Consider the following 71,225-nt stretch of genomic DNA (forward strand, 5'->3'; position numbering starts at 1 on the left):
TCCCTGACTCTTCAACGCCTTCCGCCAAGCACCCGGTCGGGTGGCTCTACGGGTCGGGTGTCACCCGCCCGGGTGGGATCCCCTAGAATAGTCACGCCTTCAACGGACCACCTGCCCGGGTGGCCCGGTTTCTCATTCAGGTACCCGTCTGGGTGAGTAAGACTAGTCTCCGTCTTTCCAGCGAGGAGCCACCCTGCCGGGTGACATAGGGTGGCAAACTCTATCCAGCCAGGTGAGATGTTCCAGCCTTCGTTTTGTAGCGTGGTCTTCACCGTGGGCTACTCCGCCTTCTTCGACTCCTCGAGCATCGTCCTTCGGATGAAAGTGGAGATCCCCACGCCTAGTCATGGACCTCGTCATGGGTCCTTCACGTGGGGTCATATCATAGGACTTAGCTCCTTAGCATGACTTTGCCTCTTTTTGGGGTCCCAATCTATCCATGGTTCACGTCTTGAGTGAATCCTTTGATGCACGACATCCATGATCTTATCATTGGGTAATACCGATTTCCAATCGGGTTACCCAATATCCAAATTATGTAAAATTTCATTACCAATCCCATAAAAATGGATATACGGTACTCCCTCCGTCCCAAGATAAGCAACTCGCTTATTTTTTGCTCTCGTTTTGGAAAAATGATATAAAATAGTTAGAGTGGAGAGAGAGTAAAGTAATAGAGATCTCTATTACTTTACTCTCTCTCCACTCTAACTATTTTATATCATTTTTCCAAAACGAGAGCAAAAAATAAGCGAGTTGCTTATCTTGGGACAGAGGGAGTATCTATTACCCGGTGGGTATCGGATTGGATACGAGTAAACCCAATAGCAGATATCCGCATTCCCACCCCTAGCTTTGAGCACACCGATTTACGAGATTTTTGTACTTTTATTTTTAATTTAGTTGATTCTTTTATTATTGGACTCCATAATCTAATTAACTTTTCTTGTATCAATTAAATTCATTTATTTTTCTTTTCCTTTTACATATTTTTTGGGAATTAATTCAGCTGAAATAGTCATTTAGAAAATGAATTTTTTTTTTCCATTATAAATTTATCATTTTTCAATGATATTTTAGTCGATAATTGTAACTGAATTAATTTTAAAGTAAATAAAAGAACAAATAAAAATAAATAATTAGCAAAAAAAGTTAATTAAATAAATATTCAATCAAAAAACTTTTCAAACTAAAATGAATTAATATAAGAATCTAACGCAATAAACAGTTGTAAAAAAGTTAAAACAAAATACATTAATGAAACAAAAATTTTATAACAAGGTTTTTTGATATAAATATAATAAACTAAGAATACATCATACTAGTATGTGATTTGCCATTTTTCTAATCAATAATTAAAGCGGTATCTTAACGTAATACTTATGTCCAACGTAAGTAATTCACGTCATAAATAGGACTATTGTCTGAATAAAATCCCCCACCCACACTCGCATCAGAGCAACCCTACATCGAACTCGGCTTCCCATTGGTCCGTATTTTCTACGCACATACCAGGCGCGTGAGAAGGTAATCCACTCGGACAAAATTCCCAGCTGGTACTTAAAAATTTTACACCAAAAAACAAGTTACTTTATTACTTCCGGGGATTTCTTCGTAATTGAGGCAAAACTTTTTGGCAAGGAGTTTAGGAAATGGATGTTGAATATGTTAAATATATAGATAAGAAGTACGAGAGAGAAAAAAGTCAAAGGTGAATAAAGTAGATAAAATAAAGTAAGAGAGAGTAAATTAAGAAAGAGAAAAAAGTTACTCCCTCCGTCCCCTAATAGGAGTCGCTCTTTGACCGGGCACGAGTTTTAAGAAATGTAGAGAAAAGTTGGATAAAAAAGTTAGTGGAATGTGTGACCCATATTTTTATATTGGTTTTATTATAAAATGTGAGTGGAGCGAGTTAGTGAATGTGGGGCCTACTACCATTTATGGTAAAAATGAACAGTGACTCTTAATAGGGGACGACCCAAAATAGAGATTTGTGACTCTTATTCGGGGACGGAGGGAGTACTATATAGGAAAATGACTCACCCTAAAATAAAAAAAAATACTCTTACTCTTTTCTTCTCCACTGCCTCTGCTCTGTCTTCTTTCTCTCCAAGTACTGCAACCTAAGGCACTGCATTTTTTCCACCAAATATTAGTACTATTACACTTCTCTTTTGTCAAAAAGAGTAGGGTTTTAAAATTCATCTAATTTGACCTTAACACTAAACTCTTGCAGAAAAATTGCCCTTTGCATTTTAAGGTTTCTTGCTTTCTTTTCCTATTTAATTCCAATTTTCGTTTCTGCCTCTTCTTCTGCTCGTTTAGATGTGGTGAAGGTAGGAAATTAGGGCCATACCCTTTGCTTCTTGCTGTTGATTATGGTAGGGACGGACATTGTGCTGAAAAATATTTGGATTAATTTACTCCAATGATGGGTTTCTGTTGTGCCTGTAGTTGAGATAAAAGGAGGGGCGAAATGGAGGAGCATGAGTTGATCCTGGCATGCATAATTTCGGGGTCCCTTTTCTCTGTTCTTGGGGCTGCTTCCTTTTCTGTACTCTGGTTGGTCAATTGGCGGCCGTGGCGCATCTATAGGTGCCTCGCTTACCCCCTTTGGCACTCGATCTTGCATAGCGTCTTTCCTTTTGATCATGAACTGTATTAATGTGGAAGAACTGATGTGTTGCTTTTTTAGTTATGTGCCTATTGTAATTACATCTGGCTAGTCTGGTAGTGATATGAAGTAGTAGTAATAAGTTAGGGGATGCTGCTAACTATTGTTTTGTTATCCTCCACCTTTGAATTTTGGAAATGGGGGCTAATCTTGATTGCTAAATTCGATAATTTGGTTATATGGGTGATTGTGAGTTTCAATTTATCTTGGAATTGGAGCACAGCGAATCACTGAGTGTTAACATATCTGGAACTACTACTTTGATTCTTTAGTGCCAGTGCTGGAATAATTAGAACACTAACATAATAGAAGCTTTAGGTGGTTGGCATATTTGAGGTAGGATATAATTCTCTAAGTTACCATATTTCTAGTAGTTACAGCAGTTTCTCCGTATTGAGCTTTAAATCTCAGCCTATGCTAGTTCATGCTAGATAAAATTGTTTAGTTATCCGCAGGTAATTGTATTGACATTGGGAAGATATATGTTTAACTCATGTCTGATAGGAGAGGAAGAAATTAGGTATTGCAATATGCATCCAGTGTAGTTGGTATTCGACATACTAACATTCTAATACACCTCATTTTTTAAATTATCATATTATTATAAATTTGTTCCATATTTCTCTTACATGGTTTCTATGAATATAACCTTTTCACCAATCACCATACTTCCATAGACAAGCTCTTCTATGTGTTCTAATGCATGTAGCTTGAAATTATATTCTTTCCTCCTAAGTATTGTCTTCCCTCCGTCGTCTATTATTGATCAATTTTATTAAGTGGACAGCACTTTCTCCTTGCCATTATGTATGTGCTATATTCGAATCTATGATATATTAAAAAATTTGAGTGGTGTGTTGTCCATTATTTTCACTGATTCAGTTATCCTTGGTTTTAAAATTTTGCCATATCTTCAGTTTTTTTTTTCCGTTTACTTTGCTTTCTATATATATGGAGGTTTCGAAAAAGTTAAACAAGTATTGATGAACACTCGAAGAACTAGGCCTGTACTTTGACTGAGTTTCTCTTGGTTATTGCTTTTTCAGTTGGATATTTGCTAGAAAATGGCCGAATTTCCTCCATGGTCCTCAGCTAGGAATTTTGTGTGGCCTTCTTTCCCTGGGTTCATGGATAGTTGTTATTTCGCCAGTGGTGGTGCTTATTGTTTGGGGATGCTGGTTGATCGTGATACTCGGGAGAGATATAATTGGTTTAGCTGTTATAATGGCTGGAGTTGCTCTACTTTTGGCATTTTATTCTGTAATGCTCTGGTGGAGAACACAATGGCAAAGCTCAAGTATGTATATCCTACCTTGATTTGACTGGAAAGAGTTGGAAGCCTGTATTTACAAATTATTTTTTTCTTGAACTGATCATATGCCTGACAGATTATATATTGCTCTTTATCAAATCCTTGCTTTTTTTCTTTTTTTTCCTTTTTCTTTTTCTCTCTCAGTTATCTGTACGTCATCCAATGATTTTAGAGAATAGAACAAGAATAGTCTTTAGGTCCAATTCTTCCTACATCAACACATTCCCGATAATACAGATGAGAAGGGCATAGCTGATTTGCAGCTGCCATAATCTGTAGATATAACCTTATAAACAGTATTTGTTTATTCCTTTAATCAATTCACTTATGCCATCTTTGGCATGAAAATCATCCTCCAAACTATGATGTGAATTGTTCTTGAATATGGCAGTAGAAGGGTACATTCTGAGTATAGAAATACATATACGTCATGTGTAAGAGAAATTCAAAATGTGTCCCTTGTTGATAGATTGACTGGAAATAAGTTGTGCATACCATATTGCACGCTAATGCATATTGTCCTCATGACTATCTTCTGCAGGGGCTGTTGCAATTCTTCTTCTTCTGGCTGTTGGGTTGCTTTGTGCTTACGAGCTTTGTGGTGTATATGTTACTGCGGGCGCAAAGGCATCCGACCGGTATTCTCCTTCTGGTTTTTTCTTTGACGTCTCAGCAATTGCCCTAGCAATCAACATGCTTTTTATTTGTCGGATGGTTTTCAATGGTATGCCATAGTTTGTTATATATAGACCACAAAATGTTTATGTGAGTTTAGAAATATATTTATCTATTCGTATGTATCTGGCAGGCAATGGTCTAGACATAGACGAATATGTGAGAAGGGCATACAAATTTGCCTACTCGGACTGTATTGAAGTGGGTCCTGTGGCTTGCTTACCTGAACCGCCTGATCCCAATGAATTATACCCTAGACAATCAAGAAGGCAAGTTATCCTTTTAATTACTTGCACCAGTGTCATTGTGTTCTGCAGGGAAATATTTTCCTTCAAAATAATGGAACAGTCTTTTAAGGCAATTCTTCTTTGTAATATAACCTGCTCTTATGAGCTGCGAGATTTCTTCTTGCTTGAGTCCATTATGTAATGTATTATTATTATCTCAAGCTTCTCAACTTATGCAGCTCTATATGATCCGTGCAGGGCTCTACACCTTGGGCTTCTCTATTTTGGTTCCCTTGTGGTTCTGCTTGTATATTCCATCTTATATGGTTTAACAGCCAAGGAATCCCACTGGCTTGGTGCAATCACATCTGCTGCAGTAATTATCCTTGGTATATCCACTATAGACATGTGCAAAACTTTAAACCACTGTGCACTTTTTCTTTATTTTAATATGAAAGTTTGTATATCTCCTAGATTGGAATGTGGGCACATGCCTCTACGGATTTAAGCTTATTAAGAGTCGCGTTGCTGCTCTTTTTGTTGCTGGGGCTTCTCGGGTCTTCCTAATATGTTTTGGAATCCACTACTGGTTTGTTTCATCCTTTTGCTGAAGAAATTCTGTGGTTACCAAAAAACTTTTTCTTTTATCGAGTTTCTCATAGTTTAAACATTTTACAGGTATCTAGGACACTGTATTAGTTATGCAGTTGTGGCCTCTGTGCTTCTTGGAGCTGCTGTGTCTCGTCATTTGTGCATTTCGAACCCATCTGCTGCTAGAAGGGATGCTTTGGAGAGTACAGTTATTCGTCTTCGCGAAGGATTTCGTAAGAAAGAGCACAACTCCTCCTCCAGCTCATCTGAAGGTTGTGGTTCAAGTGTAAAACGCAGTAGTAGTGCTGATGCTGGTCACATTGGTAATGGAACTGTACCTAGCACCGGGGATCTTACTAGCTGGAATCATGTTGAAGGTATCCATAGTGAGAAGGACATTGATAGTGGGAGGCCTAGTTTTGTGTTACGTAGTACTTCTTGTCGTTCGGTCGTTCAAGAAACTGAAGTCGGGCCTTATGTTGACAAAAGTTTTGATCATAATGGGTCTTTGGTGGCTTGTTCTAGTAGTGGCATGGAAAGTCAGGGATGTGAGTCTAGTGCATCTAATTCTGTGAGTCAGGTGCTAGACTTAAGCTTAGCACTTGCTTTCCAAGAAAAGTTGAATGATCCGAGGATTACATCCCTCTTGAAAAAAAGAACAGGGCAGGGAGAGCTTGAACTAACAAATTTACTGCAAGATAAAGGACTTGATCCTAATTTTGCTGTGATGCTGAAAGAAAATGGACTGGATCCTATGATCCTTGCATTACTGCAAAGAAGTAGCTTGGATGCAGATAGGGATCACCGTGACAATACTAACATAGCTATGATGGACTCAAACAGTGTTGATAACATGCCATCTAATGAAATATCATTCTCGGAAGAGCTTAGATTACGTGGTCTGGAAAAATGGCTACAACTGTGCAGACTATTCTTGCACTATACAACTGGTACACCAGAGCGGTCGTGGCTTTTGTTCAGTTTTGTCTTTAGTATAGAGACCACTATTGTGGCCATTTACCGTCCAAACACAATCAACCTAATTAACTCTACACACCAACAGGTACAGCCTTCCTTTATAATTTATTGCAAACTTAGTGGTGTTTGTTATAACAGTTTAGCATTTATTGTCATGCTAAATCTTACCATGAGTCTGGTCTCATTTTCTGCAGTTTGAATTTGGTATAGCTGTGCTGTTGTTGTCTCCCGTTGTCTGGTCAATCATGGCCTTTCTTAGGTCACTTCAATCTGAAGAACTGTCTATGACATCCAAACCTAGAAAGGTAGTTCTGTTTATGTCTCTGGAAGCTTTTAAGCTAATTGATTATCTTATTATATTTTATTTTGAGTTCTAGACTTAGATGGATTGTATATATAATGTATTTATGTTCTGTTTTTCATCATGCTCTGTTAGAGAAATGAGATGAGGGAGGCTGACAGAGAATAGTAAGAACAGAAAGTATAATTGATATACAGGGAAACAAAATAGTAAATGATAATCCTCTTATGATGCCACTCCTCTGATGAGGCCGTACGATAAATTGCAGTCCTTATTCTAAACTCAAAACTTAACAATCCTCTCAAACCTAAAGGAAGCTATATATAAGACTCAACTAGAAGACTAAAGGACAACATTCATTCATTCATAAGATATAGCTAAAGAGACTCCATGATTTCCACGATCAAGTCTCCATAGAGACTTCATAAAGACACCATGATCCAGGCTGTTACTCTCCATAATCAACAACTTTCTAACTCACCAACGCATGATGCGTATCATGCTCGGTAATGTCTACCTTTATATAGGATTTATCATTAAATGATTTATCTACTTGAATTTGCGTTCACGCATACAACTTATGAAAAAATTGTTCATTTTCTTGGCTTCTTTCTCTTCAAGGTTGGATCAATGTATTCCCTCTGTTCCTTGTTAACAGATGCGCTTCTTTCGGCACGGAGATTAAGAATAGTGTGTTATGTGGATAGTGAATAAAGTAAGAGAGATGAAGAGAGAATAAAGTAAGAGAGAGGATTACTTTTTGCCAAAAATAGAAATGACTCAATTATCTTGGGACTTCCCAAAATAGAAAATTACTCAATTAACATGGAATGGAGGGAGTACTTTTCTAGTGTCTATAGTACATAAAATATATTTATAATTTTTTTTAGCTTCTCTTGATGTTTCTGCAACGTTGATTTTAGTAATATATTTTCTTTCATGTATTTGCAGTATGGCTTTGGTGCTTGGTTAGTAAGCACTTCTGTTGGATTGTTGCTTTCCTTCTTAAGGTGCATTTCGTTTACTCATGATTAGCATCTGAAACTACATTTCCATTCATTCCATTGTATACATAGTTAGATACTCATGACTGTATATATATCTGCAGCAAATCATCTGTTCTGTTGGGGTTATCTTTAACACTACCTTTGATGGTGGCTTGCCTATCAGTTGGTGTTCCAATATGGATTCAGAATGGTTACCAGTTTCGGATTTCTGGTGGCACTGATGCAGGTCATGCTGGAAATCATGTCATTAGAAGGAGAAAAGAGGTACAGCCTTTCCCTATTTTCTGGGCATTTTTTGCGGTTTGCCATTGGTTTTAAAAAATGTCGGTTCGCCTTCACATGTAGCTGATGAGTGCAGCCAAAGGTTCCTTTTTTGTCTCTTATAACACCAGGAAGTGCGTGGGTTATATTCATACATTGTCATCCCTGATGGCATATAATGACTGTATCTTCTATCAGTACTGGTCGTTTTGCAGTTTCAACTCTCGTTCTCTCTTTATATTCTATGTTTTTGTCTCTATTCTATCAACATAACTCAATGGGGTTCGGCTGTTTACTGTATACTAAAACTCACGCTTAATTTCTCAACCTTACATAATATATGTCCATAATACAATATTTGAGTTGCCCATTCTGGAGCTAATACTATTTTTGGCCAGGGTGTTATTCTTTTTATTTGCATGGCCTTATTTACTGGATCTCTATTATCACTTGGTTGGATTATTTCTGCAAAGCCATTGGATGACTTACGCTACAAGAGCTGGACTGGGGATCCAAAAAGTGTTTCGTCTCCCTATGCATCATCCTTGTATATTGGCTGGGCCATGGCATCTGCTATCGCATTGATAGTCACCGGTGTCTTGCCAATTGTATCATGGTTTGCAACCTATCGATTTTCTCTCTCCTCTGCTGTATGTATCGGGCTGTTTGCAGGTGAATTTTCTATTACTATTATATTGCTATTGATCTTTTTCTCTAAACTTCATTGGAGTTACTCTTACTTTGTGTCCTGTTTATGGGCTTAATATTGCCTTACATTACTAAGGATTGATCCCCTCCTCTTATAGCTGTCCTTGTATCATTTTGTGGGGCATCATATATGATGATTGTAACTTCGAGGATTGGCCAGATTCCGACAAAGGCTGACTTTCTTGCTGCTTTGCTTCCATTGATTTGCATTCCTGCTATCTTATCGCTATCCTCTGGCCTTCTCAAATGGTGCGTGATCTCATAGGCGTGAAATTCAGATGTTGCATTTCCCTATTATGGTTTTAAAAAAAGTTAGATTCATGGTCAGCGAGGGTAGTTGTTAAGAGTACTGACATATTCAGATGTATGCTCTCAGGAAAGATGACAGCTGGAAGCTTTCTCGTGGTGCTCACATATTTATAATTATTGGCTTAGTTCTGTTGTTTGGGGCAATTTCAGCGGTTACAGTTATAATTGAACCATGGACGGTGAGTAAACGTTATCATAAGAGTCATTTGTTTGATTGTTTCATTATATGCCACTGTTAGCTCATCTGATCTGATTATCTGTACTGATACAGATTGGGGCAGCATTCCTTTTAGTGGTTCTTCTTTTGGTCCTGGCAATTGGCGTGATTCACTACTGGGCTTCAAATAATTTTTACTTGACACGATTTCAGATGCTATTTGTTTGTTTCCTTGCGTTTCTTTTGGCTTTGGCTGCTTTTTTTGTGGGTTGGTTTCAAGGTAAAAATACATCTCATCCTTTTAATTTAAACCAATACCTGATCTGCTTAAATTTACTTAAGTAATTTTTTTCCTTTTATGTCAATGTCAGAATTAAACTTATATGCAATAATAAGTCCTTTTTTCAGATAAAGCTTTCGTCGGTGCATCTGTTGGTTACTTCTCATTTCTTTTCTTGTTGGCTGGAAGGGCACTGACTGTGAGTTGAATCATATTACTATAGCTTACTCTACCAACCAACATAATATAATTTTTTCCCCACGAGTACGTTATCTCATGTTTTATGTTTTTGATGGACTCTGCAGGTACTTCTTTCTCCCCCCATAGTGGTTTATTCTCCTAGGGTATTGCCTGTATATGTTTATGATGCTCATGCAGATTGTGGAAAAAATGTCAGGTTTGTCAATCTCTTGGGAATATCAAATTATTTATTTCTTCAGTTTGTGAGTAGCACTCTATTGACTGTGCTAGATATTTATGATTGATGCCATTCCCATACAGTGCTGCATTTCTCTTGCTTTATGGGATAGCACTGGCAATTGAAGGCTGGGGTGTTGTTGCCAGTTTGAAAATTTATCCACCTTTTGCTGGTGCTGCTGTATCTGCTATTACACTTGTTGTGGCCTTCGGATTTGCTGTGTCACGGTCATGCTTAACTCTTGAGGTTTGATTTCTATCTTGATATTACCATCTGTCATTTGAAATCTATAAGACACATAGATCTTCTCCATTAAGGACCATCCTGGAGCTGGTCTTAAATTTTCCATCATATGTATCATTTCTGTCTTGTGCTTCATTTTCCATTCCGAATTTTCATCTCTATTAGATGATGGAACATGCTGTTCACTTTCTGAGCAAGGAGACCGTAATACAGGCAATTGCTCGATCGGCAACAAAGGTGATTCCTTTCAGTTCTATTTTGTTCACAAAACAAGTATCCTCTACCCTCTCCCATTCAAAATAGGTTATGGAGTAGCTGGCCAAGTAGTTAAAGCCTAATTGCCTAAGGGGCTGTAATTCTATAATCAGCTTTGCTGGAAATTCATGTATGGTTCCTACATGCTCATTTTTATAATATTGTGCGCTTTGTTAGTTTCACCTGGAAGACGGTACTCTTGATCATCCAATTAATGTGTATGCTTTATTACATCTAATTATGCAGACAAGAAATGCTTTGTCCGGGACGTACTCCGCTCCTCAGAGGTCCGCCAGTTCAGCAGCACTTTTGGTTGGAGATCCTACTAGTGCAAGGGATAGGGCTGGAAACTTTGTGCTTCCCAGAGCAGACGTGATGAAGTTAAGAGATCGTTTAAGAAATGAAGAGCTGACTGCAGGATCATTCTACTCTAGATTGAAGTGTTGGAGGATATTGCAGAATGATGTTACCAGTGATGTAGGTCATCGGAGAGAGATGTGTGCTCATGCCAGAATACTTGCTCTTGAAGAAGCTATTGATACAGAATGGGTTTACATGTGGGATAGGTTCGGTGGGTATTTACTCCTTTTGCTTGGTTTGACGGCCAAGGCTGAAAGGGTGCAGGTATGAACTAATTGTGGTGGCATGGATTTATATTTTGTTTTTAGTACCTTCTGATAATTTTCTATACCATTTTTTTTAACCAGGATGAAGTTCGCTTAAGACTATTCCTGGATAGCATTGGTTTTTCAGATCTGAGTGCAAAAAAAATCAAGAAATGGATGCCTGAGGATCGTAGACAATTTGAAATTATACTGGAGAGGTTAGAAGAAAGTTGCGGGAACAAATTTTCACATGTTTTCCTTTGTTATCCTTATTTTACTTATGAATTCTTCTTATGTACTTCTAGCTATATAAGAGAAAAGGAGATGGAAGAGGAAGCTCTGGTGCAGAGACGCCAGGAGGAAGGAAGGGGCAAAGAAAGGAGAAAAGCCCTTTTGGAGAAGGAAGAGCGCAAATGGAAGGAGATTGAGGCTTCTCTCATATCATCTATTCCTAATGCTGGCAGTAGGGAGGCAGCAGCTATGGCTGCTGCCGTTCGTGCCGTAGGAGGTGATTCAGTACGTGATGACACATTTGCACGTGAAAGAGTAGCAAACATTGCCCGTCGAATACGCGCAACTCAGTTATCTCAACGTGCTCAGCAGGTTACTTTTGCCATTGCTAAAATTTAATCTATTACCTTTGAGTCATATGTCTCCTTTTATGCGGTGGTACTTACGTTCATAGTCTGAATTTCCATCTTGTTTCAGACCGGACTCAGTAGTGCTGTTTGTGTTGTTGATGATGAACCCACAACAAGCGGCAGACACTGCGGCCAGATTGATCCTACTTTATGTCAGACTCAGAGAGTCAGCTTTTCCTCGGCTGTGATGATCCAGCCTGATTCTGGGCCAGTATGTCTCTTGGGAACTGAATTCCAACGGAGAGTTTGTTGGGAAATTCTTGTAGCGGGTTCTGAACAAGGCATTGAGGCTGGACAAGTTGGCCTTCGGTTGATTACAAAAGGGGATAGACAGACTACTGTTGCAAAAGAGTGGAGTATAAGTTCATCTTGTATCGCAGATGGAAGGTCTGTCTGTATTCACGTCTTTACTAATCTCAACTTTCTTTCTCCTTTCTTGGCTACTGTTCCTGTTTTATTTTGTTCTGCTACTTATGGAAGCACCTATGTATTTTTCAAATCGTGTCCCAGGTGGCATATTATTACAATGACTATAGATGCTGATATAGGTGAAGCCACTTGCTTTATTGATGGTGGCTACGATGGCTATCAGACTGGACTTCCACTTAATATTGGAAACGGCATATGGCAGCAAGAAACAGATGTTTGGGTCGGTGTTAGGCCACCAACCGATATGGATGCATTTGGAAGGTCGGATAGTGAAGGTTCTGAATCCAAGATGCATGTAATGGATGTTTTTCTTTGGGGAAGGTGCTTAAGTGAAGATGAGATTGCTACCCTTCCAGCTGCCGTTGGTTCTGGAGATTACAACTTGATTGATAATCCTGATGACAACTGGCAGTGGGCTGATTCTCCTCCGAGGGTTGGCTTCTCTTCCAAATATCCTTATAAGCATAACATTTTCTTTTGCTACTGTTGAATAAAACCCTTTTCCCATTTACATAGGTTGAGGACTGGGAGAGCGATCCTGCTGAGGTTGATCTCTACGACAGAGACGAAGTGGATTGGGATGGACAGTATTCAAGTGGGAGGAAGAGGAGATCTGACAGGGAGGGGGTTAATGTAGATGTTGATTCATTTACCAGGAGGTTGAGGAAGCCGAGGATGGAGACTCAGGATGAAATCAATCAACGTATGCGCTCAGTAGAATTGGCTGTTAAAGAAGCCCTCTTGGCAAGAGGGGAAGTGAATTTTACTGATCAGGAGTTCCCTCCAAGTGATCGTTCGTTATTTCTAGATCCTGACAACCCTCCATCCAAGTTACAGGTAACCTTTTACTTGGCATTTCTTGGCTTTTTTTGCCGATTCATTTGCAGATCCGGTTTACCTAACTCGGCCTTGAGGTGTGCCACAGGTGGTTTCTGAATGGATGAGGCCTAAAGAAATAGTGAAAGAGAAGCATCTGGATTGTGCCCCGTGCTTATTTTCGGGAACAGCAAATCCTTCCGACGTTTGTCAGGTTCTTCCAATCTTGCATATTCTCCTCTCCATCACACCCTATAGCTCCTTGTTATGTAATTGCATTTTACTTACTGTTCGGTGTCTTAACTTGAACAACAGGGTCGGTTGGGTGATTGTTGGTTTCTGAGTGCGGTTGCTGTGCTGACTGAAGTTTCTCGAATATCAGAAGTCATTATTACACCAGACTTCAATGGCGAAGGAATTTATACAGTTCGCTTTTGCATCCAGGTAGGTTCATCTTCATCTATGCCAATTCTGTGGATGGAATTGTGATTGGCTATTAATTTCAATTTGTTCATATTAGGGGGAATGGGTTCCTGTTGTTGTGGATGATTGGATCCCGTGCGAATCACCTGGTAAGCCTGCATTTGCAACCAGCCGGAAGGGGAATGAATTGTGGGTCTCCATACTAGAAAAGGCATATGCTAAGCTTCACGGGTCGTACGAAGCATTGGAAGGCGGGCTCGTCCAGGACGCTCTTGTGGACCTTACGGGAGGTGCTGGCGAGGAGATTGACATGAGAAGTTCTCAATCTCAGATTGATCTTGCAAGTGGCAGATTATGGTCTCAACTACTGCGTTTCAAACTGGAGGGGTTTTTGCTTGGCGCTGGTAGCCCTTCAGGTTCAGACGTCCACATTTCGTCCTCTGGGATCGTGCAGGGGCACGCTTACTCTATTTTGCAGGTATATATGAATTGCCTTCGATACGTTACATGAGTTATCAAACTTGGAATATGTTGATCATATTTGTAATTTTGGTCAGATACGTGAAGTAGACGGCCATAAACTTGTCCAGATACGAAATCCTTGGGCGAATGAGGTTGAGTGGAATGGCCCTTGGTCCGATTCCTCGCCTGAATGGACAGATAGGATGAAGCACAAGCTCAAGCATACTCCACAGGTAAATTGAGATATTTCAGAAAATCTCGACTTGATGGATTTGTTTTGAAGTATCTGACACTGCGTGTTCGGGGATACAGGCGAAGGATGGTATATTTTGGATGTCGTGGCAAGATTTCCAAATCCATTTCAGATCAATATATGTGTGTCGTGTCTACCCACCTGAAATGCACTACCCTGTCCACAGCCAGTGGCGTGGTTATAGCGCCGGTGGATGCCAAGACTACGAAACGTGGCATCAAAACCCGCAGTTTAGATTGAGAGCTACCGGTGCTGCTGCATCGTTACCAATCCACGTGTTTATAACTCTAACTCAGGTATGAACTTACTGGTGCTTTTTTTGGATCGGTTATCACGGTGAACTCAAACCTGAGACCTTTGACATTAGGCATTCAGTGCTCTATAACACAGTCATTTTTCACGTGCTCATTTTGTTGTGATGATTAGCGAATGATGTCATATTTGTTTAGGGGGTGAGCTTCTCGAGGACAACAGCCGGTTTCAGGAATTACCAATCAAGCCATGATTCACAGATGTTCTACATCGGGATGAGGATTCTGATGACCCGTGGCTGCCGTGCTGCCTACAATATCTACATGCACGAATCAGTTGGCGGGACCGATTATGTGAATTCCCGAGAAATATCGTGTGAGATGGTCCTGGATCCAGACCCCAAGGGATACACCATAGTGCCGACAACAATCCACCCGGGAGAAGAAGCGCCCTTCGTGCTCTCAGTGTTCACGAAATCATCAATAACTCTCGAAGCATTATAGGAGTGAGGCGAGCTGGGTTCGGGAAGCAATCGAGCTTGCATGAAACATGCCTGCAATCATGAAGTTTATGAAGGATTGGATCGATCACATGGTAATTTTTCAGACTAGTCTCCATATTGTTCAAGTAATTTTAAAGCATCAAAATAAGCTGAAGTTTGGAGTGGTTGTAGTGAACAGGTGGGGCACAAGCATAGAGTGGAAGAAATGGGGTGAAAAGGTTGTACATGAGTTTAGGTGTTGTAAGAAAATTTGTAAATGAGAAAGGGTTGATAGGGATAGTGTTGGGATAAATAGGAATAGGTTTAGGTAGAGAAGAAGAAAAACTAGGGAGAGAGGATTAGCAAGATTGCTGTAGCAATAATAGCATGTTTGAAGCTCCAGCTCCAATTTTGTTGCTTCAGCACTCAATTGTATAAATATTCTTGTCTCATAATATTATGCCCTTTATTGCCTATTCTCCTTACCATACTAAAACTTAATTCTCCCTATTTCTTAAAAATAGAAACTTTGAAAATGACACGGATTTTCATGCAAAAGTAGTAAAGTAAGAGAGGTGAAAGAAAAAAATAGATAAAGTAAGAGAGATGAAGGGAAAAAGTAGTGGAATTAGTGTTAGTAAATTGTGGGATTAATTTTCTAAAATGGAAAGTTTCTATTTTCAAAAATGGACAAAAAATAAAGAATTTCTATTTTATGAAAACGGATGGGTATTATAAAAACTGATACTCCCTTTATCCCATAGAAATAAGTCATTTAGGGTTGATACAAGTTTTAATGCGTAATTAGTAAAGTGAGAGTGGAGAAAAAGTAGTTGAAATTGTGTAATGGATAGTGAGATTCCTAAATAATGATAAAATAAAAAGAAGAAGCTCACACTTTGAAATATAGTCTATTTTAATGGGTCGAATGGAGTATTATCTAAAAGCTCACACTTTAGAATATTTCCTCCATCCCACCATAAGCGTATTCCTTTTTGGAATTTCCACCTAAAGTGACTCATTTTATGCTTTAGCATAATATAATATAATTATAGTCACCGAGCCCGCCTGTGGATACCTTTGGTAATTATCAAAAAATTTAATATAATTATTATTTTTTTCTATTTTATTCTCTTTATTCCACTACTTTATTTGCTCTTGCATTTTAGACATCATTTTCTTAAATTATGTGTCCAAAAGAAATGTCTCACTTAGGGGTGGCGAAACGGGTTACCCGCGGGTACCGTACCCGATTTCAGTTAAATTTGTTGTCTCAATACCCACCCTGCAACATAAGGGGATTACCCGATACCCGTGTCGGGTTTCTCGTACCCGACATTGCGGGTACCCATACCCAATCCGAAACCGGTGCTTTTAACTTTAATCATGCAAAAAGTGCTTCGAACCAAAAGTTGAGTTCATAAAACTAATTTTATATTTATGCTTTAAGTTTTTGTTAGTACTTGCTGCATCAATGCAACTATGTAAGTCCTCTACTGGCATAATTTATACAAGTGGATGAATTTTGGGATTGTTGATGACTTGCTGCAATGTGATTTCAGTTTTTTTTCTTTTTTAATTTGCTTTTCAATCTTCACTTCATGCAAATTTTTCAACTATGAACTATTCAAAATAAGGTGATTTCTAATCTCTCTTGAAAATGTTTCAAAAGAACTCTTAGATTCTATGAAGTATTAAAAGACGGGTATTATTGGGACTAACGGGTATACCCACGTGGGTAACGATTATACCCGCTACCCGCAAAACTCTAAAATACACTACCCGATCCCACCCCGTTTCCCGTTATCATTGGGTAGCGGGTATCGGGTCGAGATGAGAATTACCCATTACTCGCTACCCATTTTGCCACCCCTAGTCTCACTTATGGTGGGACGGAAGAGTACTACTACATAAGACTTGAAACTATAATACTACCTTCTTTCACGTTCGAAATGAATTGGATCATCCATCCTAACTTGGCCAACCTGTTCATTGAATTACATCATTTCTTGCTCTTATTTTACTTACATGAGCATCTAAGAAGAGAAGATTATTCAACAGTCGAAATTGCAGCATCATGATACTTAAGAATTAGAGTGCTTATTATCTATCCCTTCATAAAATGAATCATACGTCGCAACTCGTGTCTTGGCATCAGGTAGCTCCAATTCGTTCATGAAACCCTTCGTCATCTTCAAGAAGCCATCCATGTGCAATACTTTCCACTCCTAGTGCAAAATCATACAATACAGCAAAGGGATTAAGGCTGTGGAAATTGACCACTGAATAACACTATATGATAAACTGGCTCAATTTCTTAGCTTTCTAGCATGCTTCATTCAAATGGATACTAGATAGGCATTCAAATGTTAAATGTACTAGTAGAAGATGGTACAATTCTCATGTTTCCACCAATATGAAGTATTGATGGAAACTTACTTCAAAATCCCAGGTTCCATATAAGTTCGGATCAGTCTTGTTTTCCCATACGTACGTGTAGGCTATCAGTTTCTCCATACCATCCTACCAAAATGAAGATATTCTCATTCATTTCAAACATGCTTATTACATACAAGCTGCACAAAGAGATTAAATGAATTGACATACCTTCACAATCACATCAACAGTTTCCCTTTCATACTCGAAATCCTCAAATTCATCCAGAATATGAAGTTCTGGAGGTGTGATGCCGAGCAGAACCTAAACCATATGTATCCAGTTACTAAAACTTCAAATTCTATAAATGCATTGCTTGTCAAGTTGTGTATGTCCTACAGATATAGTGTATACCAATTGTCGCAAACAAACATACTTTCTCAAACGACAGCCAAACACAGAAGTAGTCTCAGTTTGTGTGGAGTGCTCTCGGGTTCAAATCTATAATAGCTAACCGGAGAAGTGTTACCTTGGTTCGAATGCTCGTAGACATATTTTAACAATGTAATCCACAATTCCACATCATTGTACAAGATTAGAGGCAAAAGAAACCAAAAAAATTACTACTACTCATCATGAATGTGACAAAAGATATAGAATCAAACCCTGCCATCGACTTTCTTATCTTCAACAGGTATAATTGCAGGGTAAACACGTTCCTTGATACTAAACCGCTGGCTGCAAAACCACAACATCCAAATCAAAAAGAGGCAAAACTAACATCTCTTCTTTCTGCATCAACAAATCTAATCAATATTTATATTCCTTGAACATGTTTGGCGGAAAAATGTGTGATTCAGTTTATGCACAAGCATGAAATTGAACAGCACGGAAGCAGTAATTTGTTCAATTTTTTTGCGGTGAGGATCGTATAAGTAAGAGCTGTCAACAGTAACCTAGAATTACGCTGAATAGATTTGAATCACATAGCTGTTAATTAGTGAGGTGAAAGAGGAGTAATTGGTGTTTTATGTTGTGCACGATTCCAATTTTCCCAAGTTTTATACAAAAATGGGAACAGCGATTGAGAGAGAGAGAGAGAAACTGACTGGTTGGGAAGGACGGCAGGGGAAGAAGATGGAACTCGGCCTAAGAGGGCTCGAACGACGTCGTCAGCAAGAAGGCTGCCATAGACGAAGACATTAGAAATCGGAGCCGGAGCCGAAGCCATTCTCCCTCACTGCCACTCTTTCACCTTCAGAATCCTTATTAATCGATGCTTACATATACACCGTATAAACCATTCTTTTCACAGGCAAATGGAATCTTGAATAATAGAAACAACCAAAAAAAATGAGAAATGATACTCCATCAACCCTAAAAAAAATAACAAATTTATAAATATTATGTGTTTTATGTGCAATTGGTAAAATAAGAGAGAGAAAAAAATTATAGTGGAAAGAGGGTTAGTAGATTATGGGGTGAACATTAGAAATGATGTGTATGTTTATTACGACTCAACTACATTAGAACGATCCAATAAAACTTAACTACCGTGTAAAATTTCTACACAATTCCAATGTGCATATTTATCAATAGACCAAAATTACTAGTACTTCATCCTTTCAATAAAAATAAATTAACTTTATTATTTTAAATTGTCCTTAAAAATTTGACTACTTCTAAATAAAGAAACTTTTAAATAACTACACACTATCACTATATTTTTTCGGTCGTCCATAATCCACTAGCACTACTTTCACTATATTTTCATTCTTTTTATTTAATAAATTGCATATTAAAATTCATATTATTTTAAAATATAATTAATTTATGGGAGGGAGAAAGCATTATTACGGACAATTAAAAATCTACAAAATAACATAATTGGATCATGTCAACTGGTCGTTATGTCATTGATTCAGAGAAAATGATAACAGAGGTTATCCATGAGATTTTAATGTTCAAATTTAGCAACAATGACAAATAAAATAATAGAGAATTAGACACTGAAACTTGTACGAAATACTCATCATGTTTGTTAGTACACCTACTAGTATAATTTTTCCAGCGTTACATAATGGGATTTGGTGAGATACAAACTGAGATTTGGATACAGAAGGAGATCATAGGATTTGGATATGATATTGCAGGATTGGCATACTTATCTTCATTTTTAATTAGTTAGGATTTTATTAGATTTTATTGATTTAGTTTCTTAATTAATTAGGATTTGTTAGTTAGGATTTGATTAGATTTAACAGATTTAATTTCTTAATTAATTAGGATCTTCAAAGAAATCAATCATGAGTATTTTAAAGATATAGTTTATGACTCATTATCATATGAATATTTATCTAATATTCCCTCCGTCCCTTAATAATATGTACTCTTTCTTTTTTAGTCCGTCCCATAAGAATATGTATTTTTTAATTTTGAAAAGTCTTCTCTCTCCAATGAGGTGGGACTCATTCTCCACTAACAATACTTTATTTTCTTTTTCTCTCTACCTCTCTCCTAATTCACGAATTTTACATTGAAACTCGTGCTGAGATATTCATCTTTTCTTTTTAATTTGTTTCATTCTAGATGTACACATTCTATAATTAAAATATTCAATTACTTTTTCAAACTCTACTTTATACAAACAACTACTCCACCTAAAACTCAGTGTCACTAAAATATGTGGACATTTTAAATTGGACAAAAGGAGTATATTGCAATTATCCATCTAAGATAAAGATGTAAGATTCAATACCATAGGTCATGTTAAAATAATAAAATGCATATAGTATCGAATCCACAACTAAAACCAATCATACACCATTAGATCTTAAAATGAGTAGATGAGATTAAAGTTCATGGATTTTAATAAATAGTAGATAAAATATCAACAAAATGGTAAAATAGTCAACCGGGTATAACATACAATTTTCACGGTTTTTTATATCAATATAATGTAATACAAATATCAACACAGTGACATGAGAATTTCAACAAGTATCTAGAAATATCAACACAGTTTATTGATATTGTACATGCATTATGTTGAGAATTTTTGATGCATTTATTGATATAAAATTTGTTATCAACATATATGAAAATTGAAATAAAAATTATAAAATTTCATCATCCGGTCATCGTTGGAATATATGCAATTGAGATCTCGTTAGAATCCTTATGAAATTGCCTTTAATATGATATATTTTTACAAAAAAATAATTTAAATCGAGAGAATTACGTAAATTTCAAGTTTTGAGATGATTTTGAGGAAAGAGAAAGTTGTTAGTTTTAACTAGCATAGAATTGACCTATATGCTTTTTAAATTTATTTAATAATTTTTTTAATTTAAATATAATTCACTAATTAGTTAGAAATTAATTACAATCCTCATTCCATAAACCAAATAGTATTACACAAATTCAATAATAAATAATGTAATATTACTCAGCCCAGAGAGATCAATCATTTGAACGGTTATAATATAGACCACATCCTCACGTGTGAGTATTGATTGGCTTGCAGTTTTGTTCTCATTCATTCTCTTATATTGAGTGCGTAATCTTATTAGTTATTACTATAAATTAATCTTATTAGTTATTATTATAAATTAGTCTCACTTTAACGCGAACCTATATATTGAGTGCATATTATAATCATATACTTTAAGCACATCTTGTGCTCTACTCATTGAATTTGTGGACAAAGCCTTTACTCTCAAGAATACAACAAATACTAACATCACATATGTCATGTATCGCATTTGGAGATCTGAATAAGAGAGCCAACAAAACTGCAATTGTTTATACCACGAAGTACTCAATTAATCTTGTTTTTTTTTCTTTTTAAGTGCCAAAATGGCATGATATTTCTCCAACATGACTAAAAAACGAGGCAATCAAGGCGCGATTCTCTGTGGGTCGCGGGGGAAAAGTGATGTTTTTCGAATGTTGTTGAGCGCACAGAATAGCATGACCACGCGCTCCAACCCAACTCCAAATCCTCCGTGAGTTGGCGCCCCGTACCTGCATATACAAAAACAGATATGTTAAACATGATTTCAACACATAATAATTTGAAAAGAATTCATGCGTGCAGTGTATATGTTGTATAGCTTTTCCTAATATGGATGAGTAGTAACAGTAAACAAGAAGATCCAGAAGTATGCATCAATCGGAATCTCATACTCCAATACAAGTCTAGAATGCATATCCAGACACTATCAGTTCCTACATGTTGCATAGAAAAGTGGGCACACAAGGTGTACCGAGAGATGGGCTCTCACCAACCACAACCTCATGTAAACATAACATAAGTCTCTGTTTATTTAACTTTCTAATCATGGGAATATGAAAATCTGTATCAAACAAGAAAATAAAGGGAGATAAGGAAGTGAACCTAAAGGCATCAATGTATGTCGATATAGTGCTGACATCAATCCCACATGCTTGCGCACGCTCTGTCAGTAACTCAGGCACGTGAATACGCTGAGCTCCAGATATGATTTCCTCACCTACCAATAAAACAAGAACAAGATTTAGGTGACAGATCCAAGTATACCAATGATAGTTTCTAATCCACTGTGAAGGGAGGAAATTTGACACATTTATTTAAGCTAACAAAAATCACACAAATTTTCCCTATTTTCCCAGCAAGTATGATAGATAAAGTAAAATTATACTCCTCCGCCAACAAACTATTTGCCGAATTCTGGTTTTAATGATTTTGTTGGCTTAGTTGGTAGAAAGTATTGAGAGTTGAGTAAGGGCACTTAGTTGGCAGAATGTGTTATAAGTGGGCCGACCAGAGGCATATTTTGTGAATAAAGAAAGTTAAAGGTTATGTGTATATTACTAAGGAGTGTGATCAAATGCATAGCTAGAGACCAAATCTCAACCATTAGATCAAAAAATGGAATGATGAGACTGGATGGATTTTGAAAACATGGAGTTCACTATAATGACATTTTGGTTCACTCCGTGTTTTTAAATCCGTGTTATGAACTAAAACGCCTTTATAGTGAACTAAAAAACTCTTACAATGAAAACGTGTTTCAGGCTCTAGTTATGCATTTAAGTAGTGGTTGCCCTATATCACTACTCTATTACAATTAATAGATGTGGCAAATCTTTTGTCAACAGACCAAAAAGGAAATTGTGGCATGTAGGTGGTGGACAGAGGGAGTAGATATTAGGAAGTGCTCCCAGCTACAAAGAGAATTATTTTCCGAAATTCTTCTAATATTTGTTTGAATACATGAAAGCAAACATTTTCTACACTTACCCCTAATGAAGACATCAAACGAGTTGCTATACTTTGGATTATCATAGCATGGCATGGTATAGAATGGTCGAACAGCCAGAGGATAGCGATGAAGTATGTAGAACTCAGTACCATACCTAAAATTGAAAGTGTCCATAAAAAGCATAAATTAACATGTGATAAAGATGGGTAAACTAACATGTGAGAAAAAATAAATGAAATAGAACAATAGCAAGCAGTTTACTTCTCAAGAACAAGTTGGCCAAGCTTCCGTTCCGTCTCTGTGTTGAGATCTCCAAAAGGATCAACTTCTATGCCAGCCTCCTACATTTGGATAAGTTATCCAGTTAAAGAAAAATGTGTGAATTTACGAAAACATGATATAATTATACATGCAAACTTAGCATATTTCTTCCATTTTCTTGTATCCATATTCCATATGTTAATTCACTCTGCCAACTTCTTGAATCAATGCTCTTAATGCAATAAGTTAATTACTATGTAGATGTATGGAGCTCATACATATCATGCTACATTTTACCAGTTTAGTTCTCATTGAATATATCATGTTATACATTTTCCAGTTTAGTTTATTATTCTGTGTTTTACTATACCGAGATGCAGCTCGCAAGCACTTAATCTTGTTTCATCTCATCGGTTAAATTAACAAAAGTTGAGAACTATACTTCTAAAGTAAAGGAGAAAGTCCAACTTGTATAGTTAACGGTCAATGAGGATCCCTTAAAGTATATCATTACCGAAGTTTATATGCAAACTTAGAAGACTATTTTACATTTGACTTGACATCTTACCTTAAGCATTTGCACCCCCTCTTCAAATGTAAGTCTTAAGGTCTTCCGTAGATACTGCAAATTCAAGTTCAATAATGAGCATTCCCAAATTATTGATGAGTACAGCATTTACTCAAACAGAGACGAATACAAAGAGAGAACCTTCAGCTTTTCAAATGGGTATTGCTTGTTGATGGCTTCAAGTTCTTTAGCACATTTCTCATTCAAGGTGTCAAACATTTTCACAAATAAGCCATCGACAATGTCCATCACCTGCGTGATCAAGTCTAGGTTACTACTGGCCTATAAGTAATCTACAAGCAACCAAAACATTTAGAGTTAATATAGTACCTCTGAATAGTGCTTCTTAATCCTCATCTCAACATCAAGACCAATGAACTCACACAGATGTCGATGAGTAAAAGAATCTTCAGCTCTGTATACTGCGCCAATTTCAAACACGCGGTTAAAACCACCACAAATGGCCATCTGTTTGTGAAGCTGGGGTGACTGTGCCAAGCATGCAGGCGTTCCTTTGTAATCCAATCTGAAGACAGCAGCACCGCCTTCACTAGAACCCGCAATCAGTTTAGGTGTGTGGATCCCACGGAAACCTTTGGATAATAAAAATTGCCTAAATATCTGCACCAGAGAGTAATAATTTGTCAGCATATACAGAAGATGATCGGGGCTGCTGCATACAAAAACTGAAAACATGAGCAGCACAACTGCAAAAGGTTAATCATCCACGAACACAAGATGCCATAAAGAACATGAACAAGAGAAAAAACCTAACCAAAACATTTCCAATATCTAAATGACTGCATAATACATAATGATCATTTACAAAAATGGGTAACTCGAACTATGCTTACCTCCTCAACTTGGCACTGGACTTCAAATATTCCTTGATTCGCAGGAGTGCGCAAGTCAAGGACCCTGTAATTCAGGCGAGTGTCCTGATTTACACGAACAAGTTGCTCGCCCGCCTGCATATAAAATGCAAAAGTTTTGGCACAAGTTTTTGAGCAAAAGAACAAGACACGTATGTCTTTATGCTTTAAACGCAGCTCGAATGCTCGATACCTGCAGAGCCTTTTCAATTTCAGCCTCGCTTCTAGTTGCGTCTTCAATATTGATAGGCAGTATAGGAACAGCCTTGTTAACACAATAAAGCTTCCTCACTTGAATTTCCACCTATAAAAGTAAAACACAGCATAACTTCACTCAACATAGCAAGCAGCGGAGAAAATAATTTCTTAACTACAGATCTATAATTTTGCCTAAATATCTAAAATCAGATCTAAGCTCTACAGTTTTGCTTAACCCTAGAAAGAAAAAACGAGAGAGTCACCACCATAGGTCGTTATCCTAAACCCTAGCCATGATGAAATCAATTCCACTTGCTTCAAATTCCGAATCCAATTTAATTAATTCGACCAATAGTGACGATTACCAATCAGGAGAGGGATTACATTGGAAGCATACCTGCTGAGAGGCGCCTGTAATTGGTTGAGACGGCACGGAGACGATCCCTTCGATGTCAACAATGCTCTCACGGCTCAATCCGGTGGCGAACTTCACCATCTGCGGGCTGACTAAATCCGGTGCGACGGTTAAGACGCACTGCACGGTGAAGCACTCCTCCCTGACGACGAGGAACGCCATCTTTTTCCCGACGGCGCGAATCGCCTGCGCGTGGCCTTGGATGAGCACGGATTTGTCCTTGAGGTCTTCGGTCAAATCCTTGACCGGCGTCCAGACTGCGGCCGGTAGCTCCTTGGATTGGAGGTCGTTGAGAGGGATTTCTCCGTAGTTGGCGGCCAGGGGGTCGTCGGCGGAGATGGAGAGGTTGGCGGTGGCTGCTGCAGCAGATGCGGCGGCGGCTTCTTGGCGCTTCCGCTGGCGCTCCAGCTTTGCGAGCTCCTTCTTCGAAGGCTTCTTCTCGCCGGACTCTTCGGCAGCGGTGTTCATGGGCTCTTCAGACGACATCTTAGAGAGAGAGAGTGATTATGGTGGAAGAGAGAATATGGAAAAGCGACTTTGATTTGGCTCGCAGCAGCCGACTCCGAGGTTTTCAGTCTCACTCTATACTTGGCTTTTAGAAGAAGACTTCACTTTCTCAATTAGATACCCTAAAATTGGTCGAGATATCTTATTCTAAAATCTATACGACACATTATTCCTTTTTTACTTCATCCATCCGTGATTAAATGTGGCACATTTAATAGCAGGAATTGTAAAAAATTATTTGACTTTATGTAAAAAATTATTTGACTTTGTGTAAAAAAAAGTTAGTAGAATGTAGGGCCTATTTTTCATAGATGACTTTTATAATTAAATGTGAGTGAAATGAGTTAGTGGAATGTAGGGTCCACCTACCAAATATAATACAAGTAAAATGATCATTTATTGGCAAACGGACGAAAAAGAAAAGTAGAACATTTAATGACGGATGGATGGAGTACTTCTTTTAGTACTTAAATGAGAAATGCTCAACTTAAAATACAACATAGCAAATAACAATACTAATTTATACATATATAGAATTGAATTTTTGGCATAAAAATAATAAAAACATTATTATGTAAACTATAATAAAGTTAGGACAGGTGCGCTTTGACTCAGGTAGTGCAGAGTTCCCAAGGACACGGCAAAGTTGGTCGATTTTGTGCGCCCTGTGCGATAAGTTTGGCTAGTGCACAGGCCGTTTTGAGCTCTCGGGCATCCGAGCGAAGGTAGCACGCTTGCTGGTCGCGACTCTAGGCGAAGTCATGCACTGTCCTTGACTTTCGTTGGTTTCACACCTTAATAGTGAAATTAAGATACATATGTAACTCCAACAACGTATGAAATCATCAAAACTAATAAATGAAAGAAATTTAAAGATTATGTATCTATCTATACATATATAAAATGGAAGTTTTGAGAAAATTAACAAAAATGCCATTGTAATTAAATTTAAATATATATAATAACTTTTGATCATTATTAAGTGAAGATATTACAAAAATATGAAAAACCAAGAGGCTCCAATTGAACATGAAACGTATGTGGGCTCGGACCCACTTTTATTAATTTTTTACTCCTTGCTCTTTGACAAGAGCACAATACCCACATCCATGCTCTTTCGCAAGAGCATGCTCAAGGGTCTCATCATTCTATTATTCAATTTAAATACTTCAATTACTAAAATATTTTCACAATATTAAAATGAATTAAAAATACCCGAAATACGATTACAAATTACTAAAAAAATAAAAAGTATATAATTAAAATCATAAAAATAAATATTACATAATTAAAATCCTAAAAATTAAAAATTACATAATTAAATTCATAAAATAAAATTAAAAAACCCACTACTCGTGGCCGAATTTCTCCCAAATGTGTTGGATTATGTCTTCTTGTAGCTCAATGTGGGTTTTGGTATCGCACATTGTGTGTCTTCTTTCGATCCTCTCGCGCACCGTCGTATGCACACCTCGGTGTGTGAGAGTGCTTGCGGTTGAGCTTCCGGCTTCTTCCTCGTCGGAAAAGTTAGTCGCCCTTGGTCCTTCGTCAGCTATAATCATGTTGTGCAAGATAATACACATGTACATGATGTCGGAAATATTCTTAATGTACCACAGCCGAGCCGGGGTCTTCACAATGTTGAATCGGGCTTGACGGACCCCAAAAGCTCTTTCGACGTCTTTCTGAGCAGCCTCTTGACGCTGCGCATAAAGAACCCGTTTTGGGTCTTGCGGTATGTTGAGCGTCTTCACGAAAGTCAGCCACTTTGGGTAAATACCATTGGCGAGATAGTACCTCATGCGATATGGATTTTCGTTGACGGTGAAGTTGATGACCGGTGCTACACCATTCATCATTGAAGAGGGGTGAAGAATAGAGCACGTTCAAGTCGTTGTTGGATCCGACCACACCGAAATATGCATGCCAAATCCATAGGCGGTAGTCGGCGACCGCTTCAAGGATAAGCGTTGGATCGTCGCCTTTGTGGCCGCTTAAGTGTTGCCCCCTCCAAGCATTCGGACAATTCTTCCACCTCCAATGCATGCAGTCAATGCTCCTAAAATACACAAAAAAATGTAGAGAGTTGAGAGATAACAAAGAAAAACCCACTAGGCACCGACGAAATTGATTGAACTCCAACAATCCAGCAATACAATGCTCCTAAAATACACACTAAAATGTAGAAAGCTTAAAAGATAAAGAGAGAATGTTTTTTATTAATATATAATTCATCTACAACTCTGTACCTTTTATGACCACAAAATAAGAACACGGAAGGTCATGAAATTAATACACTATAAACAAAAATTAAATGAATGAAGGTTACTTGAAGTGAAAAGCCAAAGGATACTCCCTCCGTCCTATTACAAGTGATGAATTTCTTTTGAACACGAGAATTTAGAAAATGATATGTATTGAATTAAAGTGGAGAGAGTAAAGTATGAGAGATGAAAAAGTAAGAGATAATAAAGTAAGAAATAGAGAATAAATTAAGCGAAGGTTGAAGTTTTATTTTTTTGCTAAAAAGGAAATTGATCACTTGTGGTGGGATAACTTAAAATAGAAAGTTGATCACTTATGGTGGGACGGAAAAAGTAAAGTATGAGAGAGGAAAAAGTAAGAGAGATAAAGAGAGAATAGTAAGAAAGATGGAATAAAGTAAGATGGTTGAAGTTTTGTTTTTAACTAAAAAAGGAAAGTAATCACTTGTGGTAGGACAACTCATAATGGAAAGTTGATCACTTATGGTGGGACGGAGGGAGTATGTAAATAGAAGTGATAAAGTATTTAGCAAAAATGTATTCTTTCTACTAGGCAATTTCATAACTTATAAAAGTACTTAATTAAATAATAACTTTTGCATATTTATCAATCGTCTCGTGCATTTAAAATTCTGATTAAATTTGTCATTTGAGTCATACTTTTTTGTTATGAGATTTAGCATTGTTCTATATTATGATGGTTGATTTTAGATATTTATTATGTAACCCGTAAATACATAATAATGAAAAGTACAAAAGTCACAACAAATTTCATCAAAATTGTAATTGCATAGGAGAATTGAAAAATGTACTGTGATCTAAGAGTATCCACTATGGTGCGGCCGCGGCGATAGCCGCGTGTGGGGGCGGTGGGCGGGCGGGTTATAGTGCGGAAGTTGTCCGCCCATGGGTCGGACGCGGATTGGGGGCAAGGCGACGGCTGACGACGGATAGGCGGGCTTGGGGCGAGGACGCGCCGGGGAGGAATTAGCCGCGCCTATAGGCGCGGCGACCATAGTGTTGGACATCCGCCGCGGCCAAGACATTTTCGAATTTTTTTTATTCGTTGTATAATTTTACCCGTTTGCAATACAACGAATATTCAGCCCTAATTACCTCTTTTTCTAATTATTTACACTGCAATTATTTTAATTATACCTAAATGAAACTAAAAATATTTTAAAATGAAAATTAATTATAAAATTTGGGGGCTATTGCAAGTGTCCACCATAGTGGCGGAAATAAAATTTTGGGGCTGTGGACAACTAAATTGGGGCGGGGCTATTGGAGGTGTCCGCCTTATAGTGGACACCCTAACTAGCAATTTTTATAAATTATGAGATTGACCAGAAATCAACCAAAAGTTACTCCCTCCGTCCGCAAAATGTTGTCCATGTTTGACTCGGCACGGGTTTTAAGAAAAGTGAAGAAAAGTGAGTGAAAAAAGTTAGTGGAATGTAGACCCCACATTTATATATTAGTTGTATAATAAAATATGAGTGTAATGAGTTCGTGGAAAGTTGAGTCCATTTACCAAAAATGGAAAAAAAAAAAGCAAAGTGAACAACCTTTCACGGCGGACCGAAATAGCAAAACTGGACAACATTGTATGGACGAAGGGAGTATAATTTATCTAACAATTTTCCATTCATCTAATATCAACATTTGTGTATCATAAGTCAAAACGTCAAAAGACACAAAAATATGAAGTGATTATTATTTTCCATTCCTAAATGCCTACTCAAAATCTTTTCAGTCGTAATGAGGGAAATTTCATGGATGTTTTCAGTTTTTACAAAACCCTTTGTTATGATTATGATGTGTGACAAATGGTTAGGCTAAAGTGTAGCTTCCTGATGCCACTTGCAAGTTTAAATAAATCAGTCAAAGACTAAGATACATCAGTCAAGTTTAGACTTTTTTCATTTAATAGGAATTTCTGTAACCGACCTACATGAGTAAAATATAGGGGGGAAATTTAAAAACTTAGTTTGATAAATATGTATGTATAAAATCACACTTTAACTAAACTATGAGTAGTGAATTTTGTCACATTAAGCTCATTCTGATCCATGTTTTGAATATAATATGTGGTTTAAGTAGAGTCTTGAATTTGTCCTTCACTCCCATCTTCTTTCAGCTTCTTCAATCTTTATTACTCCTAATATTAAGATTTTGAAGATAAACTAGTAGTTAGAAATGGAAACTGAAATATCAGGTTATGACATGAAAAAGTACAATAATGATAATGTAAGTTCCTTCTCTGAGCATATTTGTTTTGGCATTAAAATGACACATTTGATCCCATACACAAAACTTGAGTCTTTGTGTTTCAAGATTTTTTCCATGGCTCCAATGCTCTTTGTCAAATTTGAACAGCCTCACGGTTGATATATAGTAGCATTTCGGATTCTTGAACACTCGTTGGTTGTTTCGGAGCCTTGATCATTGTATGTTATACAGGTGGACGAGCGATCTACAGAGGAGAGAGCCATCGATGATTGGCTTCCAATCACTGCTTCAAGAAAAGCAAGATGGTGGTTCTCAACTCTTCACATTATCACTGCTGTAGTCAGGGCCGGAGTCCTCAGCCTCCCCTAAGCCATGTCTGAACTCGGATAGTAAACTTTCAACTATCTTGTTTGAGAAAAAGGTGTAGTGAGTGTTTTGATATTTGTGTTGATTTACAGGGGAGCTGGAGTGGCAGCCTTGGTGATATCTTGGATGATCACTCTCTACACCTTGCTGATAATGGTGCACATGCATGAGGTGGTTCCCGGGAAACCCTTAGACAGGTACCACGAACTAGGCCAGCGTGCCTTTGGCGACAAGCTTGGCCTGTGGATCGTCTTGCCTCAGCAGCTCGTGTGCCTTGTTGCGGTCAACATAGTTTACATGATCACGGGAGGCCAGTCGCTGAAGAAAGTCCATGACTTGGTCTGCCAAGATTGCAAACAAATCAAACTCACTTATTTCATCATGATCGTCTCCTCTGCTCACTTCGTCCTCTCCCAGCTCCCGAGCTTCAACTCAATCTCCGGTGTGTCTCTGGCAGCAGCGGTTATGTCTATAAGGTGTGTCAGTTTCTTAGTTTTTGTTGATTATCAACTCTTTGAGAAGAGACCTTAACACATTCGAGCTCTGCAGTTACTCCACAGTCGCTTGGGGCGCTTCTCTAGGCAAAGGTGTGTAGCCCAACGTGCACTATGGCCTTGGATCGAAGACAACAGCTGATGCTGTGTTCGACTTCTTCAGTGTGTTGGGTACGGTTGCTTTCGCCCACAGTGGCCACAACGTCGTGATGGAGATCCAAGCTTCTCTGCCATCAACACCAGATAGGCCGTCAGAGAAACCTATGTGGAAGGGAGCCATTGTTGCTTATGTGATCGTGTCCTTTGTGCTACTTCCCCGTTGCTCTCATCGGGTACTGGACTTTCGGGGTTACAGTGGACGAAAACATCTTGATCACACTGCAAAGGCCTAAATGGTTGGTTGCAATGGCTAACATGTTTGTCGCGGTACACCTCATTGGAGGCTATCAGGTGCGCGCATGCTCTCCAGGACTCGTTCCTGAACATTCGAGAAATTAAGAAAGCAAGAAGCCTCTCATTTCTTCTGTCTGGTTTGCTTTTTGCAGTTATATGCCATGCCCATTTATGATATGACTGAAACTGTGCTTGTAAAGAAGCTCAAGTTCAAGAAACTTGGTATCTGAGGTTTGTAACTAGGAATACTTATGTTGGAAAGAAAACTAAGCCTTTCCCTTTAGTAGTGTTAGTATGCCTTGAATTTGTTTCCTAATTGGGATATGATTATGTTTCCTAATTGAGATAGGATTATTTTCCTAATTAGGATAGGATCTGATGTGTGCCTATTTATATGTGAGTATAGCACATAATTCTGTGATAGTGATCTTTGATCTGTAACAGCAGTCATAATACAATTTGTTCCTCGTTCTTGCCCGTGGACGTAGCCAATTGGCGAACCACGTAAATTCTGTGTCTCTTTACGTTCTTTTGTTTCTCGATTACACAATTACTCTATTCTGTCACAACTAACTGGTATCAAAGCCTGGTTTTCGGACTATGGTTTTGAATTCCGCATCTGTTAGGGTTTCTGTGTTAATCGATCAAGATGTCTGCTTTGAACGTGAAGGTCGACAAAATCACTAGGAGAAATAATTTTGGCTTATGACAGATCAAGATGCGATCCTTGCTGAAGCGGCAGGGTTTGTGGGCGCCGCTCAAAACAAAGAAGGCAATGGAGGATGATGAGGAGTGGACAACCTTAGACGAAAAGGCCCACTCGACCATCATGTTGTGCCTGTCTGACGATGTTATCATCGTAGTTGCTGAGCAGGAGACTGCTGCCGCCCTTTGGACGAAGTTGGAGAGTCTATACATGACGAAGTCTCTAACCAACAAGTTGCTCCCGAAACAACGTCTGTTTCGATTACGCATGCAGGAAGGTATGCCCCTTAGGGATCATCTGGAAAATTTGAATAAAATTTTGCTGGATTTGGGTAATGTTGATGTTAAAGTAGAAGACGAGGATGCTGCTTTAATTCTGCTAGTTTCTTTGCCTGAGTCGTACGAGAATTTGTTGAGTCTTTTATGACTGGGAAAGAAACTCTTTCTTTAGAGGATGTTCGATCTGTTCTTCACATCAGAGATGATCGTCAACAGGCAACGAGTACAACCACAGAAAATATGGCATCGAGATTATCTGTTACGGGTAAGGGACAGAAGAAATTCGGACAGAAGAAGCAGAACTCCAAAAGTTCAAAAGGTCCTAAAGCCCTTAAGTCAGAAGACATTTGCAGATATTGTAAAGAACCATGGCATTGGAAGATTGATTGTCCACAGATAAAGAAGAAATTGGGCAAGAAAAAGGATGCTAACGGTTCTGCGACTGTGGCAGAAGCTCATGACGCAAACTCGGAAGAAGAACTGGCCTTGGTTGCCGATGAACAACCACACTGTAATGATGTGTGGATTTTGGATTCTGGAGCATCGTATCATCTCTGTCCTCACAGGGAGTATTTCACCACTTATGAGCAGATAGATGGAGACAATGTTACCATGGCCAACAGTGCTGTCTGCTAGGTGGTTGGCATCGGCTCAATCAAGATTAGAACGCATGATGGGGTCTTCCGCACCTTGAACGTGTTAGGGTTTGTATACTAGAAATCACCTTTCGAGTGATTGAATACTGTAAAACTCTAATAATTATTTTTCAATGAATACAACAGATTATTTTTGTCATAATGTTGTTATGTTTTACATTTAATGGATGTTTATTGCATATTTAAATGTATAAGCGAACATAACATAAGTCTAAGTCTTTGTTCTAGTAGACCGGTTGTGGGTTGCGCTCAATTTAAGGTACGCGGTCAGTTCTGAACAAAGAAAAATAAGAATTTCACAACCCCGATAGACCTAGACTACCTATCGCGAAATGTTGCATTGTCAGTCCGATTATTTCTAAGCCTTATTGAAATATGATGACGTTGGTGTGGTATAGCAATGAATGGATCTAACAGCAAGACGAGTCTTTATGCTATCTACTGAAAGACGAGGTCTTGATAATTAATTTCTTAATCAATGTACGTTAGCATTAAGCATACGAGATTGAGTATCTACTACTTTGACTTACCAAAGGTGCGGGTTTTTCGTCACCCAACGATTCAGGTATCTTGGGTAGTGGTGATCACTATCTAGTGGTGCTAGGATTGCTATTATGTTGAATCGTGCGCGAGGAGAGTCTCGTTTGATAACATCCACAAGAGGAGCTCGAAACAAGGTTTTATTATTCGGAACCTAGCTAGTTGGAGTTTAATTACTCTATGAATAATAAATAAGAGTTTCTTGCAAAGTCCACTCTTGGAGAATAAAATATGTTAATTAATTAAGTCCATAGCAGACATTAATTAATTAATGGATGTTTCTATCTTAAGCGCGGGAAATGAATTAAACAAATAAAAGGAAACCCGGATACTTGTAATTTCGGATTTGGAAAGGCAGTGCAATATTACTTCTGTAGTGGCTGCTTGTAATATTCCAATATAAGCTTATATTAAATTGTGGGTTCAATTTAATTAGTAAAAAGCTAATTGGGTGAGGCCATGTCCAAATTCTTCCTTAGATCCCTGACTTGGGCCCAATATGTGACTTAATATAAATAGGAGAATAAAGGAGACAGAATACATAATTATTAGTGCTAGAATTTTCGTTCCCCTCTAGAAAGAGAGAGAATTCGAAAATTGCTCCCTCAGTGAGCTGAGTTCTGTCTTCGTTATTCGAGTTCTAGTATTCTGGTGAGATTTGCCCACACAAATATCAGTATACAGTCCGGGACACCAGTCAGAAGATCAGAGGTCGAGTACTGAAGATCTTCACATGGAGACGGAGCAAGCCATCATCGATTCTTGATTGAATCAACGAGGTAAATTGGCTAATTCCGTAGTGAGCATGTTTTAGGGATTTTATATGCTAAAGCATGTTTTAATTCAAGTTATGAGCATGATATATGTGATAATTACGCGAATAGAATTTGTCTAAATAATCTACTAAATAGATCAAATTTATGTGATCGGATTTCATGCACGCTTCCGCTGCCAACCCCTTCAATTGGTATCAGAGCCAGGTTTTGGCTCTGATTATTTGGATTTAAACTTCGCGAAATTTTTGTATGCATGTATTATTTGATTGCGAAGCATGTTCTTGGTGTTTTGTTTAATTAATTATGCATGATGAACTCAAGAACTATCGAATCAAAGAACTTGAATTACTCGATCGTACGAGCCGCGCTCGCGCCGAGACAGATCGCACCGCGCGCGATCGTGAAAGAGGGTTGTCGATTGAGTGGGAGTCGAGGGATCGCGATCACGGGCCAAGCGCAGTCGGGCGTGGGCTCGAGCGCAGTCGGGCGTGGGCTCGAGCGCGACGCCGGCCGAGACCGCAAACCCTGGGCGGCCCCCGCACCAAGGCCGACATGAAGGCTGGCACGAAGTGGTGGTTCGTCCGAGAACCACCGAGACACCAGGCGTCGAGAGCTGGAACCCTAGGTGGAAGGAAGGGTGGTCGGAGCTGGCCGAGAGCGGGCGCGCCGCCGTGCGCGCCGCAGGACGAGAGCTCGCGCCACCCCGACGGCTCGGATGGCCGAGAGGCGCGCGCCAGGCTAAGAAGCCTCGACACCCGACGGATCAACGCGCCAAGACGGGTGGGGCGCACCTGGCCGAGAGGAGCGGCACCGACGTGCGTGCTCCTGGCCGAGAGGATGCGACACCCGACGAGCCAGGCGGCCGAGACACTGGCGCGCCACGGCCGAGACGCTTCATGCGTCGTGATCCGACGACGAACTCGTCAGATTTTCGTCGTTCCTCGTTCGTGCGAATCTCGTGCGATGAGATAACGATGAAGGATTATTTTAATGATTATTTAATTATTTTATTAAAAGATATCATTAAAATATTACTCCCTCCGTCCCATGCTACTCGCACTTTTCATTTTAGGCCGTAAATTTGGGATTGCTTTTTTTGTGTAATTAAAAAAGAATTTTAGGTGTAATGAGACATCACTTAATAAAAGAGCTCTTAACTTAAACTAACATATTAATTAAATGCATTAATTCTATCTTAAATTATAAATAGTGTAAGGACTTTGTGACGAGCCGAAAAGCAAACGTGCGAGTAGCACGGGACGGAGGGAGTATTATTTAATGGAAATAAAATCTTTTTGGAAGATTTACCTAGATTTTTGGAATATTTTTATTATTATCTATATCTATGGAAATAAATAATTTTATTTTATTCCTAGATGATATGGACGAGAATAATTTAATAGTTTCCTAATATTTATCTAGATTTTAGGAATATTTTTATTATTATCTATATCTATGGAAATAAATAATATTATTTTATTCCTAGATGATATTGATTAGAATAATTTAATAGTTTCCTAATACTTATATATCTAGAATCCTAATTAGGATAGATATGTATGAATATATTAAATAATAAATCTTCTCTTCCTAATCTTAAACATGGAAATAATTTGAATTTAATTTTTCATGTCTTATTAAGAATTAAATAATTTAATTATTTTAGATATATCTTATAGTAGACATGAATAAGAATTAAATACAGGAACATTATTTTCTTAATGGAAGACGCCAACTATAAATAAAGGATTCAATTATCCAGCATATTAAATACCAACAGAATTTAATTAAGCCTTAATCTGCCTCAAGGCTAAGGATAATTGAATAAAAACCATAACCCAAAATATCTAAGCTGTAATTACGAACTCAACGTTTGTATATGTCTCCACCAATTGGTCTGTAATTTATGAAGTTGTTTCCAATATTATCGCCACCTGCACTGTGGGGACAATAATACTAGGAAATAGCGAGTTCATAAGGCGGACTTCTCAAATATAAATAGTATAAACTAGAATGTGGTTTCCAATATTATCGCCACCTGCTTTGTGGGGACAATATTCCTAAGAAACTGCGAGATTCAGAAGTTCACACAGGATTTATGGGATAGCTTGATCTTGTTAGCAGCACATAAGCATTGTTATGAGAGTGTGTTGTAGAAATGAGACTCTGTAATGCTAAAAAGGTGGTCTTGCTTAGGCAACATTAGGCGGCCATGCCACTCTGTGGTCTCTGGACTATTCGTTAGTGTTGTGACCAGTAAAAAATTGTAAGATTTTAATGCGTATTAACTTCCTCTGGAGGATACAAAATTTTAATTTTACTGTTGTAAGATTTTGAAAAGTTTTATGGTTAATCTAATCAAACTTCTTACATAAGTTTATGACAAAAGGTAAATATTCTGTTTTGCAGTGCAAATCAAATCGTCAATATGTCGTTCAATCCTCTTTCTGCAATACTTAAAGAAAATAAACTCGAGGGCCAAAATTACATAGAATGGAACAAAATTTGGACATCGTTCTCACAGCAGATGAGTACATCTTTGTATTCACAACCCCGCGACCTCCAGTGCCTCCAGCTAAGCTGCGGCAGGAGTCAGAGATGCACACAGACGGTGGCATAAGGCGAATGAGATGGCTAAGTGCTATATGTTGGCATCTATGTCATCAGTACTCAAGCATCAACATTCAGCCATGGAAACTACCGCCGAGATCATGTAGAATCTCAAGAATCTAGGGGTGTGCATTCGGGTTTTGGTTCGATTTTTTGCCAAAACCGAACCAAAACCGAAAAACCGAATTTAGTTCAAAATCCAAACCGAACCGAACCCGAAAAACCTAAACCGAAAAACCGAAAACCGAACTTAAAAAACCGAAAAACCCAAACAAAACCGAAAAAACCCGAAAAAAAAACCGAAAAACCTGAAAAAATAAATATAATATAAATATATATTTATATATGAGTATTTTATTTTATTTTATACTAATAGAATATTTATATATAATATAAAATTAATAATACATATAATAAATATTATATAGTTGAATATATTAAAAGAATATATATATTATATATAATATAATATATTAAATTAATAGAATATATATATATAATTCGGTTTTTTGGTTTTTCAGTTTTTTTCATCGCCCGAACCGAACCGAAAAACCAAAAAAATCGAACCGAATTTCAAAATTTCGGTTTGGTTCGGTTCGGATATTTGGTTTCTGGTTTTTTTGCTCACCCCTACAAGAATCTTTTTGGTACTCAGAATCGAACGGCTAAGTCTCAAGCCTTTCGGAGTATCATGTCGAAGACTATGAAGGAAGGCTCGTCTGTGAGGGACCATGTCCTCGAGATGATGGGCCACCTCAACCAAATTGAGGTCTTGGGAGGGACGATCGATCCCGAGTCCCAGGTGACTATTATCCTTCAAAGTCTTCCCCCTAGCTTCCAGCAGTTCAAGCTCAACTTCGAGATGAACAAAAGGAACTACACCTTGGCAGAGCTGTTGACTGAACTTCAGTCGGCAAAGGACCTTATGGTCCAGGCTAAGGCGGCCACAATGACTTCGGAGCCTCGTTCCTCTGGCTTCAAGCCTAGCATAGGAAAAAGGCAGGCACCGAACTCAGGACCGGCCAAGATAGCTAAGGGAAAGAAGAAGAGAGCAAACAAGAAGCCCACGGGGAAGTGTTTCAAGTGCGGAGAGAAGGGGCATTTGAAGCCAGATTGTCCTAAACGGGGCAAGGCTACAGGTATGCACCAAGCTCTAGTAGTCGAGTCTTGTTTAACTTCGACATCAACTTGCACTTGGGTTATTGACACTGGAGCTACTGATCATATTTGTTTTGATCCTGACTTAATGCAAGTGACAAGACGGCTACGTGATCGTGAGATCGAGGTCCAGCTGGGCGACGATACAAAAGTGGCGGCCGTAGCAGTGGAAGACATTTATTTGCGTTTTAGTAGTGATAGATTTTTTATTTTGAAGAATGTTTTGTTGATACCTTCTTTTAGAAGAAATTTAATTTCAGTTTCTAAATTAGTTTTTGATGGATATTCGATTTCTTTTAATGACAATTGCGTTATTAAGAAAGATGGTTCTTATATCTGTTGTGGTATCATGGAAAACAATCTGTACACAATCACATCTACACAGTTTAATAATCGCAAATCAGAACTCAATACAACATCAAAAATTTCAAAGAAACGAAAGGAACCTTCAAGTTCAATGAACGAAACGTACTTATGGCACCTTAGACTTGGTCATGCCAATGAAAGGAGGATCCATTCTCTTGTTCAACAAGATATTATTAAAGATCTAGAGGCGGAACCTTTTCATAAGTGTGAGTCATGCTTAGAGGACAAGATGACCAAGAGGCCTTTTCAGGCTAAGGGCAATAGGGCCAAGGAAGTACTTGAGCTCGTTCATTCCAATGTATGTGGACCAATGTCTACTGAGGCAAGAGGTGGTTTTCGATACTTCATCACATTTATTGATGACTTCTCGAAAATTGGATACGTCTATTTGAAGCGCCACAAGTCAGAGTCTTTTGATAAGTTCAAGGACTTTAAGACTCTTGTGGAGAAGTATCATGGTAAGAGTATCAAAAGCCTACGATCTGATCATGCCCCAACTGACTGCGCCAGGCACGCCCCAGCAGAACGGCGTAGCTGAAAGAAGGAACATGACCTTATTGAACATGGTCCGATCGATGATGAGTTATGCATGGCTACCTACTTCATTTTGGGGACATGCCTTGCTTTCTGCAAGCCATATTTTAGACAATTTACCGTCAAAATCTGTACCTACTACTCCTTATGAGTTGTGGACTGGGCGCAAGCCCAATCTAGCACATCTCAAGATTTGGGGTTGCCCGGCTCATGTATTGGAAAAGGATCCAACTAAGCTAGGATCAAGGACGGAGGTATGTTTGTTTATAGGGTACCCCTGAGGAATGAAAGCTTATGAATTCTTTAGTCTCCGAGATAAGAAAGTTATTGTGAGCACTCACGCCACATTCTTAGAGGAAGACTATGTAATGAATCATAAACCCAGCAGTGAAGTGGCTCTTGATGAGCTAACTTCTGTCACAAATTCCATTAACCAAGAATGAGTACCAAGTGTACAAACAATTCCAGAAACTTCAACTTCTATTCCAAGAATTGTAGTACCGCGCCGCAGTGGGAGGGTCTCACATGAGCCCGAAAGATACATTGGTTTTGGGGAATCTATGGATCACTCCTCAGACAGCAATGTATTAGATCCCTGGAACTTTGCGGAAGCGCAGGCAGATGTCGATCATTGTGAATGGGTGAAAGCAATGGATTCGGAACTATAATCTATGATAGACAAAGACGTCTACGATTTGTCCGTCCTACCCGAAGGTTGTACTGTCATTGGGAGCAACTGGATATATAAACGTAAACGTAGACCCGATGGACGAGTTAAAGTCTTCAAGGCAAGACTAGTGGCTAAGGGGTATACCCAAAAGGAAGGTGTCGATTACGACGAGACTTTCTCCCCAGTGGCCATGCTCAAATCGATCCGGATACTATTGTCTATAGCAGCTTATATGGATTGGGATGTATGGCAGATGGACGTTAAGACTGCGTTTCTAAACGGCGGTCTTGAGGAGACCATCTACATGGAACAACCCGGAGGTTATGCCATAAAGGGCAAGGAACACATGGTTTGGAAGCTTAAGAAGGCCATTTATGGCCTTAAGCAAGCATCTAGATCATGGAACCAGTGTTTCGATCAAACTATTCGCAAGTTTGGATTCGAAAAATGCCCAAGTGAAAGATGTGTGTATAAGAAGGTTGAAAAGGAGAATGTAGTGTTCTTAGTTTTATATGTAGATGACATTATTCTAATTGGAAACAATAAAAAGATGTTGTCATTAGTACGAACATGGTCGTCAAACCAGTTCGAGATGAAGGATATGGGAGACGCGGGACACATCCTCGGGATCAAGGTTCTTAGGAATGGAGAAAAGAAGATGTTGTGAAGAACCTTACATCGAAACAGTACTTAGTCGCTTTAGCATGCAAGACGCCAAGAAAGGTTTCTTACCTTTTAGACATGGCATCCATCTATCTCAAGAGATGTGCCCCAAAACGCCGTCTGAGATACAAGCAATGAGAAGAATTCCATATGCTTCGGCAGTTGGAAGTCTCATGTATGCTATGCTTTGTACGAGACCTGATATTTGCTTTGTTGTTGGCATTGTGGCAAGATATCAGTCGAATCCGGGCCAAGGACATTGGACTGCCGTAAAGAACATACTCAAGTACCTTAAACGGACTAAGGACTATGCTCTAGTTTACAATGCAGTCGAGCTCTGTCCTTTGGAATATTCTGACTCGGACTTTCAAGCTGATCAGGACTCGAGAAAATCTACTTCAGGATATGTGTTCACCTTAGGAGGTGGAGCCGTAATTTGGAAGAGTGTGAAGCAGAAATGCATCGCGGACTCGACCATGGAAGCCGAGTATGTGGCCGCTTCAGAGGCTGCAAAAGAGGCAGTATGGTTCAAGAACTTCCTTATGGATTTAGGTGTGGTTACGAATCTGCCCAAGAGCATCACGATTTATTGTGACAATTCTGGTGCTGTGGCAAATTCGAAGGAACCGAGAGCTCACAAAGCGAGCAAACACATAGAGCGGATGTATCATATCATAAGGGATATAGTGCAGAGAGGAGACATACAAGTGGTTAAGATTGCGTCAGAGAACAACCTGGCAGATCCTTTTACAAAGGCATTGGCGGTGAAACCTTTCGAGGGCCACGTTGAAGGGATGGGAGTTCGACTCATTCAAGACCTCAACTCGCTTTCAGTATAAGTGGGAGAAATTTAACGTGTGCACACTGTTTTGTATACTCAAAAGCTGTTTTGAGTATAAGTGGGAGATTGTTAGGGTTTGTATACTAGAAATCACCTTTCGAGTGATTGAATATTGTAAAACTCTAATAATTATTTTCCAATGATGCAACAGATTATTTTTGTCATAATGTTGTTATGTTTTACATTTAATGGATGTTTATTGCATATTTAAATGTATAAGCGAACATAACATAAGTCTAAGTCTTTGTTCTAGTAGACCGGTTGTGGGTTGCGCTCAATTTAAGGTACGCGGTCAGTTCTGAACAAAGAAAAATAAGAATTTCACAACCCAGATAGACCTAGACTATCTATCGTTAAAGGTAGCAATGTCAGTCCAATTATTTCTTAGCCTTATTGAAATATGATGACGTTGGTGTGGTATAGCACTGAATGGATCTCACAGCAAGATGAGTCTTTATGCTATCTACTGAAAGACGAGGTCTTGATAATTAATTTCTTAATCAATGTACGTTAGCATTGAACATACGATATTGAGTATATACTACTTTGACTTACCAAAGGTGCAGGTTTTTTGTCACCCAACGATCCAGGTATATTGGGTAGTGGTGATCATTATCTAGCGGTGCTAGGATTGCTATTATGTTGAATCGTGCGCGAGGAGAGTCTCGTTTAATAACATCCACAAGAGGAGCTCGAAACAAGGTTTTATTATTCGGAACCTAGCTAGTTGGAGTTTAATTACTCTATGAATAATAAATAAGAGTTTCTTGCTAAGTCCACTCTTGGAGAATAAAATATATTAATTAATTAAGAACATAGCAGGCCTTAATTAATTAATGGATGTTTCTATCTTAAGCGCGGGAAATGAATTAAACAAATAAAATGAAACCCGAAATACTTGTAATTTCGGATTTGGAAAGGCAGTGCAATATTACTTCTGTAGTAACTGCTTATAATATTCCAATATAAGCTTATACTATTAAATTGTGGGTTCGATTTAATTAGTAAAAAGCTAATTGGGTGAGTCCATGTCCAAATACTTCCTTAGATCCCTGACTGGACCCAATGTGTGACTTAATATAACTAGGAGAATAAAGGAGACAGAAAACATAATTATTAGTGCTAGAATTTTCGTCCCCCTCTAGAAAGAGAGAGAATTCAAAAATTGCTCCCTCCGTGAGCTGAGTTCTGTCTTCGTTATTCGAGTCCTAGTATTCTGGTGAGATTTTCCCACACAAATATCAGTATACAGGTCGGGACACCAGTCAGAAGATCAGAGGTCGAGTACTGAAGATCTTCACATGGAGACGGAGCAAACCATCATTGATTCTTGATTGAATCAACGAGGTAAATTGGCTAATTCTGTAGTGAGCATGTTTTAGGGATTTTATATGCTAAAGCATATTTTAATTCAAGTTATGAGCATGATACATGTGATAATTACGCGGATAGAATTTATCTAAATAATATGCTAAATAGATTAAATTTATGTGATCGGATTTCATGCACGCTTCCGCTGCCAACCCATTCAGAACGATGTTAGGCATGTTCCAAAAATGACGAATAATCTGATATCGCTGAGTACTCTTGACAGTAAGGGTCTCAGTTTCAAAGGTGAGAGTGGAGTAATGCGTATTGTAAAAGGTTCGAATGTGGTTCTGACTGCTCAGAAACGAGGTACCTTGTATGTTCTGAGAGGTTCCATCGTGGCAAATTCTACTGATATTGCATCATCCGAGGTTGCAACCAAGGATATGACTAAGATGTGGCATATGAGGCTCAGTCATATGGGAGAACGTGGCATGAGAATCATGTCAAATCGTGATTTTCTTTCTGGGCATAAAGTGCAGAAACTTGATTTCTGCGAACACTGTGTATTTGGGAAGCTTCATCGCAACAAGTTTCCAAAGAAGGGTGTTCATCGAACGAAGGGGACACTTGACTACATTCATATGGATTGTTGGGGTCCCTCACGTGTTGAATCTATTGGAGGACACAAGTATTTTGTGTCGATGTTTGATGACTACTCGAGGATGACATGGGTGATTATGATGAAACATAAAGGTGAAGCATTCAAGATGTTCAAAGAGTGGAAGACTCTGATTGAAAACCAGACAGGGAAGAAGATCAAGCGATTGAGAACAGATAATGGTCTGGAATTTTATTCGTCTGAGTTCAATGAGTTCTGCAGGAGTGAAGGGATTGTTCAACATCACACCGTTAGACATACACCACAGCAGAATGGTGTGGCAGAACGCATGAATCAGACATTGTTGGAGAGAGCAAGATGTATGCTCTTTAATACGGGTTTGACTAGGAAGTTTTGGGCAGAGGCAGTAAACACGACGTGTTATATGATCAACCGTGGTCCTTACACTGGCATTGACTGTAAGATACCTTACGAGGTATGGTCTAATGATATGCCTGCAGATTATTCTTCGCTTAGAGTTTTTGGTTGTACTGTTTATTATCATATCAGTGAGGGTAAACTAGAACCGAGAGCTAAGAAGGGTATATTTGTTGGTTATGGGAATGGAGTTAAGGGATACAGAATCTGGTCGCCTTCAGAGGATAGAATTATTCTTAGTCGGAATGTAGTGTTTGATGAAAATTCTATGCTTAACTCTACTGTGAAGTCTAGTGCTGTAGAGGATTGGAAGGTGTTGATAAACAGGTGGAGCTGCAAGTCACTCACGATGAGAGTGAATCACAACTCCAAGGTGGAGAAGATCAACACACTACTGCTGAAGCTACTACTGATACTACTAGTTCTGATGTTCATCCAGAAGCTCGTCAGAGAAGCATTGTTATTGGCAGAGCTAGGAGGACAGGTGTGAAGCCTCCGTTGGAGTACGGCTTTGAGGACATGATGGCATATGCACTACAAGTTGCAGTGAGGTGGAAGATGAACCATCTACTGAAGAACCATCCACCTATAAGGAAGCTGTTTCGAGCAGTGAGCGTGCTAAATGGCTCGCTGCAATGGGAGAAGAGATGGAATCACTATGGAAGAATCTGACATGGGAGCTAGTCAAACAGCCTAAGGGGGGAAAGATTGTTACTTGCAAAGGGGATCTTCAAGAAGAAGGAAGGGACCACAGTAGATAAGGGTATTAGATACAAAGCTCGGCTAGTTGCAAGAGGGTTCACACAGAAGGAGGGGGTAGACTATAATGAGATTTTCTCGCCAATGGTCAGACACACTTCCATCAGAGTGTTACTAGCGATGGTTGCACATTATGATCTGGAGTTTGAGCAACCAGACGTGAAGATAGCTTTCCTACACGGATTGCTTGAAGAAGATATCTACATGACTCAGTCAGAGGGATTCGTGGTTCCTGGCAAGGAGGATTATGTTTGCAAGCCGAAGAAGTCCTTGTATGGACTAAAGCAGTCTCCGAGGCAATGGTATAAGAGATTTGACAGCTATATGGTCCAGCTGGGATACAACAGGAGTCCGTATGATTGTCGTGTGTATCATAACAAAGCTGATGATGGTTCCTTGATCTATCTCGTTCTGTATGTAGATGATATGCTTATAGCTGCAAAGTCAAAGTCCGAAATTCAGAAGTTAAAAGCTCATCTCAGTGCTGAATTTGATAGGAAGGATTTGAGTGTTGCAAAGAAAATCATGGGTATGGAGATTTCTAGGGATAGAGAAAAGAAGAAGCTTTCTTTGTCACAGAAGAGCTATATTGAGAAGATTTTGTCAAGATTTGGCATGTCTACGTCAAAGGCTATTGATACTCCAAGTGCCATAAACATTCATCTGTCATCTGATCATGCACCGAAATCTGAAGCTAAGGAGGAGTACATGTCTCGAGTTCCATACTCTAATGCAGTAGGGAGTTTGATGTACGCTATGGTCTGTACTAGACCAGACATAGCACACGCTGTTAGTGTTGTCAGTAGGTTCATGGGACATCCGGGAAAGGAGCACTGGCAAGCCGTGAAGAGGATTTTTCGCTACTTGAGAGGCGCGTCTGATGTTGGTCTCATTTATGGAGGTGATAATCATTGTTCAGTGACTGGTTATTCTGATTCTGACTATGCTGGGGATGTCGATAGTAGAAGATCTATGACCGGTTATGTTTTCACTCTTGGTGGTTCTGTTGTTAGTTGGAAATCAACTTTGCAGGCTGCTATTACTTTGTCTACGACTGAAGCAGAGTATATGGCGTCGACAGAAGCTCTGCTAAAGAGGGAATATGGTTGAGAGGGCTAGTTGGTGATCTTGGTTTAAATCAAGATCAAGTTGTTGTGTTCTGCGATAGTCAGAGTGCTATTTGTTTAGCCAAAGATCAAGTCCACCATGAGAGGACTAAACATATTGATGCGAGATATCATTTTCTGAAGAATGAGAAAAGAATTGAGGTGAAGAAAGTTGACACTGCTGATAATCCTGCCTATATGTTCACCAAGCCGGTCCCGCAGAGCAAGTTTTAACATTGTTTGGACTTGCTTAATGTCATGAGTTGTTAGTTGCCCATGAGGGGCAAATTTGAAGCAAGGATGAAGAAGTTTGTTTGTTTGGTATTATGATGATGCATTTGGAAGGATGATTCAAGTCAATGTGGAGATTTGTTAGTATGCCTTGAATTTGTTTCCTAATTGGGATAAGATTATGTTTCCTAATTGGGATAGGATTATTTTTCTAATTAGGATAGGATCTGATGTGTGTCTATTTATATATGAGTATAGCACATAATTCTGTGATCGTGATATTAGATCTGTAACCGCAGTCATAATACAATTTGTTCTCCGTTCTTGCCCGTGGACGTAGCCAATTGGCGAACCACGTAAATTCTGTGTCTCTTTACGTTCTTTTGTTTGTCGATTACACAATTACTCTATTCTGTCACAACAAGTAGATATTTATTGCAGGCATTTTAGTTGTCTTGTTGATTTTCAGCTTTTACGATGTTTATTGCCATAACATTGCCGGGTTCTTTGGAGTCTTTGCATACGCACCAAACTCTTTCATTGTAAGCAATATGATCGCATTAGATAGGTGGAGAAGAATGCTTATGTAAGTACTGATTTTGTGCAGCTTCCCTGCATCATGTGGCTTGTCATCTACAAACCAAGGAGATTCAGCTTATCTTGGTTGGTGAATTGGGTAAGTGTATCTAAAATCTAAATTGAGAATCTTGGTTTAGAGAGAGACAGAGATCATTTTGAAGTTTGATTTTCAGGTGTGCATATTGTTGGGGGTTGTTTTGATGGTTTGGAGGGCTAAGGCAGATTATTTTCCAAGCCAGAACATATCAATTCTATAATTAGAACATCTGTTTCTACACAATAGTTGTAATAACAGAAATTGGTTGCTTTTTTCTCATATGTAACTTGAATTCAACTCTGCCCACTTATTTCCGTAAATTTGATGGGCACGAATATACTCCTACTAAATACTCCAGTATTAAGAAGAGTGATGCTAAATGGCCATAATGTGGCCGGCCATAAAGAGTTAATTTAGTCCATTTACATGTATAAAAAAATTAGAATTACCGATATAAACTTATATGTGTGTGAATGGACTTGTGAGTTGATACTTATCTTTGAATTTCATTACGTAAAACACATTAATATCACGAATTACTGTATACGTTGAGCAACAATCAAGAAATGACAGTAGTAATAAGTTGAGCAAAAACTACGAAAGAGCAACACTAACATGTTAAGCAACATATAATGAACAGTATTAACTACATTTCCAATTTATCAGCAAATCCAACATTCGTGATTCTGAATGCAAAAGGAAATTGAGATGATCTACACTCATCATCCAAGGGTTGTAATACGAGGACAAGCCAACAGAGATTAACAAAATGCATTGGAAACTAAACAAACTTATTAAGAGCATCCGCAGCGTTGCTCATCCGGACGGACGGCGTCCGTGCCGCTGAGCAGGCTGACGTGGCGCGAGACGTTGGCATTTTCGATTTTTTTTAAATCGAATTTAATTTAAAAAATATTTTTTAAATAAAAAAAATATTTTCCCACTTCCCAATAAATTATATCTGTTTTCTCCCCACTTTTAATTTATTTTTCAATTTTTTTCCTAAAATTCACATTTTCATCTATAAATACCCTCACTTCCACACAAAATATTTCACACCACAGTACACGATTCTCATCTAAATTCTCTCATCTTCTCTTATCAATTCTCAATCTTTCACTCTTACAAAAAAAAATGTCCGGCTCCGGCGATCATCCCTCCGACTTCCACGGTTGGAACCATGAATGGTTCGGCTCACAACCATTCCCTAGTCCGGAAACGCAATTCTCGGCCCCTCCTCAAACCCAAGGTTCTTAAGTTCCGAGTGGCTACCGGCCTTACCCGGTGGACGACCAAGTTGCCCCTGATGGGCGATACGGTGGGCACCTAAACCCAGATCGGGAGGGAACGGCGGCTCTCAAACTCTTCATCTTCCTACTCATACTCCTACTCCTCGTGGTGTCCGCACCCCGTACACTCCGGCGGAGATGGATCAGTTATTCAAAGCCTATTTGATTATCTCCGAAGATCCAGAGGTTGGCACGAACCAAAGCGATGATAGGTTTTGGTGGCGCGTCTCTCGCCGGTACAATGAAAACCGTCCGGCTGGAACCATCGAGCGCAATGAGAGTATGGTGCGTAATGCCATCTTCAGAGCAAACGAAGAAATCCAAAAGTTCAGAGGTATTACCTCTAGGAAGAGCGGTCGGCGGGGAGCGGCAAGAGTGAGCTCAACATCATCAGTGCCGCCTGGACAACCTACCAATCCCAACATTACAAACTATTCAAGTACCCCAGCGCTTGGCAGGAGGTGATGTGTGTATCCGAAGTATAAGGGAGGCGTATCATCCTCTTCCAGCTCCTCCAGTAAACAGTCGAGGTCGGTATCCCTATCCGACGCCGGCGAGGATGAGGTGGCTAGCCAACTTGCCGGGGCTAACTTGGGTATTTTTAGCCTTTAATTATGTATTTTTTATTTTTTAGGATTTTAATTATGTATTTTTATTTTTAGGATTTTAATTATGTAATTTTTAATTTTTAAGATTTTAAGTTTGTAATTTTGATTTTTTAGGATTTAATTATGTAATTTTTTATATTTTAATGTATTTTTAGTAATGGAAGTATTTAAATTAAATAATGGAATGGTGGGACCCTTGAGCATGTCCCTGCGGAAGAGTATGGATGTGGGTGTTGTGCTCTTAGAGAAGAGTAGGGAGTAAAAAATGAATAAAAGTGGGTCCGAACTCACATCTGTGCTCTTGCCAAAGAGCACGGACGTGGATGCTCTTGTACAATGATAATGAGCACATACAAATAAGAATTCCAGTTACTACACTCTAATAAGCATATCGATATACATGTATGAAGCCACACAAAAGCAACTCTTATATTTTATCTATTTACTAGTACCATATTTTGTGTATAAATATAATTATATTCTAATCTATTTTTATTAATTCTCTCAATTACTTCTTCAAAAATATAGATTATCTTTTTACAGGTTGTTGTCTATTAATTATTTTAGTTGATTTTTGTGGATATGTTGTTAGATTGTTATAGACTTGAATATTATTCAAATACTATTAAATTTTTGTAGATTATTATTTTAGTTAATCAAATTCAAATATTACTTTATCGGTCTCATTATAAATGAAACGTTTTCCTTTTTTGGTGGTCCTATTAAAAATGAAATATTTTCTAAAATGAAAACAACATTATCTCTACTTTTTCCTCTCTCTTACTTTACTCTCTTTTCATTAACTCACAAAACAACACTGCATAAAATTCCGTGTCGGAAACCTAATATTTCATATTTATTGGGATGGAGGGAGTATTAAATTTGGTCATTTTTTTTAACATTTTTATATTTAAACTCAATTTTTCCATAATTTGAATTATATGGATCATGGTCTTTCAAAAATAAAGCCAAAATCGGAATAAGAATTATAATTTTAAAAATAAAATGTATATGTTGTTTATCGATGACCACTTTTTTTTGTAATAGAGATATGTTGTGATCAACATGCATGTTCGTATTAATTTATTTCAAAACTTACTGAATTATACTCCATTTAATTATCCATTTCAAATCACAGTAAATAAAATAAAACGGACCGTGTATAGCACATGTGTGATACTAGTTTGATTAATATTGGAGCAGATGTAGGTAAGTTAATTGGTAAAAGTTGCCAAGGATTTCCTTTATTACTCCATCCGTCCTGCAATAAGAGTCCTATTTGGTTAAGACATGGGGTTTTAAGAAAAGTAAATAAAAGTGGGTTGAATAAGTTAGTGAGCCTCTACCTGATTCTAACTTGACTTTCGTTGGTTTCACACCCAACAGTGAAATTAAGATACTCCCTCCGTCCCTCTGTAGTAGATGCGTTTCATTTTGATAATAAATAATTAAAATAGAGAAAACGTAAAATAAGAGAAAGAATAATATAGAGAAGACTCTTAACTATAATTAAATAGTTAAAGTGGAGAGAAAGTAAAGTAAGAGAAAGAATAATATAGAAAGTCTTCTCTATATTATTCTTTCTCTTATTTTACGTTTTCTCTATTTTAATTATTTATTATCATTTTTTCAAAACGGGTGCTGAAAATGAAACATTTCTACTATGTCATCTATTAGAGCATCCATAACGCTACGGGCCGGACCGCACCTGGGTCCCAGCCCGCAGCCCAACGCGTTGGAGGGAGCAATTTTTCGGCCTGGGCCGCGCCCAGGTCCGGCTCGGCCCAGCGTTGGAGCCTCCTGGGCAGTGCCCCGACGCGTCCCGGCCCGGCGTTGGAGGGCCTTCGGGCGGACCCGAACCCCATTCCTTTTTGTTTTTATTTTTTATTTTTTTGCATTTGGAATTTAGATCCTTGAAGAAGAATGGAAAGAAGAAATAAAGAGGAAGAAGAGGGAGAGGGAGAGGGAGAGAGGTGTGAAGTTCATAGATGTTGGGAAGTGGAGACTATTTTGATTTTCTCATTTTCATTTGGAAGTGGAGACTATTTTGATTCTCTCATTTTCAATTTTTTTAGTTTATATAATTTATAATTATATGTTGGAAATTTGGAAGTGGAGCTCTCATTTTGATTTTCTTATTTTGTTCAATTTTTTTAATTTTTAGTTTATAATTTATTATTTTCGAATTAGAAATGAATTTCTCGTGATATAATTGTTCAACGTTTTAAATTTTTACAAGTAAAATAGGTTAGAGTTGTGAATGATGCAATTTTGAGGCCTGAGTGAGAACAGCATGGTTAGATGAGTTGTGGCATGAGACTGAAATTTAGGAGAATGATGACATGGAGGGGACTTGGACCTGAATCCGGGTGGGGTTGTGGATGCCCTTATGGGACAGTGGGAGTATTTTTAAAAAGGATATATTTATTTATCGGAAGAAGTAAATTTCTCAATTTATATATCTCTTTTTCTCTTGAAATTTACTACTACTTTTTAAGATGTATATAGTTTTTTTGAAGAAGTAAATTTCTCATTTTATCTTTTTAATCTGGAGATGCTCACATTTTCAATCACCCCCCTAATACCCTTTTAAATTTTGGTTAATTGAAGCAAAAATTAAGCCAAATAAATTTGTTACGGTTCGATCTTGAAACATTAAGTCAATAAAGCTAGATGACCTAAAATGTTATATTTCCCATCATTACGTCCATTAGGCCATCTACAACGCTGTTGCTATACCGTTCCTTAACCGTTCCTTAAACTACTATTTGTAGGCCCCACTGTACTTTTTAACTCTATTTCTTAACTAAGGAACGCAACCTGCCGCCCTTAACCGTTCCTTATCCGCCCTTAACCGTTCCTTAAATTACTATTCATTCAATTTCATTTTTTATTTTTATTTCCAACTCAATTCAATTAAAACAAACACACTTCATTAAATAAAATAAACTTACAATATAAAATTTGTAAAAAAAACATAATTTAATAATTTCCTCAAAAATAAAAGTACACAATTTAATAATTTCATCTGCCAAAGTTTGCCCAAATGTGCTCAATTAGATCCTCTTGTAGTTGGGTGTGGGCGCTAGAGTCCTGTGTCCTTGCACGAATAGATAACCGTTTTTGTATAGACCGATGCGCTCCACTTCGAGGCGGACTACTTGCGGTTGAGCTTGCGGGGATTCGGGGTCGAACCAATTTCCCGTATCGGGTCCTTCATCTTGGACAATCATGTTGTGCAAGATTATGCACGTATACATGATGTCGACCATGTTCTCCATGAACCACGTACGAGCCGGGGCTTTGATGATGTTGAAGCGCGCTTGGAGAACCTCAAACGCCCTCTCCACATCCATGCGAGCAGCCTCCTGATTCTGCGCAAAAAGAGTCTGCTTTGGGTTCGCAGGCCTGCTGCACGTCTTCACGAAGGTAGGCCACTTCGGGTAGATGCCGTCGGCGAGATAGTACCCCATTTTATAAAACCGGTTGTTGGCGACGAAGTTGATGACCGGCGCTTTACCATCCAAAACTTTGGTGAAGAGGTCGGATTGGTGGAGCACGTTTACGTCATTGTTCGACCCGGGGACCCCGAAGTACGCGTGCCAGATCCAAAGTCGGTAGTCGGCAACGGCCTCGAGTATAGCAGTTGGGTGGGTGCCTTTGTGGCCGCTCGTGTAGGACCCCATCCACGCCACCGGGCAATTCTTCCATTGCCAGTGCATACAATCGACGCTGCCGAGCATCCCAGGGAATCCGTGCACTGTTTCGTGAAGGTCGAGCAGGAACTGACAATCGGTCGTGCTTGGCCTCCGGAGAAATTCGTCGGTGAATGCTGCCCGGACGCCTTTGCAAAATTTGAGCAAGCACAGTCGCTCAGTGGTGTCTCCGATGTGGAGGTATTCGTCGAACATGTCGGCCGTTTGTCCAGTCGCAAGTTGACGGATTGCTGCAGTACATTTCTGCAACGTCGTGTGGCTGGGACGGCCGACCCCGTCGAACCCTTCCTGGAAGAACTCTTCTTGGGCTACCAAAGTATTCGCGATGTGGAGAAATAGCGGTTTCCCCATGCGGAAACGGAAGTACGTATCTCCCCAAACCGGGTTATCGCAGAAGTAGTCGCGTACTAACCTTGCGGCGGCTTCCTCCCGATTACTATGGATGTACGTACGGGACCGTCGTTGGGGCGGCGCGGCTTCCTCCGCCTCCCGTCGGCGATCTTCTTCAAGTGATTGTTCCATTATTTGACGCATTTGTTCAAAAGGATCCATTAGTTTGATTAAATTTGGGAGAAGAAAAATAGAGTTGATTTGAGATGAAAATTGGGGTGGAAATAGAGAGGATTTGAGAGGAATAGATGTGTGTTTGTGAGTGAAATAAGTATGAAATAGGAGTATTTTATAGAGTAAAGAAATAAAAAAAATGAAAAACGGCTATAAACGGTAACATTACCGTTTACAATTTTTTTTAATTTTATTTTTTAAAAATTTGAATTAAAAAAAATATATTTATTACGTCATCGTGACGACGCCCACTCGCGGGCCGGCGAGTGGGTGTCTCGCATGGCCTGGGAGCTCGCCACGTCGCCTCGGTGCGTGGCGAGACGTCTCGTGCCGCGTCTCATGGTGGCGGGTCTCGGGACGGGCTGGGGACGGAGCGGCCGGCTGCAACGCGTTTCTCCGCGGTTTCGTTCATCCGGCAAGGAACGCGGGCCGGTTACGCCACGCGTTGTGGATGCTCTTAGAACGTACTCCTATGATAATCTATACAATATATAAAAGGGGAGTTTCAGATAAATTTATAAGATTGCCATTTAATTTAAAAAATTATATTAAATTAAAAATATATAATTAAAGGCTTAAAAATGTGTGATTAAGTGGAGTGAGTGGGAGGTTTTACTATGTCATTTAAATTTGGAGATATAGGAAAATAATTAGATTACCTTTCATTTTAAATCAATTAAATTATCTTGCTTTGTGGATAATTAAATCGTATAATAAAACACAAATCTTAATTTATTTTATAATTATTCAATATCTACATTACATAAAACAAAAATAATTATATATGTAAACAACAATTAAATATTAACAAATTTAGTAAAAATTGGCAAATAATTCAACACATGACGTTACATTACTATTAATAATAATTTAATGTATATAAATTTTAATTCAAAATATAAGGGGATTATGTACGTGTACATTTGTGTAAATTTATCTTTGATTATAACTTATTTTCTCAAGGTCTAATCTTATGATGGCAATGTATTAAACTTTAATGAATTTATAATTAAAAGATAGAGTGGTGCCTCTAAATTAAGTAGAGTGAGCAGAAGGTTTTATTTGCATTTAATTTAAAAAAATTATATTAATTAAAAATGTATAATTAAAGGCCTAAAAACGTGTGATTAAGTGGAGTGAGTGAGAGGTTTTACTATGCCATTTAAATTTGAAGATATGGGGAATAATTAGATTACCTTCCATTTTAAATCAATTAAATTATCTTGATTTGTGAATAATTAAATTGTATAATAAAACACATATATTAATTTATTTTATAATAATCAAATATTTACACTACATAAAACAAAAATAATTATATATGTAAACAACAATTAGATATTAACAAATTTAGTAAAAATTGCAAATAATTCAACATATGACATTACTTTACTATTAATAATAATTTAATTGTATATAAATTTTAATTCAAAATATAAGGGGATTATGCACGTGTGCATTTGTGTAAATTTATCTTTGATTATAACTTATTTTCTCAAGGACTAATCTTACGATGGCAATGTTTTACTTTAATAAATTTATAATTGAAAGATAGAGTAGAGCCTCTAAATTAAGTGGAGTGAGTGGGAGGTTTTACAAAGATTATATGTATAATATTTTAGCATATAAATATGTCATTTAAAGGCTGGATATCCACACATACCTACTTAACTTATCAAACTTAAGCATATCATTTTTGCTCTTACATAGGAGGAAAATTTGACGTCATGGAACCATTCCACACACCATGCTCAATGAGCTCGAGGCTTCCTCAATTTCTTTGGTTGGCTAATTTTATTCTTTTTAATTATGTTTTCGTTCCTTTTTATTTTATTAATTATAATTTTCTTTTCTTAACATTTTCTTAATTATATTTTTTGTTGTGATAGATTTTTATCTTCCTACTCCATTATTTAATGTTTAAACATTATATTATGTGATTTGTTTCAAATTTATTATGCTTGATTTATATAGATTTTTGATTCTCGTATAACTAAAATTGTTACTCATATTGTTTATTGTTAATATTAATATTAATTTTGTTTAATTAATTTAAAATTGAAAATTAATGTTTTAAAAATACTATTACTTTGTGCATATGATACTAGTAGTGGTAACAAATCAGTTGATCTCAAAGGCGAACAATAATAGAAGAGTTATTTTATACTACTATTATCAGTCACACACACCCAAAAAAAACATAAGAAAACCAATCATTCTAAATTCTAAAACAATAAAACATGTTGAATTGTGATTTATAAATTATGATCATATTTTTGGCGACCTTTGGCTCTGTTTGTCTATAGAAACAAAACAACAGCACAGTGCGAATTACAAAACCCACGTAACAAACTGATCATAATCGGTCGAATTCGGATCGCCGGAGCGCCGTGGTGGCTTAATGGCGGCGTTGACACTTTTCCTCTTCACATTGTTTTCATCACTGCTCCTCACCGCCTCAATCTCCGACGTCGAGGACGACTCCACCAGATCAAACGGCCTAGATCACTTGACCTCCAAGATCCGCACTCTAGGTCATTCATTTCTCCCATTTAATGCGCGATTTCGTTGTTTATGTTTCGACACATTCGCTTTCTGAAATTGCTATACAGTAATTATATCATACACGGATAAACGACAATATGCTGTGTGTGCGCGCGCGCTTGTGTGATAGTGTGTGTTTCTCCTGCGAATTTGAAGAGTAGATGTTATTCTCACTTGATAATTCGATTTCCTGTTATCAGAATAGTTGCTGCTGAAAATGTGTGATTGAGAAGCACTGCTCTTCTTTGATTTTGCATTAAAATTTTCTTATTTCAATTGAGAATGATCATTTTTAGGCAGTTTCCTTATCACGTCTTCATTATGATAATAATACATTTTATTCTGCACCTTACGCTTCTTGCCAAGACGAGGTGACAACGACAAATTAAACTAAATTAGGAAACGAACACGGGGCAGACGTACAGTTATATCAAGTCTCCATGAATTATGCTTCCATTCTGAACTTCTGGTTCATTTTGTTGCTCATTTAAGTTAAATCTTTTAACACATATGTGTTCTTCTTAGTTGTCGAGAGCATTTTAATGTGGTAATATAGTAGTTTCTATTTTCCTTTACATGTTTTCCAATCTGCAGAGAATCGTATTGAGGAGAAAACTCAAGAAATAAAGGACAGGGATGTGGTGATTGCAGCTAGGGAGAAGATGATCAATGAAAATTCACAGAACATGGCCTCTTTGGAGAGTGAAATCGCTTCTTTTCGAGTGAGTGATTGCAAAAGATTTGTTATGGAAATGTGATTGATGTCACATCTTTTAATATAGTGTGTTGTCTGTTGCGTAGGACAATAGAAATCCAGATGCTGTGGAGCAGCTGGGTGAAGCTAATGTGAGAGCGGGTGAATTGGAAAATCAGGTGGAGAAACTGAAGAAAGATCTTGCTATGCAAATCGAGGATAAAGAACAGTTGGAAGCTCGGGCTCATGAAGTCGGGAAAAAGGCATCTGAATTGAATTCCAAAGCTGATAAGGTAAGTCCCCTCTATCAAATCATTATACTTAATAGTTTCATTGGCGAAAGATAAAAAGGCCCGGTTACAAACAGAGCATGATGCGACAACTTTACCAGATTATCCTTCAATAAGATTAGTATATGGAGACTAAAAGAGAATTTTGCTGAGCTTAGAAGTTTTTAAAAGTAGTTTACAAGTTTATGGTCAAAGCTCCCCCTTCAAGGTATTTGACAAAATTTTGCTGGAACTATCATTAGAGTTTTCACTTTTCAATATCTATGGGATTTCTGAATTTTTATTACCAGATTTAGTTGTTGTAATTACAACATCTAAATAAGCCAACAAAATAAGATCCAAACACAGTATAATATAACAAATAGGAGCTCCTTAAAGTAAGTTTGGCTGAGCACCCTCTAAGTTAACAGACTAGTGACCTTCTGGTCAAAGTTTAGTAACAGTATAATGTGGTTTAGATTAGACATAATGAGCAGAGATTGAAGAACTCTGTCAAATTGTAAGCAATATTGTTACTTTTTTCCCAGCTTGAGAAGATTGTTGATGAACAGAAAACTAAGTTGCGTAAAACTGAGCGTGCTCTTCAAATAGCCGAGGTATGTTTTCATAGCCACTGCTCCTTAGATGTTTCGATTATGTGATGGTGGTGACTGATTATTGCTAGTCTTTTGTATGCGATCCTTGCTAGGAAGAAATGATGAAGGCAAAGTTTGAGACAACGTCCAAAACGAAGGAGTTGATGAAGGTATCTTACTGTGATAGTACATTAGCACTCAAATATGTTTGTGTGTTATATACATGTCTAGAACTTTGCTTGCCTTTTTTTCCCCATTAGTCTACCGGTTAAAATGTTTCATTATGAGACACATTCAGGTTCATGGTGCTTGGTTTCCACCATGGATGGCTCTCCGTTTAAATTACTGTCAGGTATTTGTTTTCTTCTTATTGAACCATATTTCTACATTGTAGCCTTCACTATATTATGCTGATGTCACTTTATTTCAGTCTCTTTTTGAAAGGAAGTGGAAACTGCATGCAAAACCTGCTTTGCAACCGTGGATGCAGAGGGTCTCCGTTTAAACACACAATTTACTTGAGTACATGTTTTCCTTTCATATTACGTATTAACTGTCGACCTCTGGCTTATTCTAGGCTATTGAGAAGAAGGCCCAAGCTATTGAATGGGTTGCACCACATATTAAAAAACTGAGAACTGTGAGTAGGCTTTTTGTGGTATTGTTTTAAATTTTATGGTTATCTGCTCGTAAAATTCTGTTTTTCTGTACGAAGGAATGGTTGCCTGCGGTTAAGACAAAGTGGGACGACAATGTTGATCCGCATGTCCAAAAACTAACCAAAAAAACTATAGACATATATCAAGTATCAAAGAATAGTGTAATGCCATATTTCATCAGAGCTGTGGATCTTGCTGATCCTTATTTTCAGGTAAAATATTGTTCAGTCCGCTTACTTATTCACCTCGTATTCAAATTAAATAATTGGACTATTGTTCAGGGACTAAGGCGAGTGAGCACACCATACATCACTCAGGTGGCCACTGCAGCAAGACCTCATGTTAACAGATTACACTTTGCTGTGGAGCCCTACATGAAGGGGCCAGTCCGTGCATATGGAAAATTCCTAGAGTCGGCAACTACATACCATTATCAGGTATCTGTGCTCCGTGATAACTTGGTTGACGATGCCTGTGATTTTATTTGAACTCACCTATGATCAGGTTCAAGACAAGGTGCACGAGAAACTTAAGGGTCACGGGCTTACTAAACATTTAGCAACGAAAGAGCTAGTCTGGTTCGCTGTAAGTTGTGTGTTCGATTCTACTCATTATTTGGTGCACCCCGTGCAGCTTAACTGACATGCTATGTGTTTTAGGCCTCTGCACTGCTGGCTCTCCCTGTCTTTTTCCTGTTCAGAATATGTTCGGTTGTTTTCTGGTAAGTATTGCCTCGCATGTTTCATTTAGTATGCTTAGTGATATGTAAAATCATTGCCATATTTCAGTGGGAAAAAAGCAAAAAGGCAACCTCGAAGAAATGTAAGCTCCAGGCATTATTAAAAGTAGAGAAGTAAGATGTTGAGATGTTGGAAGGGGAAACCCATTGCATCGCTTTATTCACTTAATGCAAGGTATGAAAATTTATCCAAGCCAATAATAATTTAATGTAGTTTACCATCTTGAATGTTAATGCCTTTTAAAAATTAAAAATAAAATTGGCAGGCAGGTTTGGCCCCTCTCGGCAGAGTATGTTTGTATACGAGGACATGGACTCATAAACCAACTCAGTTTTTTTTTCCACCAAAATTCTTGGATTTCTTCTGGAAACGTTCCGTGAATAGCCGGGACATTGAGGAATATCCATAAAGGCATTTCGGGAATCGGTCTGATTCTATCTCTGTTCCTTCCGTTTGAAGAAAGGAAGGATCCCAAAGAATCGATCTTTCTTTTAGTGGTTGAATCTCTCTATCCCTAGGAAATTTGAGTCTCGCAATATAAGTTAATTTCTTCATAAAATCTTATCAAACTATAGGGTATATACTATAAAGGGTGTTAGCAATATCTTGTGTCTGAATTTTTATTGTACTTTCATTTTCTTTCGTAAGTATTTGTCTCCTTTTTAATCTCGTGATCTTTCCGTACACTCTAAACATTAATAAACTTGGTTTGATTTTGCTTTATTTATAGATGGCTCTAAGGCGATTTTGGGTTCCTTGTATTGTTTCTTACTCTGAATTTGGTTTGATTTTGCAACATTTTGACTTTAATCTTAGTTTGATTTTGCAACATTTATTTCTCGGTCGATTTTGGTCTCTTTTTCTATATATCAAAATACTTTGTTGTTCTTATCCATCGAAGTTTAGAAATTGGAACCGATATCAATTAATCAATGAATATTGGAGCTAAATTGACTGCTCCATTTGTTCTAATTAAGTTGAGCGTTTATTTTGACACGTATATTAAGAAACTATTATCACATAAAATAAAATAATATTATAAAATAAAATAGAAGATAAAATAAAGTATGAGAAATTAAAATAGTAAAGTAAAAAGTGAATAAAATAAGAGAAAGTAAATGTTTTACCTTCTATATGATACAAAAGAATGACTTGCGTAAGTTGGATAATGAAGAAAGAAATAATGTGGCTTAACTAAGTCAAAACAAAGGAAGTAATAAATATGAAGAATTCTACAATAATCACCACATAAACATAACATCCTTTAACCATCAATTAATAACTATTAGAAGTTAAAATAATGGATGAGATTAAATTTTAAGAATTTCACCAAACAATAAATAAAATATCAATAAAAAGGTAAAATCGTCAATCTATCATAATATGATAAATTATTTTGGCTTTTTTTATATCAACATAGTGTATTAAAAATAACATAATGATATAGATATTTCAACACACATACACGAAAACTTCAACAAAGTTTTATTTATATCATAAAGGCATTATATTGAAACTTTTGTATGCATTTGTTGATATAAAATCTGGTATCAACATATGCGAAAGTTGAAATAAAAATTATAAAATCTCATAATACGATCATCGTCGGAACGTATGCAATTTAGATCTCATTAAAATTCTTATAAAATTATCTTTAATATGATATATTTTTACAAAACAATAATTTTAATTGAGAGAGTTACTAATTTTAAAGTTTTAAGATGATTTTGAGGTGAAAGAAAGTGGTTAGTTTAACTACCATATACTCCATCCGTCCCATAAAAATATGGGCAATGGATATGACACGGGAATTATGACAAAATTTTGTAAAGTAAGAGAGAGAAGGAGAATGGTATGGTAAAGTAAGAGAGATAAGAAGAATGATAGTTAAAGTATAGTTAATGGATAGTGGGACCTACATTATTTAATTGATGTAACTTTCTGAAAATGAAATGCACATATTTTTGTGGGACGGACGAAAATGGAAAGTACATTTATTTTTATGGGACGGGGGTATAAGAATTTACGTTAATACTCTTTAAGTTTATTTAATAATTTATTAAATTAAAAATATAAGAGTGAACTACGCCATTAGTCCCGAACCATTAGGGTTGTTGCACCACAAACCCCTAACAAAAAAATATCATCAGATAACCCGAGCGTTTTATATAATCACGAATAAGGTTTTTTTGGACTAAAACATCCTCAGGCCTTATAAGGCTTTTTTGTCACTCCTTTATATTGCTGATATATGATTTCTGTAACATTTCCGTCAGCAACTTTTTATGTAATTTCCTAATATGTTCTAGTACTTCATACGTGATTAAAGTTTTATCATTATTTACACTTTCTAATTTTTTATAATATAAGATTTTTTATTATCTACATTAATTACAAAAATAAAAAATGAGACCCTTTGTTCCTTATAAAACTCATTTTCTATTTATTTTTATGTGTTTCTATTTCCCCAATTTTTCTTTGTTTTTTTACTTGATTTACGGATCGATTTTTTTTATTATTAAAACATCCTAATTTTGCGGTTTTAATATAAATTTGTTGTCTTTTGATTTCAAATATTATTATTAATAATTAAAGATTGCATGTATGTGATGTTGAAAATTCAGTTTGAGCTAAACTAAAAGTCCCAATAAAATATCAATTATAAAAATTGTCTTAGACTTATAGTAACAAAGTAGTCCAATGATATATAATGAAGTAATATTTTAAATGTAAGTGATTTCAAGAAAATAATTATTGTGTCATTTAATTAAATGCGAAATATTTTTTATTTTGTGTATTATTGATTCGGATTTTATTGCATAAATAATTTTACTTTTCCGTAATTTTTGTTGTTTCTCAATGAATTCCCTACATGATAAAACTAGTAAGTGTATATTTTTACCACTAACTAGAAATACATGGATATGATAGGTTTTTTTCTTTGCAAACAATGACAAAACTTTAATCACGTATGAAGTACCAAAACTTATTAGGAAATCACATAAGAAGTTTCTGAAAGATATGTGATAGAATTAATATGTCAGGGAATTTAGGGATTGCCAAAATGCTCTTCAAGTGATTTGGGCTTTTTTTTTCTTCTGAAAAGTGGCTAAAAAAACCGCATTCGTGATTATATAAAATGTATCTAGGGTTATTTTTTTTGTTAAGGGTTTGCGGTGCAACAAACCTAAAAGTTATGGACTAACGACGCAATTCACTCAAAGAGTAAGGGCCAAATGTGGTTCTAAACATATGGCGTTAATACGATTTTTGTCATAGACATTACGTTTTGAATTACTGCATCCTACACATTTGATCTCGGGCCGGAATCAGTTTATTTTGGATGGCTCCATCTAAAAGTAACGATAAATGGGCGTTTAGCCGATTTTGACCTAATTTAGCATTTTTATTAGATTTTGTAATTATTTCAAAAAAATAAAAGTTATTATTTCAAAAAAAAAATAAAAAAATAAAACCTTTCTCCATCTTTCTCCTCATGTGATAGTTTTTCCCATTGAGGCCAAAATTTCTACTTGTGTTGATCTCCGTGGAATGCACCAGTCAAAGAGCCTCCCAATGTAGCTATTATACCACTTGTTGAGAGGAGTAGTGGCGCAGTAGAAACACTAAAATAATAATAAATAAATCCAAAAATAATTAACTTCCCCTAGTGCATCAAGTAGAGGATATCCAAAAATGCAACAAAGAAAAGGTCGCCAAGATTTACGTGGAAAATCCCAATGCGGGAAAAAACCCCGAGACCAAGTGCGAACAACTTCCACTATAACAAAGATTACAATTTCTTCCCTATCTAACAATGCTAGGGGATACAACTATCATCAACAAGACTTCAAGAATGAGATGTTCTTGGTACACAAAGGAGAAAATAGAATTGGGCAAACCTCTAAATGAAACTATAGGACGTGTATATCTGATGGTCTTACCGTCCAATCCTTATTCCGACCATTCGCGGAACTTAGACTAATGTGTCTGGGAACTCTATGCAAAATGTACGCATGGCGAAAAACTTGCTAGCAGATTTGTGTTTTTCACTCAAAAATGTCAAATTAATTGACTCCTAAAGCCCTAATAACCAGACACATTCGTATAATTTTTGAACTGCAAACCCCTCTAGTACGTGAATGAGAAGAAATAAGCGCAGATGAGGTGGCTAGCTAAAATAAGTTGGTGCATGGGTGCATGCAAACGTGGATTTTAGAGGATAAATCACACAATGGCGCATAGCAACGCTTAGTTGGTTATGGAGAGTTTGTTAGATAGTACAATTGCTCATCTATAAGAGTTAGTTATTTCATTATTGTAATTCTATATTATGAATTAATGCAAAATCCTTTTCCCCCTCCTCTCTCATCTTCACCTAGCAGCTCCGTTTGTATTGGTAGGATTCTGGTCACCGTTCCGATCACCGGGGGCCCCAATTCCGTACCAAGTGGTATCAATCTCACCGATCCTATGGTGGACACATGCTCCGGCGATGCGATTCGTCGTTTGGAGGAGATGTTCACAGCGCTATGGCGGATCTAACGGCACGGATGGTGCGCGATCAGTCTGAGACCGCGAGCGATCTAACGCTGCGCGAGCTTCGGGAGGAATTTCTGGCCCTACAAGTTCAGCAAAACGAGATTATGTCTCGTTTCCTAGCCACTGGCGGTGGTGGAGCTATGCCGGCCACTGGAGGTGGTGCTGGGTTTCAAGGGAGACAGCAGTACTTTGCGACACGCCAATCTAAGGTCGGTTTCCCGATCTTCTCTCGCGAAGATCTCCAAGGGTGGATCATGAGGTGTGATCACTTCTTCACCGTCGATCTCACTCCGGAGGATTCGAAGTTTCGATTGGCCATCATCAATCTTGAGGGTCCTGCCTTGCAATGGTATAAGAACTAGTCGAAGTATCAAGAGGTTCCGATGGCTACACCATGGCCATTGTTTCTCCACGCTCTGGAGAGCCAATTTGGGGATCATCTTCTTTGCTATCCGATGTCGGAGTTACTCTCTTTGAAGCAGACGGGTACATTCGCCTATTATCACGATCAGTTTGAATTATTGTTGGGTCGTGTTGCTATTCCCGAATCCTATGCCATCAGTCACTTCATCAATGGCCTCCGCCCTTATGTTCAGAAGGCGGTCAGGCCTTTCATGCCGCAGACTCTGGTGCACGCGTACGCGTTGGCACGTCTGCAGGACCTCTATGCTCCGGCGAAGGACGGTTTCTCTGCGCCTCCTCGTCGATTTAAGTTACCAGATCTTCCCTGCTTCTTCATTGTTACCTACACCTATGCTACCTAATTTTAAAATTAAGCGGGTGTTAACCCCTGAGGAGATGGCTGATCGTCGAGCTAGGGGTTTATGCTATGGTTGCGACAAGAAAATCGATCAAAACCACCGTTGTGTTCAGAAACAATTGTATATTCTGGAGGTTGATGATGGTGTTAGGGGTATTGATTCTGATCCGGAACCTCAGGAGGAGGAGGAGGTCGGAGATGATGATAACCCTCTCATTTCTATCAATGCGATTATTGGCTCGACTTCTCGTGGTTTTCAAACGATGCGGATCATGGGCAGAGTGGGGAAACGTGCCCTCCACATCATTGGATTTGCATCTAGGCCAGCGCCTTGGCCTTAAACTCACTCCTATTAAGCCGGTGTTTGTGGATGTAGCTGATGGCAATCACCTTGAATGCGCTTTCATGTGCAAGGATTTACGTTGGTCTCTACGAGGTGTCACTCTATCGACAGAGGTTCTACTCCTTCCGTTGGGCAATTGCGATATGGTGTTGGGGGTACAATGGTTGGAGACTCTTGGTGTTATTCATTGGGACTTCAAACAACTGACTATGGATTTCATGTTGGATGGAAAGAAATTTTCATTACGGGGTGGGCGGACTACGCCTCAGGTTGCTACGGCTTCTGATCGTGAGATGAATAAGCTCCTCTTGAATTCTGATGGAATTCAGCTTTGTTGTATCCAGCTCAATGCAGAAGGCCACTCTGACCTCCTGGCTTTGGATTGCTCTGTTAAGGCTGAACAGGGGATACCCCCCTTTATTCAGGATTTTTTAGCAAAACAAAGCAACGTTTTTGTGGAGCCCAGCTGCCTTCCTCCCCTCTGTTCACGCAATCATGGGATTACTCTTACTCATGGTGCTTCCCCGATTAATTTTTGGCCATATCGCCATATGACACTGCAAAAGGATATCATTGAACGCCAAGTCAAGGAGCTCCTACAACAAGGCTTCTTCCGTCTGAGCTCTAGTCCTTTCTCGTCACTGGTTGTCCTTGTCAAGAAGAAGGACGGGACGTGGCGAATGTGTGTGGACTATTGCCGCCTCAACAAGCTCACGGTGAAGGACAAATATCCGATTCCGTTGATTGAGGAGTTGCTAGAGGAACTCCACGGCGCGACTGTTTTTTCTAAGATCGATTTGCGGGCGGGGTATCACCAAAACCGTATGCAACCGGAGGACATTCCCAAAACCGCTTTCAAGACACATGATGGTCATTACGAGCTCGCTGTCATGCCTTTTGGGCTTACAAACGCCCCAACCACGTTCCAAGCCTTATGAATGATATTTTTCGCCCGTTTTTGCGTCTGTTTGTGTTAGTCTTTTTTGACGACATTTTGATTTATAGCAAGGACTCGTCAGCTCATCTCTCTCATTTGGAGCAGGTCTTTGCTATGCTAAGCGAACATTCCTTGTTTGCTAAGCGTTCCAAGTGCGAGTTTGCACGAAATCGAATTGAATACTTGGGCCATATTATCTCCAAGGAAGGGGTGGCCACGGATCCTAGGAAAATTCAGGCGATGCAGGATTGGCATTCTCCATCCGATGTCTCTAAGCTTCGGGGCTTCTTGGGTCTCACGGGATATTATAGGCAGGTTATACGGAACTATGGCATTATTTGCAAGCCCCTAACTGATCTACTTTGTAAGGATGCCTTCGTTTGGAACGACGAGGCAGAACATGCTTTTCAAATGCTCAAGCGGGCAATGATGACACCCCCAGTTTTGGCTCTCCCGGATTTTTCTCTTCCGTTTATCATTGAAACGGACGCGTCGAGCTATGGGATAGACGTCGTATTGATGCAACAAGGCCATCCCCTTGCCTTTATCAGTAAGTCCTTGTCTCCTCAACATAAGTTACTCTCGGTGTATGATAAGGAGTTATTGGCGATTGTATTTGCGGTAACGCACTGGAGTCATTACGTGGGTAACAAACCCTTTGAGGTTCGAACTGACCACAAAACGTTGGCTAATTTGTTGAAACAAAAGCTGTCCACATTGGGACAACTAAATTGGCTTTCTAAGCTCATGGCTTATGATTTTGTGATCACATACAATAAGGGGACCGAGAATGTTGTAGCCGACGCCCTCTCTCGGGTCCATTCTTCGGATATCTTTTTGCATGGCCATCACTACGGTTTCCACCGATCTATACCCATTGATTGAGGCTACTTGGTCGTCGGACCCCGGCTTACGCTCTTTGATCGTGGAGCTCCAACAGAATTCATTTAAGGATTTCAAATTTTCATGGATAGGGGGTCAGTTATGTCGGAAAGGCTGGCTCATGGTTGGTGATGATGCGGCCCTCCGCTTGAAAATTGTGTGCTTGTTCCATGATTCCAGTTCTGGAGGCCATTCTGGCATTTTGGCTACCTATAAGAGACTTTCCTCTCTGTTTTATTGGCCGAATATGGAAAAACTAATTTGCCAATACATCCGTGAGTGTGATGTGTGCCAATGCTTCAAGTATGATCACAACGCCTCTCCCGGTCTTCTGCAGCCTCTCCCTATGCATCGAGGGCATTCTGGTTTCTGCAGGGAAGTCCACTATCTTGGTGGTCATCGACCACCTCACCAAGTAAGCCAACTTCATGTCCTTGGCTCACCCCTACACCGCTTTGACGGTTGCACAAGCCTTCTTGGATACTGTTTTTAAGCTACACGGACTCCCTACGGTCCTCATCAGTGACCGGGACAGAGTTTTCTTGAGCGCATTTTGGTCGGATTTTTTCAAATTGCAGGGGGTTGAGCTCCATATATCCACATCTTATCACCCGCAATCCGACGGGCAAACGGAGGTCGTCAATAGGTGTCTGGAGACCTATTTGAGGTGTATGTGTGGGGATCAACCGATGGCGTGGAGTAAGTGGCTGAGCTTGGTGGAGTTTTGGTATAACACATCGTTCCATTCGGCTATTCAGACAACGCTTTTCGAGGCTCTCTATGGCTATCCACCACCGATGCATATTCCTTATTTTCAGGGAGACTCTTTAGTCCATGAGGTGAATGAGAGCCTGCTGGCGCGAGAGGCTATTGTTAGTATGTCTTGAATTTGTCTCCTAATTGGGAGTGAAGGGATTGTTCGACATCACACCGTTAGACATACACCACAGCAGAATGGTGTGGCAGAACGCATGAATCAGACATTGTTGGAGAGAGCAAGATGCATGCTCTTTCATGTTGGTTTGACTATGAAGTTTTGGGCAGAGGCAGTAAACACGGCGTGTTATCTGATCAACCATGGTCCTCACACTGGCATTGACTGTAAGATACCTTACAAGGTATGGTCTAATGATATGCCTGCAGATTATTCTTCGCTTAGAGTTTTTGGTTGTACTGTTTATTATCATGTTAGTGAGGGTAAACTAGAACCAAGAGCTAAGAAGGGTATATTTGTTGGTTATGGGAATGGAGTTAAGGGATACAGAATCAGGTCGCCTTCAGAGGATAGAATTATTCTCAGTCGGAATGTGGTGTTTGATGAAAATTTTATGCTTAACTCTACTGTGAAGTCTAGTGCTGTAGAGGATTTGGAAGGTGTTGATAAACAGGTGGGGCTGCAAGTCACTCACGATGAGAGTGAATCACAACTCCAAGGTGGAGAAGATCAACATACTACTGCTGAAGCTACTACTGATACTACTAGTTCTGATGTTCATCCAGAAGCTCGTCAGAGAAGCATTGCTATTGACAGAGCTAGGAGGACAGGTGTGAAGCCTCCGTTGAAGTACGACTTTGAGGACATGATGGCATATGCACTATAAGTTGCTAGTGAGGTGGAAGATGAACCATCTACTAAAGAACCATCCACCTATAAGGAAGCTGTTTCGAGCAGTGAGCGTGCTAAATGGCTCGCTGCAATGGGAGAAGAGATGGAATCACTATGGAAGAATTTGACATGGGAGCTAGTCAAACGGCCTAAGGGGAGAAAGATTGTTACTTGCAAATGGATCTTCAAGAAGAAGGAAAGGGACCACAGTAGATGAGGGTATTAGATACAAAGCTCGGCTAGTTGCAAGAGGGTTCACACAGAAGGAGGGGGTTGACTATAATGAGATTTTCTCGCCAGTGGTCAGACACACTTCCATCAGAGTGTTACTAGCGATGGTTGCACATTATGATATGGAGCTTGAGCAACTAGACGTGAAGACATCTTTCCTACACGGATTGCTTGAAGAAGATATCTACATGACTCATCCAGAGGGATTCGTGGTTCCTGGCAAGGAGGATTATGTTTGCAAGCTGAAGAAGTCCTTGTATGGACTAAAGCAGTCTCTGAGGCAATAGTATAAGAGATTTGACAGCTACATGGTCCAGCTGGGATACAGCAAGAGTCCGTATGATTGTTGTGTGTATCATAACAAAGCTGATGATGGTTCCGTGATCTATCTCGTTCTGTATGTAGATGATATGCTTATAGGTGCAAAGTCAAAATCTGAAATTAAGAAGTTAAAAGCTCATCTCAGTGCTGATTTGATATGAAGGATTTGGGTGCGGCAAAGAAAATCCTGGGTATGGAGATTTCTAGGGATAGAGAAAAGAAGAAGCTTTCTTTGTCACATAAGAGCTATATTGAGAAGATTTTGTCAAGATTTGGCATGTCTATGTCAAAGGCTATTGATACCCCAAGTGCCATAAACATTCATCTGTCATCTGATCATGCACCGAAATCTGAAGCTGAGGAGGAGTACATGTCTCGAGTTCCATACTCTAATGCAGTAGGGAGTTTGATGTACGCTATGGTCTGTACTAGACCAGACATAGCACAAGTTGTTAGTGTTGTCAGCAGGTTCATGGGACATCCGAGAAAGGAGCACTGGCAAGCCGTGAAGAGGATTTTTCGCTACTTAAGAGGTGCGTCTGATGTTGGTCTCATTTATGGAGGTGATACTCATTGTTCAGTGACTGGTTATTCTGATTCTGACTATGCTGGAGATGTCGATAGTAGAAGATCTATGACCGGTTATGTTTTCACTCTTGGTGGTTATGTTGTTAGTTGGAAAGCAACTTTGCAGGTTGCTATTACTTTGTCTACGACTGAAGCAGAGTATATGGCGTTGACAGAAGCTGCTAAAGATGGAATATGGTTGAAAGGGCTAGTTCGTGACCTTGGTTTAAATCAAGATCAAGCTGTTGTGTTCTGCAATAGTCAAAGTGCTATTTGTTTAGCCAAAGATCAAGTCCACCATGAGAGGACTAAACATATTGATGTGAGGTATCATTTTCTGAAGAATGGGAAAAGAATTGAGGTTAAGAAAGTTGACACTGCTGATAATCATGCCGATATGTTCACCAAGCCGGTCCCGCAGAGCAAGTTTCAACATTGTTTGGACTTGCTTAATGTCATGAGCTGTTAGTTGCCCATGGAGGGCAAATTTGAGGCAAGGATGAAGAAGTTTGTTTGTTTGGTATTATGATGATGCATTTGGAAGGAGGATTCAAGTCAAGGTGGAGATTTGTTAGTATGCCTTGAATTTTTCTCCTAATTGGGATATGATTATGTTTCCTAATTGGGATAGGCTTATTTTCCTAATTATGATAGGATCTATTGTGTGCCTATTTATATGTGAGTAGAGCACATAATTCTGTGATCGTGATCTTAAATCTGTGACAATAGTCATAATATAATTTGTTCTCCGTTCTTGCCCGTGGACGTAGCCAATTGGCAAACCACGTAAATTCTGTGTCTTCTTTACGTTCTTTCATTTGTCGATTGCACAATTACTCTATTTTGTCACAACAGCTATGATGGATGTCCTTAAACATCACCTTGGGCGTGCTCAAAAGCGGATGAAGCAACAACACGACCGCCATCGGTCGGATAGGCAGTTTGTGGTGGGTGATTGGGTCTATTTAAAACATCAACTATTAGAAATGGGCCACTCACCCCTTAAAAGGCCTCATAAGGGGGAGGGTTATCCACACTTATATAGGTGAGCTAGGATCGTTACCAAGTCGATGTGGGACAAGAATTATGAATTTTAACATCAACCTTATAGGCAGAATACTTTACGTGATCGGCAATTTCAAAAGCATAGTCCGAGGTACTTCTGCGCCTTCAAGGTGATTGACAAGTTCGGCACGGTGGCGTACAAACTCCAGCTTCCTTCTAGCTGCAAGATACATCCCGTCTTTCATGTCTCTGAACTTAAGAAGAAGATGGGACCTTTGGATCAGCTTCATGGAACTCTACCTTCTGTGGGGAATTCCACCTTTCGGGAGCCGGTTAAGATTCTGGATCTACGTTTGGTGAAGAGGGGTAATCTGCCTGCTACACAAGTTATGGTGCATTCGGCTAACTCTTTCCCGGAGGATGCCACGTGGGAGTATTTGCATGACTTGCTTGACCGTTTTCCGGCTTTCAAACCTTGAGGACAATGTTTATTTCGAGGGGGGAGAATTGGTACGTGAATGAAAAGAAATAAGCACAGATGAGGTGGCTAGCTAAAATAAGTTGGTGCATGCGAACGTGGATTTTAGGGGATTAAATCAGCGCATAGCAACACATGGGATAGATTAGTTGGTTATGGAGAGTTTATTAGATAGTACAATTGCTCATCTATAAGAGCTGTTATTTCATTATTGTAATTCTATACTATGAATTAATGCAAAATCCTCTTTCCCCTCCTCTCTCATCTTCACCTAGCAGCTATTGGTAGGATTCCGGTCACCATTCCGATCACCGGGGGCCCCAATTCCGTACCACCCTCCTTAAACCTATTGATTTTTGCAATCCGACGCTCGAATATCCCCAATTCTAGAGATAGAAAATGCCGCTCGGAGAGAGATATGGGGGCGACAATAGTGAGTCTCGCTACTGCGGCGTAGAAACGGAGTTCGACGATGACATGCCCAACCTTCTCTCCTACAATGTTCACGGCGGCTTCGATTTCGTCCTTGCTACTCTTGTGAGCTTCTCTTCATTATATTAATCCACTGCTTTTTTTGTAGTTGTAGTTGCAGCTGCATCATCTCCGCATGTGGTTTAAATCTGTACATTATGCACTGATTGCTTATGCTTAATTAGTTGATCGCATTTTTCAGTTCATATGCTCGAACCTCACTTTCTCTCTCTCTATCTCTCTCTTTTTAGATTGCTTAGAGAGTTTTTATTGCTATTATGTTGATAACTGACGAATGTTATGTTTAGGCTAGATCATTATGTTGATGGCCTCATTTTTTAGAAGCTCTACATAACAATTGTAGGAATTGAAAATAGACCGTTTCCTTTCTCCAGGATTCATTATTCATTCACATATGTTGTTTCACATTTTTTTTTCATATATTCTATCTTGAAATGAGTATTATCTTCATGTTCAATATTATGAGAACTGACCATCCGCTTCTCATTGTTCTATTTGGTTGTTAGTACATTTGTATTGTGTTATTGCGTGGCTATAAAGAGTCACATTTTGAGAATCAGTATGACGATAATGACACTACTTTTTTAGTGTTAACTACAACTTTGATCCCTTACAGATAAGCTATACGATTACATGTTAAATTAATTTATAAGCCTTTGGTTTATACTTTCTATGCATGGGCCATGATTGATGTACACTTGATGCATACCAGCAGAACAAAGCAGCATAAGTTCCATTTTGAGGAAGCAGCTCTTATTTGAATGTTTCATGATGCAGATGGATCCTACATATAGATAGGCCTAGCCTAGTGGACAGTGATACCAGCAGATCATCTGCTTTGCCTTTTGCTGGGTCAGACTAGTGGAGCAGTCATTTTGTTGGTTTGTTCTTCATTGTTTACTTCTTGTGCTAATTATGCAGGTACACATTTACCCACATTTAATAGGTTCATTTTTATGTGTCTGTGTTGATACCATTTCCCGTAATTCATATTCCGTTTAAAGCTGTGGCTTAGGATTCCATTGGTAAAGCCTGAAGATGGCATGAACCCAGAGTTTAATGCCATTTTACATGTTTCAAGGGCTTCCAATTGCTTTCAGACTTGAGTGCATGGGCTTGAGGCTCCGTGGGCACAGACTGAATTCTTATCACAATTTGCTATTGATTTGTGCATTCATTTTGAACTTTGATATTCTCCTTATTTCTTTATAAAAGTCAAATATATTTATATCTAATTGAAGATTTCTACCTTTTGGTACTTGTATATTTGCAGATTTTGCTTTAGACTTTTTGTTCACTCGTATATTATAGTATTGCCTAATATATGCTTTACTCATGGTACCCTTTTTCTCCACTGCAGGGTGAAGGGGATGTTGATCCATGGGAACTGTGGAATTCCTTTCGACTTATGTGTGAACATCACAACCAGCTCTCAGTTGCACTTGATATTTTGTAAGCTTATGTGATTTTGTTTTGGTTCGTTATGTTAGTTGTATGTGACAATTATGTCAGGTCCTCATTACCTTCTGCATCTTTAGTTGCATGATGGTTTGGAGAACCCGTTTGGGCTGCCAT

The 71,225-nt window shown here is 38.5% G+C and overlaps 4 protein-coding genes and 1 pseudogene across 8 annotated transcripts; 3 read left to right on the plus strand and 2 right to left on the minus strand.

Annotated features, from left to right (window-relative positions):
- The first annotated feature begins 2,076 nt into the window (after window positions 1–2,076).
- Window positions 2,077–15,234, plus strand: LOC121756570 (calpain-type cysteine protease DEK1-like). Of its 3 annotated transcripts, none has more exons than XM_042152139.1 (31): window positions 2,077–2,381; window positions 2,455–2,595; window positions 3,721–3,971; window positions 4,528–4,710; window positions 4,795–4,930; window positions 5,147–5,277; window positions 5,363–5,477; window positions 5,567–6,542; window positions 6,652–6,762; window positions 7,710–7,768; window positions 7,867–8,029; window positions 8,425–8,698; window positions 8,833–8,983; window positions 9,111–9,222; window positions 9,315–9,480; window positions 9,609–9,679; window positions 9,786–9,877; window positions 9,982–10,144; window positions 10,307–10,378; window positions 10,643–11,020; window positions 11,104–11,219; window positions 11,307–11,604; window positions 11,710–12,029; window positions 12,153–12,504; window positions 12,588–12,908; window positions 12,997–13,101; window positions 13,203–13,331; window positions 13,408–13,788; window positions 13,868–14,005; window positions 14,085–14,321; window positions 14,475–15,234. In XM_042152139.1, the coding sequence occupies exons 2-31, from the start codon at window positions 2,477–2,479 to the stop codon at window positions 14,778–14,780; spliced, it is 6,426 nt and encodes a 2,141-aa protein (XP_042008073.1). In that variant the 5' UTR covers window positions 2,077–2,381; window positions 2,455–2,476; the 3' UTR covers window positions 14,781–15,234. The 3 variants fall into 3 exon arrangements, with proteins under 3 accessions (XP_042008073.1, XP_042008074.1, XP_042008075.1); XM_042152140.1 differs by having other exon boundaries at window positions 10,355–10,378; XM_042152141.1 differs by lacking the exon at window positions 10,307–10,378.
- A 1,441-nt stretch (window positions 15,235–16,675) lies between these two features.
- LOC121753691 (AIG2-like protein D) lies at window positions 16,676–18,460 on the minus strand. Its single transcript, XM_042148929.1, has 5 exons — window positions 18,244–18,460; window positions 17,800–17,872; window positions 17,366–17,458; window positions 17,198–17,281; window positions 16,676–16,986 (listed from the first exon to the last, which is right to left on the minus strand). The coding sequence occupies exons 1-5, from the start codon at window positions 18,363–18,365 to the stop codon at window positions 16,843–16,845; spliced, it is 516 nt and encodes a 171-aa protein (XP_042004863.1). The 5' UTR covers window positions 18,366–18,460; the 3' UTR covers window positions 16,676–16,842.
- A 2,370-nt stretch (window positions 18,461–20,830) lies between these two features.
- LOC121753738 (aspartate--tRNA ligase 2, cytoplasmic-like) lies at window positions 20,831–25,322 on the minus strand. The gene is made up of 10 exons (XM_042148986.1): window positions 24,677–25,322; window positions 24,275–24,385; window positions 24,064–24,177; window positions 23,540–23,830; window positions 23,351–23,461; window positions 23,210–23,263; window positions 22,642–22,721; window positions 22,419–22,534; window positions 21,534–21,648; window positions 20,831–21,160 (listed from the first exon to the last, which is right to left on the minus strand). The coding sequence occupies exons 1-10, from the start codon at window positions 25,178–25,180 to the stop codon at window positions 21,034–21,036; spliced, it is 1,623 nt and encodes a 540-aa protein (XP_042004920.1). The 5' UTR covers window positions 25,181–25,322; the 3' UTR covers window positions 20,831–21,033.
- A 4,342-nt stretch (window positions 25,323–29,664) lies between these two features.
- LOC121754597 lies at window positions 29,665–46,031 on the plus strand (annotated as a pseudogene).
- An 8,239-nt stretch (window positions 46,032–54,270) lies between these two features.
- LOC121753605 lies at window positions 54,271–58,209 on the plus strand. Of its 3 annotated transcripts, none has more exons than XM_042148822.1 (14): window positions 54,271–54,518; window positions 55,123–55,250; window positions 55,330–55,515; window positions 56,040–56,108; window positions 56,201–56,257; window positions 56,386–56,439; window positions 56,518–56,580; window positions 56,665–56,727; window positions 56,803–56,958; window positions 57,028–57,183; window positions 57,251–57,331; window positions 57,406–57,467; window positions 57,535–57,660; window positions 57,752–58,209. In XM_042148822.1, the coding sequence occupies exons 1-13, from the start codon at window positions 54,386–54,388 to the stop codon at window positions 57,587–57,589; spliced, it is 1,263 nt and encodes a 420-aa protein (XP_042004756.1). In that variant the 5' UTR covers window positions 54,271–54,385; the 3' UTR covers window positions 57,590–57,660; window positions 57,752–58,209. The 3 variants fall into 3 exon arrangements, with proteins under 3 accessions (XP_042004756.1, XP_042004757.1, XP_042004758.1); XM_042148823.1 differs by having other exon boundaries at window positions 57,756–58,209; XM_042148824.1 differs by lacking the exon at window positions 57,752–58,209 and having other exon boundaries at window positions 57,258–57,331; window positions 57,535–57,614.
- The last annotated feature ends 13,016 nt before the right edge of the window (window positions 58,210–71,225 follow it).

This window comes from Salvia splendens, chromosome 11 (genome assembly GCF_004379255.2).
Source record: "Salvia splendens isolate huo1 chromosome 11, SspV2, whole genome shotgun sequence".
Taxonomy (NCBI): domain Eukaryota; kingdom Viridiplantae; phylum Streptophyta; class Magnoliopsida; order Lamiales; family Lamiaceae; genus Salvia; species Salvia splendens.

Bases quoted from the DNA above. Each gene is read 5' to 3' on its own strand.
- LOC121756570 (XM_042152139.1), top strand. From the start codon at position 2,477: ATGGAGGAGCATGAGTTGATCCTGGCATGCATAATTTCGGGGTCCCTT. The intron at 9,878-9,981 runs GTTTGTCAATCT...ATTCCCATACAG, and splicing joins GATTGTGGAAAAAATGTCAG to TGCTGCATTTCTCTTGCTTT. The intron at 10,145-10,306 runs GTTTGATTTCTA...CATCTCTATTAG, and splicing joins GGTCATGCTTAACTCTTGAG to ATGATGGAACATGCTGTTCA.
- LOC121753691 (XM_042148929.1), bottom strand. From the start codon at position 18,365: ATGGCTTCGGCTCCGGCTCCGATTTCTAATGTCTTCGTCTATGGCAGC. The intron at 17,459-17,799 runs GTTTGATTCTAT...CATATGGTTTAG, and splicing joins ATAAGAAAGTCGATGGCAGG to GTTCTGCTCGGCATCACACC. The intron at 17,282-17,365 runs GTATGTCAATTC...TCATTTTGGTAG, and splicing joins CTGTTGATGTGATTGTGAAG to GATGGTATGGAGAAACTGAT.
- LOC121753738 (XM_042148986.1), bottom strand. From the start codon at position 25,180: ATGTCGTCTGAAGAGCCCATGAACACCGCTGCCGAAGAGTCCGGCGAG. The intron at 24,386-24,676 runs GTATGCTTCCAA...TTACTTTTATAG, and splicing joins TTACAGGCGCCTCTCAGCAG to GTGGAAATTCAAGTGAGGAA. The intron at 22,722-23,209 runs GTAAGATGTCAA...ATCCAAATGTAG, and splicing joins AGGGGGTGCAAATGCTTAAG to GAGGCTGGCATAGAAGTTGA.
- LOC121753605 (XM_042148822.1), top strand. From the start codon at position 54,386: ATGGCGGCGTTGACACTTTTCCTCTTCACATTGTTTTCATCACTGCTC. The intron at 55,516-56,039 runs GTAAGTCCCCTC...CTTTTTTCCCAG, and splicing joins TGAATTCCAAAGCTGATAAG to CTTGAGAAGATTGTTGATGA. The intron at 57,184-57,250 runs GTATCTGTGCTC...ACCTATGATCAG, and splicing joins CAACTACATACCATTATCAG to GTTCAAGACAAGGTGCACGA.